Source organism: Eutrema salsugineum, unplaced genomic scaffold (genome assembly GCF_000478725.1).
Source record: "Eutrema salsugineum unplaced genomic scaffold, Eutsalg1_0 scaffold_23, whole genome shotgun sequence".
NCBI lineage: Eukaryota > Viridiplantae > Streptophyta > Magnoliopsida > Brassicales > Brassicaceae > Eutrema > Eutrema salsugineum.
Genome location: NW_006256805.1, coordinates 270,246 through 341,466, shown reverse-complemented (window position 1 = coordinate 341,466; position 71,221 = coordinate 270,246). Strand labels below are relative to the sequence as shown.

At 38.7% G+C, this 71,221-nt stretch overlaps 5 protein-coding genes and 1 non-coding gene across 6 annotated transcripts; 4 read left to right on the top strand and 2 right to left on the bottom strand.

The window, feature by feature from the left end:
- Positions 1-5,650: 5,650 nt before the first annotated feature.
- Positions 5,651-7,888, bottom strand: LOC18015359 (2-oxoglutarate-Fe(II) type oxidoreductase). The gene is made up of 11 exons (XM_006397370.2): positions 7,726-7,888; positions 7,437-7,632; positions 7,262-7,360; positions 7,132-7,183; positions 6,853-6,974; positions 6,668-6,765; positions 6,522-6,580; positions 6,254-6,310; positions 6,121-6,166; positions 5,930-6,009; positions 5,651-5,840 (listed from the first exon to the last, which is right to left on the bottom strand). Exons 1-11 carry the CDS (start codon positions 7,834-7,836, stop codon positions 5,765-5,767), a joined length of 996 nt encoding a protein of 331 aa, XP_006397433.1. The 5' UTR covers positions 7,837-7,888; the 3' UTR covers positions 5,651-5,764.
- A 6,260-nt stretch (positions 7,889-14,148) lies between these two features.
- Positions 14,149-16,124, top strand: LOC18015358 (transmembrane protein 136). Its single transcript, XM_006397368.2, has 4 exons — positions 14,149-14,566; positions 14,668-14,787; positions 15,525-15,620; positions 15,864-16,124. The coding sequence occupies exons 1-4, from the start codon at positions 14,198-14,200 to the stop codon at positions 15,972-15,974; spliced, it is 696 nt and encodes a 231-aa protein (XP_006397431.1). The 5' UTR covers positions 14,149-14,197; the 3' UTR covers positions 15,975-16,124.
- A 2,447-nt stretch (positions 16,125-18,571) lies between these two features.
- On the top strand, positions 18,572-19,132 carry LOC112086096. Its single transcript, XM_024154848.1, has 2 exons — positions 18,572-18,911; positions 19,012-19,132. The coding sequence occupies exons 1-2, from the start codon at positions 18,677-18,679 to the stop codon at positions 19,119-19,121; spliced, it is 345 nt and encodes a 114-aa protein (XP_024010616.1). The 5' UTR covers positions 18,572-18,676; the 3' UTR covers positions 19,122-19,132.
- A 16,068-nt stretch (positions 19,133-35,200) lies between these two features.
- LOC18015357 (14-3-3-like protein GF14 phi) lies at positions 35,201-36,897 on the bottom strand. Its single transcript, XM_006397367.2, has 4 exons — positions 36,257-36,897; positions 36,034-36,156; positions 35,818-35,934; positions 35,201-35,547 (listed from the first exon to the last, which is right to left on the bottom strand). The coding sequence occupies exons 1-4, from the start codon at positions 36,749-36,751 to the stop codon at positions 35,479-35,481; spliced, it is 804 nt and encodes a 267-aa protein (XP_006397430.1). The 5' UTR covers positions 36,752-36,897; the 3' UTR covers positions 35,201-35,478.
- A 3,072-nt stretch (positions 36,898-39,969) lies between these two features.
- Positions 39,970-43,927, top strand: LOC112086109. Its single transcript, XM_024154882.1, has 8 exons — positions 39,970-40,030; positions 41,015-41,144; positions 41,471-41,711; positions 41,853-42,182; positions 42,255-42,635; positions 42,831-43,611; positions 43,695-43,753; positions 43,865-43,927. The coding sequence occupies exons 1-8, from the start codon at positions 39,970-39,972 to the stop codon at positions 43,925-43,927; spliced, it is 2,046 nt and encodes a 681-aa protein (XP_024010650.1).
- A 26,308-nt stretch (positions 43,928-70,235) lies between these two features.
- On the top strand, positions 70,236-70,342 carry LOC112086137. Its single transcript, XR_002899318.1, has one exon. It is a non-coding gene; the product is annotated as a small nucleolar RNA R71 (small nucleolar RNA).
- Positions 70,343-71,221: the final 879 nt, after the last annotated feature.

The window sequence follows — 71,221 nt, the reverse complement described above, 5'->3', positions numbered from 1 at the left end:
GCCCGTCATCGTAGGTCAGACACTTTAGATAGCGGACTTGACGGATGCTATAGTTAATTAAACGACAATATCGTTTATTGCGCTGCTATTATTATTATTTATAATAGCGTGTAATAATTGTTATGATTTGGTTGTATCTATACCAATTGTTTTACAACAATAGCATATATTTTTGTATTATTAAATTATTTTATAATGATCCAAAAATATATTTAAATAATTTTTTTATTAATTATTTATAAATATAATTAAATTGGTATTATAAAAAAATTTCCATAATTTATTATATTATATGAAACCAAGATACAAAATATCATATTACAGAATAAAAATACATAATTAAAAGATAATTTGATACAATTTCTGCATCTAAGCTTGTGAATTATGAAACTTTTGTCTTGCTGGTTCCATGATCTTCAACGAAAGGAGCGTGAGAAACCTCGTTTACACATTCAGGCCAAGAAATTCAAACTTTTTTGCCATATTGTTTCCTTGACTTTGTCGAGCTGTTTGTGACAAAAATCCAACCTCTTTCCCTGTAAAGTAAAAAAGCTTTGCATTTGCCATCATAAACTGGTCCACCACATCGAGAGATAACAGTATTAGTAACTCGTATTTGTAAAATTAAGCTAGAAAAGAGAACATTAGCTGGAGACTGAACTAATATCATACCTTAGGCATCATGTCAACATTGTAGTCTCTGCTATAGCCTAAATGAGCAGGAGCCTTTTCTTCTCCCCTAAACTTGTTCCACAGCTGTAAAACAAAAAGCAACATCAATAACGCAAGCTAATGATAAAAATTACCACACACAAAAAAGAAAAGAAATCTTAATAGAAACATCAGGGAGAAACTGACCTGATTGAGATTAAGCGATGTTGACTCTCCACCGTACTAGTCATTCCTGTCCATGTCAAGTACCTATTTGAAGTATGCACAAAACCACATCATTAGTCGATCAATTTGATGATTACTTGGAACAAACTAGATTACTGATTGAAGATATAGAGTGGAGAAAGGCATCTCCTTATATATTAACATAAACTAAGCTGAATTAATCTGTTAACATCCAAATGATTCTGTCAAAGTGACGCAAACATAACAGTTCAAGCTTCAAACTTTAGAAATTCTCGATATCAAAGATGTTTGCTCACTTAAATTTAAAGGAATCTCCACTAATGTTTTCAAAAAAAATAATATTGGAGAATAAAACCGAAGAAACACTGGTGATTTCTCGCGGAAATCTGAGAACTGGCGAGGAGGAAAACGAAAAAGATGGAGAAGAAGAGACAATCGATTTCTCTGTATTACATTAAAACCAGACTTTAAAAAAGCTATGTAACTGAATAATCTCACCTTGAGATCCGGTTCATGGAGGATAATCTTCGCGTTATCAAAGCAGCCAAGGAACTTATCAGAATAACCAGAAGAATGTCATCAACATCTCCGGTGAAGAAGACGACGAAGACAACGAAAGTTCTGCTAGCGTTCTCCGATCTGTTCGGATTGGATTCGATAGGTATGAAGAAGAGCTTGTCGAACACGAATCCTCCTCCGCCGCTACTCTGATGGAAAAGATGGAAAACTAGGTTAGAGACAAAGACAGCTCACGGGAAAAGAAGAAGAGATAGAGAAAAAAAAATAAAAGTTTCTTGTCCATTCGATTAACCTTAATCAACGGTGGATATCAAAAAGGGGTTGATCCTCACCACTTTAGATTAGCCAATCAGATCTTTTCTATTTATATTTTAGATTTAGAATTTATAAAATGATTATACTTTAAATTTTTGTAAGTGTTGGTGTTTTTATGGTATATTAGAGGTTGATTTTTAATAAGTTATACAAATTCAATGTTTATGATTAAGTATTAGAAGTTAAAAGTTTAGGGTTAGAAGTTTAGGGTTTAGGGATTAGAGTTAAAAATTTTGGATTTAGAGTTTAAGATTTAGGAACAAATAATTATATACCTTAAATCAAAAACTTATTAATCCATAAAAGTGTATTATAATTATCTTGTTAGAAACATTAAAATTTGATATTCAAACCCTTTATCCTATAGGGTAATAAGTTTAAGGTTTAGGGTTTGTGTTTGGGATTTAGAGTTTATAAGTTTTTTTAAATGATTACCTAAACTTTTTGAAAACTATATCCATAAATGAAAAAATGTTTATTATATGTCTATTGTTAATAACTAAAATTGTATATTTCAAACTATATACTTTTGTACCTTAAACCCTAAACCCTATGTCTTAAACTCTAGTTCAAATATTCACAAAATTTTACTTCTTATATCTGTGTTTTGTAACAAATTAAATCAATAATTTGTTAAAATGTTTTTTTTAATTTATATATATACAAAATCATATCAAATCTCTAGACCCTAAATCATATATCTTTATACCCTAAACCCCAAATCATATCATCTATACTCTAATTAAAGATTATGACTTTTTTCTTTTTATTTTGTAAATTATAATTCTTAGTTATGCATTGATAATTTTTTTTCTTAATTAGTTTTGGACAGCAGTAACAAATTTAGAGATTGATAAGACAAAAAAGAACAATTACTATTGAATTCGTAACAATTATTATTGATAACATAGCTTTGTTTTATTGAATTATTAAGACACTAAATCACTGATCTACTACTTATTCGGATTTTCAATGATACATTTGAAGCCAAATCCTTAAGGAACTTTGCTGATCTGGTGATTGGCGATTTAATGGCCATCAAACTATACAGTACAAGCTCAACTTCATCCAATGATGTCCTAGCTTTGAATTGCAATACCACTTTCAAATTTCAATTCAATTCTTCTTCTTCAACGAGAACATTCCATCTCTCTCCTCAGCTTTCCTTTACTCTGCATAAAATCATCCTGTGAATCAGATTACATATAACAATCCTAAAATCACAATCGAATTTGTGAAAAAAAGAGGGTTTAACAAATCATGATCTTGCTTGAAGCTACTTTTGTTCGTATCTGAGACAGAAAGAATATTCAGAAACTGAAACCTGATTAGATTAGCTTTTCTGTCTGAGATTGAGACAAAACACAGGAACACGAGGTCCTTGTACAGTTACAGTTTCAGATTTAATTTTCCCGTCCTGTTTTCAATATCAATCCCATAAACACCAATCAAACCAAATACACAAGACAACTACAAGAATCAGAGTCGTCATTTTTACTAGACTCTTCATCATAATGACCAGTCACAACACCAGTTTTTGAAAACAAAGAATATATCAAAAGAAAACTGATACCCGTAAGCAACTAACCACGTTAACGAATTCTTGAGACACCGAGTCGGTTAAGAATCGAAAGGAAACTAACCCGATAAGATCTGATTTGCAGCGCTTTTTCTTTCAGTTCGGGCTTAATCACCAACTCGTGGGAAACAAACACGGAAAAAGAGAGTGAATCAAAGAGTAATCTCAATTCTCGATAAGGCTAAAGTCTTTAATAACAACAAACATGAATCTAACAACAAACACGAATCTAACAACAAACATGAAACAATGAAAGCCAATCCTTTTTTCCAAACATATCAACTCCCTGATCAAGAGACAAGACCATTTTCATAACTGGAACAATGAATCAGAGGAAGCTATTGAATCCGCCATAACTGGAGCACAGATCAAGCTCAGATTCTTCACAATTTACTGACTTTCAATGGAATTCGAAGCCATAAAACACCTTCAATCTCTTATGCCAAGACAATAGCTGAAACCCTCAAATCTAAGCCAATTTGTGCCACACAAAATTGATAGAAATGGTTTAAGTACTTACAGCTTCGGTAACGCACTGGCTTCTTTAGACTCGCTCCACAGTCCTCGCGTTGAAACCAAACCACCGTCTTCCTCTTCCGATTATCATCATGAATTTTGGGGGAAACAACAATTTTCCAGAAGAAATCAATATATGGGATCGGAGAGACTGATCGACACTGAGAGAGATTGAGATTGATAGAAGAACAAGATAGATCGAGGGTGAGAACAGGTGACGAAGAGGAAGAAAGAACCTTTTTTTTTGTTATTTCAGATTTTGCTTCAACAAATATTTTTAATATTTCTGTCAACCATAAATTTTTTATCTTTCTATTGTACTCCCGCTTGACATTTTTTAGCAAGAGCCGGCACTTGAAATTTTATATCCCGCTTAACATTTACGAGGAACAATGAGATTGTCACTTGAGAAATGAAGAAAAAAATAAACTTATTTACTTTTGGAGATATTTTACAAATAAGATAGCGTTTATTTTTTTTTAATCTGCAATGGTAAAGTGCACGTGCTCACCAAATTTAGGCGGCTAAAAGTTTTCATTTTTCCGCGATAGTAATTATAGCGTTTCATAATCATAAACGCTATGAAAAAATCCTGTCTCCGTATACAATAGCATATTTGTCAATAACGCTATCTTTCAATGCTATTAATACCCACATTTCTTGTAGTGCTAGGTTTAGATTTACCAAAAAATGTCTCTTTTATCTTTAATGATCATTTTGGGTTTTTCTTATTGGGTTCTTCTTCTCATCAGCCACGAAAATTGAGTCTTAAACCTCCAAGATCCATTTATAATGAGCCTCAATATTTTCTCCTTTTATGGTTTTTTTTCTTCGACAAGTTAGGATTAAAATTTTTTCGGCGACAAGTTTCAGGGTTAACGCTTTAGAGTTTTGATCAAGAAAAAATAAGTCATAAACCTAATTTTTGGAATGTCACACCAGCAACCTCGGGAAAGGGGGATGGTAAAAGCATATCATATCATATCAACGATCAATATCAAATCACACTTAACTTCTTACGTTAATACTTATTTTGTAAATTGATTATTAATTTGTTTATCTCTTTTAGGATACGCTTTTATCATACCTTTAAATTTTCGAACTTCTTTACTGAACACCTAAAGGTCCACCATTTGGTTAAGAATGCTTAGATTCAAACCAGAAGCTATGCCAGCAATCTGTCTACTCTCTGTTGGAAGCTTAAGACTCAAGAAAACCTTCTGAAGACTCACATGCCTCGAGTACGTACTTTGGAAGATAGGGTGGGATATCAAAGCATAGCTGCCTTATATGGCTGTTTTCTTGACAGAGTCCTATCAAGTCTCGAATTCTCATTGAGGTCTTCGCGATCGAGGTTTTATTGGCTGAAGCTCAGAAGGTTAAAGCAAAGGAGGAGAAGTTCCAAAAGAAGAGAAAACCCATCTGACATCTCTAAGGTGTTATGGCTGCTCTAAATTGATATGCATCCACACGTTGATACCCTTTTGTTCTTTAAGATTCCAGGAAGGCAGGAAGCATTCATCACTTTAGCTTGATCTCTAATATCTGTTTGATTTCTCCTCACAACATGCTAAATCCGATCCATACTTATTATATTTCCGTTGAATTCCTTTGTGGAATGGCTGATTCAGAGATAAATCAGAATATGAGTTTTGATCTCTATATTGTTTCACACAGTTTGCACTTATGGCTTGTCTATAATTTCAGTAAATTTGATTCCTTTCAAAAGTGAATTCTCCCCTCGAGCGCCTTTAAGATTTTTTTGGGTCTATATATTATTATTTGTTTTCTCTATCTTCTGTTTGTAGTCTTACATAGAACTTCAGAGACTGTAAATACTTCTCCAATTCACACAGATGCATAAGTTGAAACAAGACATATCATTAACTTATCTTACAACATCTTAGGACTTTGCTTTGAGCTTACATCCAAAGAGCATTCATGTTTGTTGATTAAAAAGAGCTTTCATGTTTGTTGTTAGTAGATGCTTAACTCCGCATGTGTTTCCTTGTAACGTTGAGTGAGGTATGCCGAACATTTGATCGCTGGATATCTATAAATGCATCAAATTCATTATAAACAAATTTAATAACACTGTTTACCACTCAAAAGTCACATAATAACAGAAAGCAAAAGCCTTACTTGGGAAGCTCGCTTTCGGACTTGCAGGTTGGGAGACATTCCACCAAACAATCATGATTCGGTTCCACGAAGAATGGAATCTGCATTGACGACACATTAGATGCAAAACGTCAATGTTCTGAACATGTCAAAACACAAAACGAAGACTCTAGAGAATATTATAAGCAAGCACTGATTAGTAAGAGCCTTACAGAATATCGTTCCTGACCATTCCCAAGAACCCGATGCAACGTGGATCTGTAAGGCCAAAATGCATTTGAGAAATATGGCAGCTAGAAAAAAAGACTTCCAATTCAAAATCACTAGTTGGTTAGAGAGTATTACTTGAAAAAGCCATTGCTCCAACGTTCAAGCATATCCCCAAGATTCACTATAAATGCTCTGTAGACAGAGAAATAAATAAGTCCACCAAATTGACGAATACTAATACTGATCATCACATGTTCAGCGTATAACACAATTAACAAAATTGAAAAATACCAATACTGATCCATTGCTCACACTAGAGCACATGTAAATAACCAAATAATCTTAAGCTCGTCAATATGGCATTCAAGATTAATGGAGAATAAGAAAGGGTTCTTCGTTGTACCCTTTGATTGGCGGAACATATTCCCACTTCTGTGGCTTCATGTTCTTATCTTTACATATCTGCCATCAAGTTTTAGCAATGTCCCATAACCAACACGGCCGCGTCAAAATATACATGAAAAGCACAAAATATTTTGCTTCATATACCTGAAGCCCCATTACACCGTCGGTGGCTAACAGAGTCATCATTCCGTAATCAGAATGTGCTCCACATGCATATATTCCCTTTGAAGGATCAGAAATTCCTAAAAGGTGACAAAAGAAGCCAATGGAGTGTGACATAACAAAGCTTAGGAAATTATAGTGTCCTCTGTGATCTTCATAATATATACCTTGATAGTGCAGCAATCGCATAGTTGCAATAGGCTTTCCAAGCATCTCCTGGCTTTCAAAGTAATTCACATCCAAATCCAGTGCTAAAGCCAACAATCTTGCAATATCCTTAGAAACCCTCCTGAAGATTACAGAAAACCTTATATCATTTACAAGACGTAACTTCCGGCGAAATGATTTCTTCCTAGAGTTAGCAATCAGAGCTAAAGCCAACAATGATGAAAATTTTAAAAAACCAGAGAATTTCAGTACAAGGGCAAACCAAAGGTGAGACTTACAATGCTTCTTGATGATATTTCTCCATGGTTTCTCGCCACCGAGGTAACACATCTAGCGCAAAAATATCAAAACTTCTTCAAAGAATTAACAAAAAACGAAACAGAGGAGGACAAAGATTAAAACACTAACCAGAATCAGGCCAAGGGTTAGGACCATAGAATGGTTTATCCCAATCAGGATCATCTTTAGGAACTTCGATTCCAATGTAATAACCTTCTTTGTGATCACCTAAATTCAAAAGATTGATTTCGAGATTAATCAATCAATCAACAAACACATTAAAACAGTGCAAAAAGGCACGAACCATTGACTTGATTCTCAGGATCTAAGATTTCATCAAGAACAGGTGTATATCCTCTGTGCTTTTCGTTTCTCAGAACTTTCATCTTCTCCTCTAAAGGAAGAGCAAAAAACTTCTTGCTCTGCTCGAAAACATCGTCCATGAACTCTTGGTTTATTCCATGATTGATCACATAGAAAAATCCACAATCCAAACATGCCTGTAACAATAATTCCCCGCTTAATTAAATCATTTTTAAAAACAAAATAAATTCGGTAATTTTGAGGTTGATTATATAAAAAGGAGACAGAACCTGTTTGAGGGAAACAACTGAATGATGAAGATCATTGCTGGCTAGATCGATACAATTAAGAGATGAAACTTTCATTGTCGAGTCCTGCATGTGCTTCGTATGATTCTCCATCTCTCGAGAAGGAGAAAGAAAATTGTTGTTGTTGTTGTCGGTATTTTTTTTTCTTTTTAATTCTTGTAGACCTCAGGAATTTCTTGGTTTTTATATTGTAGCCGCCACGACAATAAGCTCACGCTCCAAATGTGTCACGATCATTTTTTTTTTGTGGCAGACTAAAATAGTAAAATTTGGTTGACTAACCTAAATCTTTGAATTTTTGGAGTAATGTTTTTAAAAAGTTTGAAATTTCTTGTGGATTGAAATACAAAATTACAAATTTATTAAGGGACTTTTGTTTATATAACTTGGGTGGCAGAGATTAGTAGCCAGAGGAGTCATGCAAATACTGTTTTAAAGAAAATTTTTAGAAGCATCTCTCCAGAAAATCGTAATCGTATATGTTCAAACTAGTTAACTTTTCTGCGCATTGCGCTTATAATTTTTCATTTGGTGGTTTAAAAATCTAACAGTAGTTTAGATTTTTTTTTTCTATTGTTGAGTATGTTTGTTTGTTAGATTTTTTGTATTTTAATGTTTGAAAACATGATTATGAAACAATATAAAAAAGAGTAAATAAAAACATATTAGTATCTATATAGTTTAGTTTAAATAGTTTTGAGATCTTTTGATCATTGTTCTATGTATTTTAGACTTAGTTTTTTTTTAAGTACCGTACAAACTTATTCGATTTTGATCACTGTTTTATGTATTTTAGACATCACAAATACCATCATTTCATTAGACATTCCATTGATTGATTTTTACTTTTTCGTTAGATTTGACTAAATATCGGTTTTATTAAATTTGAAAAACAGTATTGACAATAAAGTGAAGTATTAAATCATAATAATTTAGACTGATATGATTTAAGCTATTTCTTATTTAATACTTGTTTAGAAAAATATTAGTATATGTTTACCTGATGACTCCATGAATTTTAAGTTAGAACGAAAAAGAAGGAGTAGGTTAGACAATTTTTGAAAGTTGTGAGAGGATTAGAGAAAAGTGGCTGATATTTATACTAAATCATAAGAAATAAAAAACCGTTTAAACATAAGAAATTGTAAACACTAACCTATCTATCATAATAATTAGCGACATTCCATTATTTAGAGATGATATCCATTTTTTTAAACGACATTCCATTAGTTAGATATATAGATTTTTTTTTTACTTTTTTATTAGATATTTTTAAAAAAAAATTATTTTTTTTTGTTTTTGATGATAGTCCATTACTTTTAAATATATTCTATTTTTTTTCTTTTAACATTTTTTGTTAGATTTTTTCTAAATTTTGGAAACATAAGAAATGATAAACACTAATCTATATTTCATAATTATCGAGAACACTAACATAGATCTATTTAAAAAAAAAAAATGGTCGATGGGCTTTATATACCATTTCATAAGAGATATAGCTCCTATTTTTTGTTTTTTTGTTTTTTGTTTTTTGTTTTAAAACATTTTTGTTAATTTTTTTCTAAATTTTGATTTTATATAATTTTAAAAATGGTTTGATTGACTACGAAATTAAGCATTAAAGCATAATAATTCGTTGTGAACTTATTTTTGAGCTGACACGTAAGCAAAAGACTGTTAAATTCGTTGTGAACGCGATACATATGTAAATCACTACGCAAATAAGTATATAGATTAGTAGCAACTCATGTTCAAAATCGAACGAACTATATCACAATTTGAATTTACTGCAGAGAGTATTTCTTGGAAAGGCTGTAATCGAATATGATAAAGCAGTGGAATTGGAGCAATATATTACGATCATATGATATATGGATTGTCTCAAAAGCATTACACAACACACAGAGCCGTGCCTCATGTCTTGTGAGTTAGGCAATTTGAAAAAAGTTTAAGGCCACAATTTTATTAATTAGTTCATGTATACTAACTGTTAATATTGTTGGGTTATTCTTTTGAGATAAGCCAATATACTAGTATTATTGATATTTATTTTTATGGATATTCAAACATAAAAAAGGAAAATTAAAAAAGGAAATTTAACTAAAAACTTAAAATAAGTATAATTAAAAAAGTCTCACATCCATATCTAAATGAGGAGGCCTATAATTTTTCTTCAATATAAGTAGCAATATCAATTAAATTCTTTTTAAGCTTAAAAACTAATGTTCAAACAAAGTTTGGGTTTGACTGGATCAATCGGTTTGAAAAATTTTAATTAGTATTTCTAGATTTATCTGGTTTTTAAAAGTATCCACGCGTAGCGTGGACACAAAATCTAGTATCAATTAAAATCTTTTTAAGCTTAAAAACCAATGTTCAAACAAAGTTTGGGTTTGACTGGATCAATCGGTTTGAAAATTTTTAATTAGTATTTCCAGATTTATCTGGTTTTTAAAAGTCCGACCGGATTGTCAGCTGATTCCCGGTTATACGTTACATAGCTGTCTGATTTGTGGTTAAACAACTCGATTATGTGAGTTTGGTAAATATTTTTTTAGAAAAGAAAAGAAGAAAAATTATGTTTTATAATTTTTATAGTTTCAGTTATTATTATTTTTTGTATGTTTAAGATGATATTTTTATACTAATTTCTTGTAAAGGTCATATTTTTTTAAGCACGGCACTGACAACACAAATAACATCAAACATGAGATTTTTCTAAAATATATGAACTTTTCATCAAAGAGTGGAATACATCCAAATATAAGATAGGGTGCCTTAGCTGATCCACGGAATCGCGGAAAAAGGAGTGCTTGTAGCATTGAAGATGATGAATGAAGAGATCTACTCGATAAAACCATTCTCGAGAGCAAGGTGAGTCTATGCAGAGGAACGCAAACAAGGCCAACAATTAAATATAATATTGCCTAAATTATTAAAACATATAACCAAGTAAACCAATCAGATTCATTAATTGATAGATTTCTGATACAAATTCGTATGTTCTAAATAAAACGTTGAGATACAAGTGTTAATCAAATAGATATTTTAGAATTTGATATATTTTAAAATAAATCAAAATTTTGTTTCAGATAGAATTAGCAAGAGAGGAGCAAAATTTTGTTTCAGATAAAATTAGCAAGAGAGGGGCCCCAAGCAACCAACAATCTGTCAACATACATCTAAATATATTGTAGAGAACTTGACTTTAAAATACTGAATAAGATATCAAAAGAAAAAAATAAGGTTTTTAAAACAAAAACTAAATCATCTCAGAAACAAAAAGGCTAAGTTAGACATTTTTGAATTTTTAGAAAATTCTTATGGATTTAGAAAATATTAGATCTTGATTGGATGAATTAGAATTTTTTCAAAGAATTTTATGGATTTGAAATTTTTTAAAATTTATTTGGGTGAACAAGAACTTTAAAATTTTTAAAATAAAATAAAAATCGTTAAAGTTAGATTGAATGAGACAAAGAAATAATAAACATAGTGAGAAATAGACGATTTACATATAAGATTACAAATGAAAAACCGGTAAGATTGAGTTTAAACTCGAACATAATCAAGAACCAGATGACAATAGTTGAGTTGAGATTTTGGTTCTATAGTATAACCATAATACAAGTCAATGTCTTAGCGATTAGCTTAAAGCTTCATATATTTTTATTTTTAATGTGTCACTTCTATAATAACGCTCAGATGGAAGTTCTTGGATCTGATACATTAATTTAGGTTGTTAACGTATTTGAAAAAAAAGTTGTAGAGAATTTGAATCAAAATCATGGGTAGCAATTTAAAAGAAAAAAGTAAAGTTTTACTCTGTTGGATTTAAAATAAAGCATCGCAGGAACAAAAATGCTAAAGTCTCACACTTAAATTAAAATAAAAGCATTTAAAGTCTCAGCTGAGAAAAAAATAAAGATAACAAAAGCTGAATGATTTAGATATAAGATTGAATTTAAAGCTGAGTATAAGAAGGAGACAGATAGAAATGAGTTGAGATTTTGAATGATTATATATCTAATTACAATACGAATAAAACTCTAAGCGATTAGCTTGAATTAAAACATTTTAGATGAAATTTCATTGATCTAATAAAAATGTGATTGTTAGGGAATTTAAGTTTAGGTTGTTAATGTACTTAATAAAAACGTTGTAGAGAATTTGGTTTTAAAATAATGGATAGCAATTAAAAAAAAACCAAAATAATTATTTTTTTGTTGGTAATTAAAAATAAACCATTGTAAGAACAAAAAGACGAAGCTAGATTGTATGAATTTTTGGTAAATTTTTACAAATTTTTAAAATATTAAACTTTGCTTGGATAAATTAAAATTTTTAAGATTTTTTTAATAATATATATATATATATTTATAAAGACTCACAGTTAAAATAAAATAAAAATTTTCATAGTCTCATATGGAAAAACAGTAGCAAAAAGAACAAGCTATCAACAATCTTTCAAACATATATACATCCAAATATATATTAAAAACTTAGTAAACTAATTTAACGGTTACATATCGTTTTTGATCTGAATGAGAATTCATTTTATTGATTTTGATATTTTATCAAATGAGATATATAATTAGATCAATAAAATGAATTCTCATTTTGTGCCTAGCACAGATCAAAATCTAGTTTTTAAAATCAAATGGCATGCTACACTGCGTCTGCTTCGATACTAAACATCCCAATTATTTTAAAAAAAAATCTTTTAGAGCATTTACAATGGTTTCCCTCATTTTTTCCTTCAAAATGAAGTAAACTCAAAATGAGGTAGAATTTTATTCCAATAGTCTCTTTCATTTCTTCCCTAAAAAAAGAATATTCTAAGTATACTCTCTTCTTGTTTTACTATTAATTACAAACAACACCCATTATTTCTAAATTTACAATTTATACCCAAATTTAAGCAAATAAAAATCTTAATTTATAGTAAAACATTTTATTACATATAGAAAATTACATAACATGAAAAAGAAAAAATAATTTTTTTAAACATCATTATTTCTCCCACAAAAGGTCAATTAAGGCATTTCGAAGTGAGAAATGAGCTTCTTTATCTTTGATTCGTCTATATCGAGCCAAAAACTCTTGGAATTGCGTACTTTCATCATCAGCTGTTTCAACTTCTGGAAGTGGAGTTTCTCTTCCAACTTCAATTAGAGCATCAAGATCACGTTCATCTTCAATTATCATATTATATAAAATTATACATGTAGTCATTATGTCATGGAGCACATCTTTTCTCAAAAACGAGCAGGCTTTTTCACAATTGCAATCACGATTGTAGAACTCCAAATGCACGTTCCACATCTTTTGTACATGCTTCTTGTTTTGTAGCAAAATATTTTACAGAAATATTTGTGCGTATGTTCAAGCTCAACAAACACAAATTCTATAGGAAAAGGCTGCACAAGAACAAGATCAACAAACTCCTCCTCCATCTATTTTATTTGGACAATACTTTAATAACATTGGTGGATCCCAAAATGATCTAGATTATTAAACAATAGTTTATGTAATGTTAATTTTATTTTACAAAAAAATCTAAGCTTGTGTTAATTTTATTTGTTATCTTTTAACTTTATCTATGATATTAATTATGTAATTTGAATTTTATTGTTTGTTAAGTTATTCTATGTTTGTTTTATATATTAAAATTACATTTTCACATTTTTATTTATGAATTTAATTAATATTATTCATAATTATGTTTTGAAAACCATAATATTTGATTTGAATAGTCAATAAAAAGTTTAAAACTTTTTTTAAATATAGATCAGATACATGTAAAACTATAAGAATTATTTTGCAAATAAACAAAGCTAAAAAGTAAAATGAGGAGATGAATAGTATTTCCTAAAATTTGTTGTAATACTCGTCATAAACTCATTTTTTTCCTCAAAATAAAATAGTATTGGAGAAGAGTTTCCTTCGTTTTTTTTTATGTTTTCCCTCAAAATGAGATACCATGATCTTAAAACCATTCCAATAGTGTGAAATCGAACGTTCTATCGCATAACCGCCATGCATGTAATCGTTTAGCCTAGATCACGTAGACTGCGTGTTCTTGTTTTGGCACATTTCTCCAGGATGATCATATCGGAGTTGAATGCTTTAATGGGCAAGAAGAGGTATGAATAACTTTTTTATCCAGTAAATAACTTTTTTATCCAGTAACTTATTAGCTGGTTTGGGAGCTAAAGGAAACACTTCCTAACTCGTTGGATCGAATCTTATCGGGTCAATTTAATTTTACTAGAAGATAAATAAAGATAAAATAAATTGGACCCACCTTATTAATAATCCAACCAACAATCAACCAACTATCTATTAATGACCACGCAAAGACGAAACCAATTAACAAAACCATAAAAAAGGTTCTTTGAGAACACACTTCTTGTCTCTCAAACCAGAAGGGTAACTACAAGAAAGAACATCAATGGAGGAAGAATACACAAGGGTGATTAACATAACATTGTTTGGAGTAATCTCATGGGGTCTCATTTTCATACTCGTCCGACGAATCTTCTCAAACTACTCGTTCGATTTCAGCACTCGTATTGTTTCGACGATACACGCCACAATCGCGGTCGCATTAGCAACTCTCACGATTCAAGATTGGTCTTGTCCTGTTTGTCCGATTGCTTCTACGTCATCTCTCCAGCAGATGGAGACGTTGGCGTTTTCGTTGTCTTACATGATCTACGATCTCATTTGTAGTCACTTTGATCAAGTCCTTAGCATTGATAATGCCGTTCATCATTCTGTTTGTATTCTTGGTTTTATAGCTGGACTCTATCACCGTAAGGTAAAATACTTTTAGTTTATTTTGTTTTTTACTATTGGGTTTTGGAGAATTAATTGATTAATCTTCTTGTGTTTTCTGTTGTGAATTTATGGTGAATTAAGTGTGGATCTGAGATGGTGGCAGCATTGTGGATAACAGAGATCTCGAGTCCATTTCTTCACCTTAGGGAGATGCTTAAAGAGATTGGTTATAGAGACACCGATCTCAATCTTGCCGCCGATGTGAGTATTTACGTGCATACATTGTTATTAGTATTATTAATAATCTGAGCACTCTAATGAGTTAGAGTTAGTATGTCATTAACTTGAGGTAATATCTATATTATGTATAATAATGGCTAGAGATATATTTGTCATCATCTAGCATGTGGAAAAAAAAAAAAATATCACAAAACTATTGTTTTAGGAAAACTAGAAATAAGGAGTCTTTGTTCTCTTTTGTGTATTCCACACTTCCACGTTTAATCTCTTAAAAGGTTGACAGAAACATCGTTTAAGGTTGGGACATTTTTTAACACGTATGAATGGAGTAGTCGAACAAGATCTCAACGAAAACCTACCAAACCTACCAATAGTTTGAAATGGCCCTAGTTTAGGAATATAATTATCAAAATGTACTCGTAACCTTAGTCAAACTGTCAAATCGTGCAAGGTTTAAGAAAATTTCTATTACGTATTGTGAAGAAACTTTTTTTTTGGTAGTAAATGTTAAGATTTATACCAATTTTCTCACTGTACAATGCTGAAACAGTTTATTACAAGCAAATAGAAAATAGAGCTAAAAGGGAGGGGAAATGAAACTAAAATAAACATGATATTTGGTGATAACAAAACGTATTGTGAGGAAACGTAATATTTGGTGATAACAAAACGTAATACACGTTTAATTATCCTTCAAAACTTCAAAAGTCAAACCATAGTTAATGACTTTAAAATTTATCTGAGATCATGTGATGTAGGTGTGTTTTGCAACAATCTTCTCATTGGCGAGAATGGTGGGTGGACCTTACCTAGTTTACGTCACGATATCAGCTGATAATCCCATCCTCATCGAGGTAAATTAATTATTCTTTTTATATACGACACATTTCGTTTTGGCTTTGACTTATTATAGTTTCATCAATTTCTCCTTAAACTGTTTTTATAGCTATGTGAAAATTTTCTAACGCCACTATTATCGTTGAAATTAACAGTTTTTTAAGAAAATTATCCGCATTATGCTGATTAATCTCATCATATATCACAAATTTCAATTGAAATATAAGAATAAATAATTCTTTTTCTTTTCTCATTTTTAGGCCATGGCGTTGGGATTACAACTCGTGAGCGCATTCTGGTTCTATAAAATCCTCAAAATGATGAGATACAAATTTATCAAAAGATCAAAGTTCCATAACAAATCTACTTAGTTGTAGTTAAGTTACTATTAATTGATTATAATATTGGTAATTCCAATTTTTATATTATTGTAATAATACAGAAATTTTTAAGTTATGGTTTTCACCGAAAATTTGTGGAATTCCAAGAAGGGATTTAATAAAAGATATGAATTCAACTCATTGCCAAATTATTTTGGACTAAAAATTATAAATTTTATCTGGTATTAGAGCTTAATATTTCCAAATGAAGGTATGATCAATCCCAAAGAGTAGTATTCAAACCGAGATAAGATGAAGCAAATTACAAAAAAAAAATCACTTAACGAGATCAAAGAGGCTACTCAACGATTAAACTCATTTAATAAAAATTATTAAAAATATCAAAAGGTTACAAAAATCAGAAAACAGGATTCACCAATAAGGGATCTGTAGTAAAGAATGTCATCTATTTGTGTATAAATGTCTGAAAAATCTTCAGATGAATTGCTTCACTTTTGCTTTTTGATTGTTAAAAATTCCATTGAGATGAACTTCATAGAAATCTAAAGATATATATTAACATTTTTAGACTGAATTGACATGAATTGATCACGGCTGTTACTTTCATTTTATTGCTACATTAGGAAACACTGAGACGATACAACTTTTTATATTGCTTTATTAGGAACCACTGAGACTACACAACTCTTTATATTGCTCTATTATGAACCATTGAGACAAAACAATTCTTTTTGTTGCTCTATTGATAACAACAAAACAACTGAGATCAGTGTTCCACTGTTTACTTCTTTGAAATGGTTGCTAACCATCTCTTCTAAGTCTACTGGTTACTTCTTTGAAATGGCTCAACTGAACTGAATATTTTGTCTTTCCAATCCCATTGGGAAATTTCCACGAAAAACAGTCAAAAACTTTGCAAGATCTGAAATAAGTTTCAAAAAACCCCAAATAAATCAAATGAAAAGTAGCAAAAGAAACCAACCAAGCTGATGTAGGAATTGTAGAAACCTCCGACTTCCTCTTCCAATGAAATTGGACATAACCAATCGATACAACATACTTTTATAGATGGAAGGAGATGTATTTGTTACATGTTTTCTCATTTTTCTAATGAAACTGCTGTGTTCCTATGAAGTTTTGAAAAAAAAAAGAATTTTGTAACAAATGCATCTCCTTCCACCTATAGGAGTATGTCATACCTATACTAACTCTTGAATTTGTCTGCCTTATGCATCAAGATCCATTCTTAGGCATTTTGGCTATTTTTGGTTTTTTAGAATCAAAATCAGAATCTTTGCTAAACGAAATTCTATTTTTTCAAAACTTTATAGGGACACAGCAATTTCAAAATAAGGTAGACATTTAAAAGGAGCATTGCATCAAAATAAAGCCAACATAAGCAAAAAAAAAAAGATCTACGCAATAATATGTAGATAAAAAAAAAAGAGAAAATAAGCCAAATATTCATGGACGATGTTAAAATTAGCGAACTAACTAAGATCCTACATAAAATGATTTCATTGTGTCGAAGGTTACCATAAATTAACAAAAAGGCCTTCAAACCAACTGCTACGTAATCTCTAAACTCCGGTAATAGGGAGCATAAAAATATCTTAGGGTGGCTATACACAGGGTAGAGTAGATGTAAGAAATATCTAAATATCTTCTCGCAGTCAATCTGAACCACACATTTTCTTCTCGCACAGGCGAGCATTAAATGCTGGATATGCTAAATATTTTCTAAACAAACGTGCAATAAGCGATGTATCAGTGTATGTATACAACACAAGCGTTTGTTGCTCCGCTATAAAAGGTATTAGCTGGGAACGAAACAATCCTTGGAGTTAGACCTCTACTAAAGAAAAAAATATTCCTGCAGAGTAAGAACGAGCTAACAGAATTTTTTTTCAAAAGCTTACTTTTTCCAACCAAAATCAGGTAGGACCACTTTATGTTCGTCTATTTTCAGATATGTCCGTTTGGTTTTGGCTGTTCTGTTTCTTGTTTTAGAAAATTATAGAGCTTTTATGACAAGCTTTTATTGCAAACGAAAATAAATTCCTCGTACACCATTAATACTCACATGCACTTTGCCTGCGTTTACGACCTTGTGTAACAATTTAGTTAGCAGTGAGCTATATAATTTACCTTCGTCAACTGAGTGAACTTGTGTATTTGTAGGGAGATGGGTCTTGCTGTTAGGTTTTTCCGAGGAGTTTGGACCAGATTCTGCTGACAGAGAGTGGAGTTTCAAAGCGGACAAGGGCGAGAGACGGAACACCCTAATGGTGAGCGAGAGAAAAACATTTGAAACTCTTGACCAGATGGCTAGGGAGAGCTACCTTCTAGAGCCATATGAGATGATGGCTATGACATACCAGCTCCTGGAGTGGATGGCGGAACCTCTCGGGCAAAAGACCCCACCGGTAAACATCATCAACAACGGGGACGTCGCCTCTTCATGGCGGTGCGTTTAGAGTGGGACTCACTCGCACTGTTGATCACCGTGGGTACTATCAATGTGGAGCGCTATCGCTTCTTGTGCAGAACAAATGCGCTAATGGCTGGTCCACTACCTGGATTTTCAGGACCAAACATTCCACTGGTGGCTAACATGTCTGGTACGGAGAGTAACCCGTTCTGTTACAATTAAAAAAGTAACTGATAATACATGTGGTAGACTTGACGATGTTAACACTTTTTGGAAAGAGCTCTTGGAAGGACGACGGGTAATGAATTGTGAAAGTGTCCTCCATGAGGTTTTCAATAAAGATGAAAGGTGTTTCCTCCAAGAAGTGCATAACGCACTAGCACAACTGGATTCTTCTCGTGAGAATTTGGTCTGGGGTGCGGAGGAGTCTTCCACTAATTCGTCTGGACAGTTGGGATTCCTGCTACCAGAACCAAGTTTGCATATCCCGACTGTGGGGGTCGTTGACGAAAATTCCCAAGTTGGGGTAACTGAAGGTGTGGCCAACATGACTCTCCGGACAGCGACGAAAATAAAACTTTTCACTTTACGATACTTCTAAAAATGGTTGTCTAACTTTTAATTTACTTAATACAGATCAATGTCTTTGGGTTCAACAAGTTCCGGTAAGCCCACCTTACCAGAAAATAGCGATAAAGGGAAGGGGAAGATGGACACCGACAATGAGGGTCCCTATCTTGGATTGACTATGGCTTGCAGTGGAGATCCAAGTTGATACACTCAGCCACAACGTGAGGAAGACGAAGATGACTCAGAAGATGATTGTGAAGACTACATCTGTAAGTAAATTAATTGTTAGACGGAAAATACCGATGTTAGTGCTAGAACATCGATCATAGCTCTTTAACTGCGTATATGGACGAGAAAATACGAGATTAACTGAGTAGATAAATTTAATACTAGAAAACATCTATCATATTTCTGTAATGTGCTGTATGAGATCTGAACTCTTGTTTCCTGTTCAGGCGATGGAGTTAACAAGCCCAGCGTGCTATATGCAGAATATGATGAGAGACGACGATGACATCCGAATCTCTTATTGGAAAGCGTGGAGATTAAGGGAGTTGGCGCGAGAAGGTAGCCTCGGATCAGCTGGATCCTCTTACAGAGTGCTCCCTACATTCCTTCAAAGGTTTGTGATTTCCAACCCAGGGAGTGTTGTCTCTCTGGAAACCAACTTTGAAGTGGAAGTAGGGCAACACTTAAAGTACCTTTTCTTTGCCTTAGGGGCATGCTTGAATGGGTACCCTTATATGCAGAAGGTTGTAGTGGTAGATGGCGCACATTTGAAAGGTAAATATGGTGGTTTTCTCTCAACCGCGAGCTGTCAAGATGGAAACTACCAGCTGTTCCCGCTAGCTTTCGGTATTGTCGACGGTGAAAACGACAATGCTTGGACTTGGTTCTTCCGTAAGTTGATTGAAGTGACACCAGACAGTCATGATTTGGTGTTTGTCTCTGACCACCATAACTCTATCAGCACGGGTCTGCGCAAGGTGAATCAAGAAGAGTTATCAGTTATCGATAATCTTATTATTACCTCTGCATTTATTGTAGTTACCGCTATTACCTTGCCAATGTGTCTAACAATCTTAATATATGTAGGTATATCCTATGGCTCCACACTGCACCCCCTGAACTACATGGTTTCAAAATCAGCAAGAGCTTATCTCCCATCAGAGTTCTACGAGTACTTTGAGGAGATCTAAGCAATAGACGCAGGGTGTGCAAGCTACCTGACTGCGATTGGATATGAGCCCTGTGCGAGATCTCATTTCCCTAGGGTGCGATACAACATAATGACGAGCAACACGGCTGAATCTCTTAACAATATCCTCCTCGGTGTGCGTGACTACCCAATTGTCCCGCTGATGGAGTGCATCCAGGAAACTTTGATGGGTTGGTTTGCAACACTTCGTGAAGATGCTAATAGATGTGGTACCACATTAACACCTAAGTTGGAGGAAATACTTGTAAAAAATTTTGCATTGTCAACAGGTTTCGCGTTTCGTTGAATCAATGCTGACGAGTATGAGGTGAAAAAAGAGGGGGTTCTGTTTCTTGTTAATCTGGAAACACAATCTTGCAGTTGCCAAGAATTCCAGATGCTTCGCTATCCGTGCTCTCATGCCGTCGTGGCTGCCATCCGTTTAAACACTAGGCTCGAATCTTTGGTGGCACCTGAGTACACAAAGACTATCTGGATTAAGGCATACGAGTGCAGCATTTACCCCATCACTGCGACTGCCCCAAATAAAACTGTCGGAGACGACTTCTCCGGCCTGAACCTCTCCGCCATGTCTAGGACCTCTTTGCTACTAACCGAAGTACCATCCCCAAGGCTAATGACACTGACCCAGAGAAAATTAACACGTAAGAATCCATACGGCAAATGATATTTACAAAATTATATGTGACATACCGCTGGCTCTTTAGCAATGCATGAAGCCTAACAAACTTCTAGAAATATTCCCTCTGCTGCTCCGCCGAACATATGAACGGTGCGTCCCCATTGTGCAAGATAACAACCTCTTGACGACTTCGTAGTCAGTATAAGCAGAATTCTGCAGACGTGGTCTTTTGCCTCTACGTAACCCAGCATTCACAATCCCGTCCTCCTCTACAAAATCTTCGCCACAATCACCATCAGTTGCCCCCTGTCCGGCGCCAACTCCGTCCACAACACCCTGCCCCATCAAGCCTACTAGCTGTGTGTGATATAAGACGATCATACTAATTCAAAAGTGTAATAATGTTAAATTTAAACGGGAATGTTTAGTTTACGTATCTATCCGATATATTATCCGGTAACATTTGAAAAAATTTAGAGTCCTTGAATTTCAAACACCAAGACCATCGCCAGAATAACTTACAGCTTCGAACGTTGGAACATCATTGCTCTCGCCCACCTCCAATGATACTGTCTTGAGCCGCACATCCCTTTTACCCCCGTGTTCCTTTCGCGGTACAACCTCACTGGGCCCTGGTTTGTTGTCGTTTGCAAGGGCCTACAAAAATAAAAAGAATGAAAAGAATATACAGACACAAATAACTTATACAAGTTAATAGAACTCACCCCATCTACGAGTTGCTTGACCATACCGATGGCATCCGTAATGGCCGCGTTGGCCTCCTTGTTTGCGTTAGGGTGAGAAAAGCTTCTACTCACCGACGCGCCTGTGGGGCAGGGGTCCTGTTGGCATCCCTGTTACATTCCACATATCTACGCTAATAACACAAACCTTAGGGTTCGAAAGAAAATGAACCCAAAAACCTAAACCCAACAACGACCTAATTGAATTTATGGATCACAAAACAGACCCAACTTAACACAAGGACTATAGCCTAATCGGATCAAACTTATGACAAAATCAATTAATCGCTAATAAGTAAGGGTGTTAAAATATAATTGGTCGATTTTTTTCATTAATAAGCAAAAAGTAATTAATCATCCTAAAAATCAATGAGAGGGTTTAAAATTAAAAATTTACTTCTCTTTTACTATATATGATTATAATAAATTTGCCACATCATATTAAAGTATACATAATCAAATTAATGAACGATTAATTAAAATCGTTAAAAAATGCCACATATGATGAAAAATAAACACACGATATATTAGTATAAAATATATATATATATATATATAATAACTATAAAAAAGACACATAAGATCTGTGACTTCACATATAAAGATAATAGTATAGAAATAAAATAAAAAAGTCAAAGAAAAAAAATGAATATATTGATTAAGTTGCATGTAAATCGTTACTTTTTTTTTCTTTAACCTACAAAAGAAGTGGCTTAAATAATTTAACGTAACATTTCAGAGCTGAGTAATTGACATTTTTCCCGTAATTTACATCAAATTGGTCAGGAAGTTTCCACCTTCGATTCGGAGAAAAGGAAACTCTCTCGAATCCCTTATCAGGAAAGGAACTCCTCTGAACTGATTTAAGGCATATATAAAAGGAAAGAGAAATCGACACCAAAGAACACAGAAGAATCCGCAGAGACCTAGAAAAGGAGAGCTAATAGATATTCTAAGAATTCAATTCTCTAAGTCCTAGTTCTTTAAACGATTAGCTCGGAAACAAACTCAGTTGATTTACTCTTATCTGCTAGCAATAAAACCGACTTCGATCTAAATTACTGTTTTGTCCCTTTGTGTGATATTAGTTCTTTGAAAACAATAAACAATCTTTTAGATCTTAGCACAGAATACTTCAGATCAGAGATGAAAAATTTAACTAATCCCGTCGACACGCCAAACGACAGTGATCAAACCCAGGCAGGAGACAGAACTCCTGGAAGGAGAGAGAGGGGATAACCAACCCCTCAAACAAGAGCATGAGAGGGATCCTCTCGGCAACAGTGATAACCGACCTCCTACAGAGGGAGCAGAGGAACCCCTAACGGCAACAGCACCGGTACGAACGCTGAAGCAGGGAACATACAAGCTCCCCCAACGAACTCTATCGTTGGGGCCCTCAGTGCAGACTTGCTCCTCCAAGTATTTACTGCATAACTTGAGGCCATCAACAAGCAAAGTGACGAATGCTTCAACCAAATGGCGGCTCAAATCGACAAACTCAGTCAAGTTTGTACTCCGCTGAGTATGTAACATCATTGACGATCTCAACACGGAAGGCAAGCTTACTGGGACAATGCGCTCCGCCTCTTCCGATAAATCCAGCCCATGACGCTAAGATTGAGGCAACGAAGGCACAGCTTTGTCAAATCACGTCAAAATTTCACCAAGCAACAATCGCGGCTCCGGAGATTGACCACGTTATCCAAGAAACACAAAAGACTCCTTTCACCCCACGCATCGCTGGCACACCTGTTCGGCACTTGGAAAAGCCTAAGATCAAGACTTAGGAGGGCGACTCCTATCCGCGCCATTTCCTGACCTCGTTCAGAATTTGCATGAACCGATATCAGTTCCGAACTGCTGAAGAAAAAGATACGGTCTAGTACCAACTGTTTGTCAAGAACCTTGGCCGTATCGCTCTCGACTGGTTTTCACGACTTGAAGGGAACTCGATAAACAATTACAAGGAGTTAACCACAACATTCGTAAGCACTTCTCAATGTTCATCAGACAGAAGATGAAAGACTCCAAACTATGCCGCATAGCTCAAGGGAAGAACGAGAGCCTGCACAACTTTATCCACCGCTTTAAAACAGTGGTCACCAATTGCATAATGAGTGACGAAGCCGCTCTCGAGTGTCTACACAAAGGAGCTCAGATCAAAACGAACTTCTGAAGTGCAATCAGGCATAATCCATCCCATACCCTGGAGGATGCGCTACATCGGGCCAACACCTACATCGCTTAAGAAGAGGAAGAAGCTGCCCACAATCAAAGCTTTGCGCCCAAATAGCTTGACCCCAAGGAACGATCTAAATAAGACTTCATCAAACCTCAGATGGGCTAAGGTAGAAAATTCTACACGAACAACATCAACGCTGTTTAACATCAGACCAAGGCGTGGAACAAATACTATCGAACTGATGAGAACGACTCATTATTTTTCGAGTTTCATAACCACAAGGGTCACAGTACTGAAGAGTGTCGACATTTACGGGAGTACTTTCTCGACCAATACTGCAAAGGACAGATATTGTATGACGATCTTCGTCGCTCTACTGCCCGCAAAGGGAAGCCTCCTCAACCCAACAATGCACCAGACAGCGGTCCACCTAACAATCTACCCGTACTCCCGGCACCACCTAATCCTCCCGTCCAACCAGAGCAACAAAAGCGTGATCGTGAAGACACGACACAAGATAAACATGCACCTAAAGCTCAGAAGCCAGTCAACATGATTATGGGAGCCATCGATTCATGTAGCTATTCAGTTCGGGCCATTATAGAATACAGCAGACAAGCCATTATTGCGGCTAAGTTCACCAACATCACCGCTAAAGGAGCTCCCTTGGTATTCACCGAGGCGGATATCATTGGTCTATAACGACGCCCTGGTCGTAAGTCAGCAGAATTATAATCAACAGCGGTAATTTGGTCAATATAATCTTCAAAGACGCCTTGGATTAACTCGACCTCCCAGCCGAGAAGATCGAGCCCTTTATTGAACCACTCACCGGGTTCAACGGCGAACGCTGCATGACAATCGGAACTGTGAAAATCCCAATCTACCTCACCGGAGTAGCCAAGATAATCCTGGGAACTCCCTGGCTCCATGCAATGAAAGCAGTGGTTTTGACCTATCATCAGTGTCTCAAGTTCACAACGCCGACGGAATCTATACCCTCAAAGGAAATCAAGCGGTCGCCCGGTCATGCTACATCAACGAGTGCAAACTCCGTTCCGCTAACCAATCGAAGCAAACCCAAAGCAGATTGCAGAAATTCTCGAACTTCCATCTCCAACGACTTAACGAGAAGTCCAACGACTAACTGGACAGATTGCAAAACTCAACCGATTCATACTCTGGTCTACGGATAAGTTTTACCGTTCTACCAATTTCTTAGAAAGAACAAGCATTTGTAATGGAACGACAAGTGCGAGGAAAATTTTACCGAACTCAAGAAATACCTATCCACTCCACCCGTCTTACCCAAACCTGAAACTTGGTAAACGCTCTACCTCTACGTCGCAATATCGGTAGCAGCCGTTAGCACCATACTAGTACAAGAGGACTGACGTGAACATAAGTCGATATTCTAAATCAGCAAATCCCTCGACGGTTCCGAGTTCCACTATCCAACCCTCGAGAAGTTTGGCTTTGCCGTAAAAAACTGCGAGAATACTTCCAGTCATATTCCATCGTTGTGCTCACCGAACAACCTCTGTGCATGTTCCTACACAGCCCGAGCCAGTCTCGCCGATTGGCTAAATGGGAAATCAAACTCAGTGAATACGACATCGAGTTTCAGAATCGGACCGCAACCAAATCTCAAGTATTGGCAGATTTCTTGATCGAGCCAAGAACGATCGCATGGATGCTTACCTAAAAATCCTAAAGGATCTCTTTTCTGACTTCACATCTTTCAAGCTTACAAAGATACCTCGGGATGAGAATGCCTCAGCCTACGCCTTAGCCGCTCTTGCGTCCAACTCTGACCCTCACCTTCACCTAACAATCCCAGTGGAGGCAATCGACCGGCCAAGCATTGACCCAACAGCAATATGCAGCATTATGAAGCCATTTTGAACCTAGTACCACCGATGGCGCGAAAAAATAAAACCAAGGAAGCCGTCCCCGATCTCAACACCGAACAAGACGCGAACAGCAACGCCAAACTCAACGGCGAGGACGAGTCCAAAGGTTAGCACGTCCCTAACGACATTGAGGGTTTAGATCACGAGGACTGGACTCTGGAGATCATAGGATACATCGGTGATGGCATATTTCCAGCTGACAAGTAGGCTGCTCGACGACTAAAGGCATGGACAGCTCGTTACGTTGTTATCAAAGGAAGTTTATACAAGTGGAACGCAACTGGAGCACTACTCACTTGCGTCTGTGCTAAAAAGCCACGAAGGCGAAGGCGGTAATCACTTGGGAGCTAGTTCTTTGGCCTTCAAAATCAAGAGGGCCGGATATTATCGGCCCACTATGCTTTCGGACTGCGGGAAGTACGTTCAATGCTGTGAGAAGTGTCAACGACATGACCCGATGATAAACCTACCTACTGAACTCTTAATGATTTCCACCGCACTATATCCTTTTAAGCGTTGGGCAATCGATATTATCGGACCCTTTCGCCGATGTACCACTCAGAAACAATACATTTTGGTCATCACTAACTATTTCATAGAGTGGGTGAGACTGAAGCATACCATGAGATACACGGCCTTGACTTCAAGAAGTTTTTCTGGAAATTCATCATCTGCCGATACGGAGTACCTTATGAGATCGTTACCGACAACAGCACTCAGTTCACATCTATAATATTCATCGACTTCTGCGCTAAATAGAAAATCCACCTAAGTTTTTCCACCCCAAGATATCCTCAAGGTAACAGACATGCTAAAATAACGAACAAAACCATCATTGACGGACTCAAAAAGAGGCTAGACACGGCAAAAGAAATTTGGGTCGACGACGTTCTTTGCTCCCACCGAACTACTCCACAGAGATCTAGAGGGCAATCCCCTTTCTTCCTTGCTTATGGAACGGAAACTATGTGCCCTGCTGAACTCAATGTCTCTGGCATTCGCTGAAGAATACTCTCTCAACAGCCCAACGTCAACAGAGATATGATGTTAGACACTCTGGACTTCATCGAAGAACAGCACGAACAAGCACTATTATGCATTCAGAATTACCAGCAGCTCACAGCCCGATACTATAACAAGAAAGTCAAAGGTCGTCACTTCAAAGACGGCGACCTCGTCCTCCGCAAGGTCCATCAGAATACCAAAGAAAAATATGGAAGCAAACTTGGCGCGAACTGGGAAGGACCTTACCAAGTCATGAAAGTTGTCAAACCTGGTGTCTATGAACTTATGAAGATGGACGGCACCCTAATTCCAAGGTCGTGGAACACCATGCACCTAAAACGATACTACCATTAGTTCGATGACCGATCTAAAAAAAAAGCCGCTGAACTACTTCGTCCAAAGAGACAATCTTTTGTACTGAGAACTATGAATGGCTCGATCCTTTTTTTCTTAGGGTACGTAGGCAGCTCGGAAACAAGTCAAGCTATAACATTAATAAATTTTTATTTTTTCAAATTATGAACGCTTATGTTAGTCACTCTACAACCAAACTCAACGGTATCACATCGACTTCCTGGCCAGTTGTTCGATAGCATTCCCCATGAATGCAAACTTTAAAAGCCGAGATCCATCTCGCGAACATCCTCATGATGCCGTGGTAAAATCCACACCTTAAAAGCCGGGCCCAGTTCTGCATTTTATTCCTAAATCATCGAGAATAATAAGTCGAGCCCATCTCGCACACTCTGGTTTGATTTAAGAAACCCTGAGTCTGTGTTGTGTGTTCACAAGAGTTTTGAATATCACTCTTCCAGCACGAGAAAGCTCACTTGGGTTCCCCCGGCCGAGTTTAACTAACTCGCACAAGTTAAGCCGAACTCCTCTGACTTGCACCTAAGCCAAGTTCTCAATAAGCCGAACTCCTCACAATTTGCATCCGAACAACAAACCTGAACTACGACCCATAACTACCTTAGTTCGTTCTTCATACTTAACAATATTTGGGAAAAAGAGAGCAAAGAAATATAATTCAAGATAAAGAAGTTCGAATAAAAGCCCACCATTGGCAAAGTAACAAAGTCCCCTTAGGAGAATGGAGATAAGTTCAAAAAGCCCTAGCGGGTAGAAACTAAAAAACAAACAATGTCGAGAAAAATTATTCAGCCTTGGGAGTCTTCAGAGCTGCCACATGGTCCGCCGTAATGGTCGCCTCGTTCGACCCGAACTCATTCACTTCTTGATTTGCGGATATTACAGCAGGTGCCTCTGATTCCAGCTCCAACAAAGGAGACATCTTCTTATCGTTTTCCTCGAGAGACAATGCCTCGATGGACTTGAACTCCTACAAGGCCACATTATAACGGGATCGGAGCCCAGCCACCATTTTTTCTGGGACTGTAAAGAGACTTTTCTTCTTCAAAGCTTCAGCAAACCCTAAAATCCCCGTGAGTTAGTAGATCACGAGGTAAGGTTTTCTAGCCTTCTCGGCATCGTCCAAGCACCTGATGATCTTCTTGAGCTGACTGGTTGCTTTTGCGTGAAGATCAACTCGGCGAGCTCTCTCCACTGCAACCTTTTCTCGAGATCGGACTTTCTCCGATTCGATCTCCTTTGCGAGAAGCTTTTGGGCCTCCACGAGCTTACCTTTCGCAGCATTGAGCTCGGCGCTCTCCTGCTTGAGAAGCTCCACTATGTGATTCATGCTGTCATTGAGCTCCAGTTTGGTGGCCAGACGCTTCTCGAGCTCCTTAATCCGATCTTCGAGAGCAGCCTGCTTCTGCTGCTCCAAGGTATTTGTTTGGCTAACAAGCTGAAACGAAAAAGTACTAAGTTAAGCAAAGAAAAGGAAGAATGTCTTGAGCATTAAATAAAGCTAAAAATCGAACTCACTGTGGCAGTTGTGTGTGATATCTCTTTGTAGCACTGAGGAAATAACAGCTGGGAAGGTTTCAGCAGCCCTTAATTCTTCCCCGGAATCGTATGGTATAGTTCGGCACAGGCCTCTTTGTTTTCTTCGAGGGGTTCTTCTTTATCATAGAAAAAATTAACGCGGGGCCTCTTCCTCGGCCTAGATTGTGGAGAATCCTTAACCGAGTCATGCATCTTTTTATGGGAGTCCGACACCTCGGGATGTGATTCCTGAACATCGGCCTCTTGGGCATGAGAGCTCGCTTGGACGCCCAAAACGACCTCCTTTATACGAGATGAACCCTCAGTTTTCTTCAAGGACCTCTTCTTTGAGGATTTCTTCTTCTTATGAGCCCTCTGCTGGACGTCTTCAGCAAGTTGAACTGAAACCGGTGGGGGGACACCGTCAATTACCGCATCGTCCTTCTCGGCGGTCGGTACGACCTTGTGAGTCTCCTCGGCTAGATTTTTGCTCCGCCTAACAAATCCAGGATTTTGTCAAGAGACATCATGTTCGCGGGTTTGGGATTAACGCGTCTGGACCTTTTGGAAGTACGAGGATTGCTCTTTTTAGTACGGCGCTTAAGAAGTCTTGGCTTCGGCTCCTTAACTGTAATAGAGTACGGCGTAAGATTCAAACTGTGAGATAATAGACGAAAAATACACAAGACAAGTGAACCTGATCTCCGAGCTCGCCTTTGGAGTATGTCTTCCCATGCTTCTGGCCAACGATGTTTGCGAGTTTCACTAAAAGCTTTCTGAAACTCGCTCGTTAAACCGGAATTGAGGAGGAGGCTGTGCAAGATACGACCTGCAAAAGCAAAGTAAAAATCGATCAGAAATTGCCTAAGGACGAGATCAACTAAGACTGAAGTCAGCTAAAGCTACCGATTGGAACCCGCCAATCAGAATAATAGGGTTGCTATGGGTTGCTAAAGGTGAGTTTGTTGACTTTAAGGAAAAAGTAGTTCGACTCCCAGCCGTAATACTTGCTAGATTTAGGGCCGGTGACGAGGTCGCGACCAGGCTTTGCGTAAGCTCCTCGCGTTCTTACGAACTAAAGGCCGCAAGACCGGAAGGTCATCCAACCTCCCGGGCGACTGAGACGAGCTCGAAGGCTCCGAGGGTTCCCAGCGGTCTTCAAGAAGAATCCCACGAAGGGAGGAAGAGGAAACATCATCAGATGAAGAATCGATAGACATTTTAGATTAAAAAATAAAAATTTGAAGAAAAAGGTTGAAGAACAGTTTGAAGGAAGATCGGAAACTGGATTAACATATCGGAAAATTCAAAGAAAAAGGATGAACAGATCGGAAAATTCAAGCAGGACGGCCGAACGGATGAAGAACGATCGGAAAACTAAACTTAACTCAGAAAACTAAGAACTAGAGAGAGAAACAAATTTAGAGGGAAGGGAGAACGGCGTACCTCTTATATACGAAGGAAGAAATGAGGAATGTGATGCGGACTTGGAGTTATAAAGGGGGAATAGTAATCATGGCGCCTCGATTTGCATAACTGCCCGGATTTCACGCGCCTTATTAAATTAGGGTTTCAAGGAAGCAAACCGTCAGTGGAAGCCGAACTCGATTTGTAACCAGAACCAAAGGCTGAACTAGACTGAGTTCGTCAAAGATCAACCTCTTTCTCCGACCTGAAGGGGAGGGGGGTTAACTGTTGGAGGTGAAAACTGCACCCCCAGTTTTCTCTAGTACAAACCGAGATCGCCGTAATTAAGCCCGGTTAACAATGGTAATGTGTTGAGAGAACTGGGCAGACAAACTCCTAGGCTGACCTAGGCCCATGAACGATTGAGTTGGTGGAAAGTTCCTGACAAAGTAAGGAAAGTTTCCACCTTCGATTCAGAGAAAAGGAAACTCTCTTGAATCCCATATCGGGAAAGGAACTCCTCTGAACCGACTTAAGGCATATATAAAAGGGAATAGGAATCGACATCAAAGGACACAGAAGAATCCGCAGAGACCTAGAGAAGGAGAGCTAATAGATATTCTAAGCATTTAATTCTCTAAGTCCTAGTTCGTTAAACGATTAGCTCGGAAACGAACTCAGTTGTATTTACTCTGATCTGATATCAATAAAACCGACTTCGATCTAAATTACTGTTTTGTCTGTTTATGTGATATTACAATTCAACAGACCTGACTGGTTTATACGCAGCGGTTACAGTTGCGAATGCGGGAGTTTGCGGAAGCGGGCGATTGCAGTTTTGAGCGTTATTAAGCGGTTTGCACGACTGGTTAAACTTTTTAAGGTTGATCTATTTGCGGGACATTTTTGACTGGCAAATCAGTAGATGTTTTAGCGGTTAAACATAATATTACCAAAATAAACATTAGATATAATTATAAAAAAAACATAAAAACTATATTATTTTGCTAAAAATCAAAATCACTAGTTCAAAATAATTAATAATAAGAATTTATAAATAAATACTAAATAATTATTTAAAAAACTAATAAATTTTAAAATAACATGTTTTATTTCAATTGTTGGGAACATCATACAAATCTATGTCTATTAATGTAATAAACTGGAAAAAAATTGTTCTAATACGTGAATCTTTTGGATTTGTCTTATCCGTGATGTAAAATTTCTTCAATTGATCTGATCGATTTTTTTCACGACCCCAACTCAAATTAACTTCAAATTGCTCAGTAATATTATTCAGAATACGTTATTTCTGGAGTGCACTCGAAAATCTAGGTTCTTTATTTTCAGTTTGTTTTTCTACAATGATCTGTTGAAGTAACGCACATGTCATCTCGTTTGACTATGTAACTTTCAGAAGAGTAAAAAAGAATTATAACAAACTAATTTTGTAATTAATTGTTTTTAACATGATCTTCCATTCTTTTTAATGTACATTGTTTTTTACCCAATCGTTATCGCCCGCAACCGCAAACGCTGACGAAAAATAACTTTCGGATTTCAGCGGTATAAAATGATATGGAGCGGTTTGCAATGATTTCTATGATTGTTATAAAACGCACTAACTACTACCAACCGCAAACGCAGCATTTGCGGGTGATAGTGGGTGATAGTGGGTGAATCAATCAACACCTTAAAATATGAATTAACCATTTTCCCGCACTAAGGATATAGAAATGACTTAGGTTACCTCTTGGCTCTATCACCGAGACTTCTTAAGCAAGTCGGGCGGGTAAAGAAAGAGGGATGGTCACAAGATTTAGTTCACAAGATTTGCATTTATATTTATTATTAGGAATGGTCACAAGAAGGATCACACATGCAGATGATACATTGAATGTGAGCCAAAAGTTACTAAATAATGGTTGAGGACTTGGTCTTTGCTTTATTGAATCCTATATGGACAGAGAGAGCTCAGAACATCTATTAAAAAAACACAAATGTACGGCTTGTTAATCTCGATATCTGTTTCCATCAATTTTTTTGTCGACTTTTCGTTTTATACGAAGGCCATAAACGGGTAAATTACAACAGTTTGTAGCCCAAGCTTTATAAATTACAACCCAATTATGACCTACATTCTAAGAAAATTTCCAACCCACCTCTATTTTTGACTCTAAATGCTATTTTAAAGAAAAATCATCTCTAATCCATCTCTATTTTTACCTCTAAAGTAGTATTTCTCTATTTTTTTTCTTCTATATTTAGAGTAACTTTATTTTTGACTCTAAAATAGAGTTGACCTCTTTTATTTATAAATTGGTCCTTTAATTTTTAAATTTTTTCATTTATGACTATAACAAACAATATAAGTTATATAAATTCAAATTTAACAATAAGACTTAACAGATTAATTTAAAATGTATTATATCTCAAAGAAAAATTCAAATTTTGATAGAACATTATACTCCTATTCATTTTGACACAGAAAAACACTAGTGATTTAATACACTAGTGACAAGATAAAAATATATAATTGTGATTTTAACCCAGAGTCTACTATATTTTTTATTTTTATTTGATGTAATGAATTTTAAATATCGAAATAACGTTTAATATAAATAATATCATAATATATAAAAGTTTTGCAAAGAATAAAATAAATGGGGTTAAACTGTATTTTTTTACAAATAAAAAATAGTAATAATAAAATAAAAATAGAATATATTTAGAATATTTTTGTTTAGAGGTAAAAATAGAAGAATACATTGGAGAGAAACCCACTTCTATTATAGAGTTCCTCTATTTTAAAGTAAAAAATAGAGGAATACATTGGATATGGTCTAAAGATAAGGATGATAAAAATAAAACATGTGTTAACACATGGAAGTCTGGGTGAATGCTGGTTGACGGTGAGAAGATGACGCCAACATCGTCGATATTCAGAGCTTTGCCGTAAAACCAGAACCTGAAGAGTCTCAATCATGACAAACTCCAATCGGGGCTACATTGTCCATGAAAACCGCTGCTTCTTTACCATTTAATTACTCTTCTATTGAGATTCAATGAGTAATTGTGGTCAGAAAACTATCTTCTTCATTAAGCTCGCCGCTGATCATCTTTACTCAAAACTCATCTCTTTTGCCATACAGGCTTCGATAGAGACTATGGGGAGATCTACTCCCAGGAAAGAGAAGATGACACCAAAATTGAAGAAGAAGAATCAGAACATTTACCACCGAATCTGAAGCACCGTCTCAAACTACAAGAGAACCCCAAATACAGAGGAGAATGGGCAGAATAATCCAATCACGTCGGAAGATTATTACCAGATTGAACCAGAGATTATTATCCGATTTACGGAAAAAAAGTTCTGATATTAATCAGAGTATGTACAATCGAGAGAAAAAGTACTCTCTCTCAATGATAGAAGTGAGAGAAGAGAGAGGAGAAAAGAATTCACTCCAGTTTCCATCAATTTTATTGGGTTGACGATTTATTTCCCCACGAGAAGTATCATATAGCATCAGATTCCCACCAAACTATGACCTCGTTGTATATACACATCAAAACAAATTTGGAAATCTATTTCTCCATCAATTGAAAATCTTAAACATATATCCACATAAACCAATTTTTCTGGTTATTATTTAAAAAACCGAAGTATAAACCGATAAAACCTGATCCTAAGCCAAAAAAACCGACCCGCATACGACACAATCCGACCCGATTTGTCTTCTTCTTCACCCGATTGTTTCCCAAATTATTTGCATTGCATTCAAGCTTAAACAATGACATTTCTCACAAAAACTGCATTACATTCACTTGGAAACTAAATATGAATCCCAATTTTCATTATTCTTTCGATGGAACAAATCACCAATCTAATACATCAACAACAACGAAAAACATAAATATCAGATTTTGATATAGTGATGTGAGACAGATCCTGCCATTTGAGAGCTTCAATGTCGGTCATCACTTCGTAGAGAGTTGGGGAAGCTGATGAAGGACTCCACTTTGATTCAGAGTTGAGCGAGAGTAGATTCAGTGCACGCCTCCACCGCCTCCACCTACAGATTTCTGGTAAAAGTCCATTAATGTAGTAGAAAAAAACAATATGAGAACCGAATTGAACTTTCCAGAATTGAAGCTGGGTTTCGAAATCTGGATATAATTTAGGTGATAATTTGTTAAGATCAGACCAACGTTTTGCTCAATTAAAAAGAAAACATATCGGGAGGAAGAAGATGGATGAGTTAGGTCGGTTTTACTGAGTTGGGTCGGTTTTTGGGTCGGGTTTGGTTGTAATCAGGATTGATTTCGGTTTAATATCAAATCTACACAGTTAACAATTGATTGATAAACAATAAACCAATTAAAACCAAATATTGTGGGGGTTTAAGGTTTCAAACTTTTTTTCGGTGATGATATAGATTTTAAACTTTTATTTTGTATGGATTTTTATCTTAAACTTTGTTTTGATGTATATCTAGAACGAGGTTATAGTTTGGTGAAGATCTGATGCTATATAATAGTTCTTATGGGGAAATAGATCGTCAGCCCAATTTCATTCGCTTTAAACTATTTTTCTTGTTCATTTTTTATAAAAAAAAAACTATTTTCTTGTACCCGTAATGGTTTTCTGGGCATTCGTTTTTTTAGTTCTCGTTTTCTTTTGGGTTGGATAAATGACACTGAATTAACCGAACCATAACCCGGTTGGTTTTGGTTCAAAAGTCGGTGTTTTGGTGTAATTTTATGTTCTGCAATGAACCGAATTCGGACTCATTCGGTTATTTCGGTTCCTTCTTAATTTCCGCAAGTTCAGTTTATTTGTCGGCTGGCTGAAAACAACGAAACAGAGACATTTACGGAAATCAGCGGATATTTTCAAGTCATCTACTTGGAAAGAAATTAGAGCTTTCGATGATCATGTATGGTTTAACACTTGAGTTTATTGTCTGTTGTGATGATTTGAGAGTGCTCTCGAGTCTCACCCCTAACCCTCACAAAGCCCTTTTGCCCGAAGACCAAGCAAGAAGACTAATTATTCCAAAAACAAAGGTTTAACGTGTTTGACAGTTCAACCTTTGGGAAACAAGGTCTCGAAACAAACTATACAAAATCCCATTTGATTCAATTATACGAAGCCTACAACTTCCGTTTTCAGAATTATACGCATTTCGAATCCCGTCTCAAAACTGTGCAACCTAAGGAAACTCGGAACAAAATTGCAAAGAACGCAGAAACATATGTAAGAAACACAACTTGAGGAATGGCAAATCATTAATAAAAGAGGGAAGAAATCTGAGTTTTACACGGCAGTAGCCGGAATGCAATCGAAAAGAAGAAGAAAAAAAGAAAACAGATAAAAAAAAACCCAGTAGCATCCACGATTGGGGAAAAGCAAACAAGGACAAGAATAGACGGCCTTAGAAAGCTTCGGGATAGCAAAAGGAAAGAGATTAGAAAAACAAACACCAACGCAAGAACATAATAATTTGATCGATTTAGGATAATACTGAATAACAAAGTAGGTCACAGTCTTAGGTCTCCTTCTGTTCTTCAGCAGGCTTTGGTGCTGCTGCTTCTTTGATCTCCTCTGTACCTTCATCCTGGTTAACATCAACACAATAGAATCATAAGGAAAAGGAAGAACAAATGGGTATGCAAAAGAATTATCATAATCCAAAACTAAACCATTTCATTTCAAAACCAATGATCTATGCGGTTTGACAATTACAGCATCATTGATTATCTTTTGAGAATGATTTCAGAAACAAAGAAGAAAATCATAAGCCATCATACCCATTTTCAGCAGTTTCTAGTTTTGATTGAAACACATAACAAAGAAAGGTTTCAAGGATCAACGATTAGTTTTTTACCTGCATGTCAGAAGTCCAGAGAGTAAGGTTATCACGGAGAAGCTGCATGATCAAGGTACTGTCCTTGTATGACTCCTCTCCTAGAGTATCCAACTCGGCGATTGCTTCATCAAACGCCTGTTAAATTTCCGAATTCAACTCGTTAAGCATACAAATCATGTAAATAACTCAAAACCCAATATATGTAAATGTTAGAACAGAGAGTTTTTTCGTCACCTGCTTAGCGAGATTGCAAGCACGGTCTGGAGAGTTGAGAATCTCGTAGTAAAAAACAGAGAAGTTCAAAGCCAGACCCAGACGGATCGGGTGTGTAGGAGGCAACTCGGTATTAGCAATGTCCTACAAAACACACAAAAAGTAATCATGATTTTGACCTTATAAACTAAAGAAAAACCATAGATCCCAACAAAATCAAGTCAGATCGGAGGAAGAAAGATACCTGAGCGGCTTTGTAAGCGGCGAGGGTGTGCTCGGCGGCATCTTTCCTCTCCTGACCGGTCTTAAACTCAGCCAAGTACCTGTGGTAATCTCCCTTCATCTTAAGGTAGAAAACCTTGGAATCTCCGTTAGCAGAGGCCGGGATAAGCCTGGTATCGAGAAGCTTGAGGATACCGTCGCAGATTTTGGAGAGCTCAGATTCGATCTTGCTTCTGTAGTCACGGATCGTGGTGACGTGGTCATCGTTGCCGCGGCTCTCTTCCTTTTGCTCGATGGAGGAGATGATACGCCAGGAGGCACGACGAGCGCCGATTACGTTTTTGTAAGCGACGGAGAGAAGGTTTCGTTCCTCGACGGTGAGTTCGTCTTTGTCGACGGCTTCAGCGACTTTCTCCATGAATTCAACCATCTCCTCGTATCGCTCCGCTTGCTCGGCGAGCTTCGCTAGGTAAACAAACTCCTCCCTAGCCGAGGATGATGCTGGTACTGCCGCCATTTCTTCTCTTCTTTGTTGTTAGATCGGAGACGAAGAGGAAGGATTCAGATCTGAGAACGAGAGAAAGAGAGAGAGACTTTTGGTTTTCGAATTTCAATTTTTTTTTTCTTCTGGGCTCTAGAAAAGATATTTTTGTTTTTTTTTTGGTTAGTGGGGAGCGACGATTGCGAAGGGAGATTGAATGAGAACCGTTGGATTTAATATGTGAGAAGGAGAGACCGAGAGAGCACACGGGAATTTTGACCCCAACGAAAACAGCTTTTCTGCCTATTCTGATACTTTTGGGGCAGTTTTTAATATTTTTCAATGTTTAAAAAATTATTAACTTCTGACCCAAAAAAAAAATAAGAAAAATTGTTAAACTTTTGTTTTTTATATACCCTATCCCCCGGTAAGAAGATACCAAAGTACTTTATATTGGATTTTTAACGTTGGTTTAACGGTTAATAAACACTATAAGCTCTAAATAGATTTGCAATCAACTGCCATGAAATCCAACGGTTTACCACACTACATGTTTCAAATTTAAAATGTTTTTTTTACTAATTCTACGAGTAGTCGAATTGCCTGTTATCGACTACTAATGTAAACTACATGGGCGTACAGACCTCTTATTATTTTAAACTACTAGTTATCTACAATTGCAGTTAGAAATTCCAAGCATTTTGCTTCCTTTAAAGGATCTCTTTTCAGTTGCTACACCAGCTTTCAAAATGAATCTTATTAGTATTATTGTAACATGTTACATGCACAACAATTTAACCTCGTTGAAGTGAATAAACCCTTGAAACAGTTCATGCATTCTCTGCGTTTGTTTCCTTTAGATTTTACATTAGTTTGCACTTAATTTCAGAAACCTACAACTTCCCTTTTGAATGAACCATAAATCTTCTTTCATCATCGGATCATTTTTTTTTAATTTAAAACAAAAATCAAAACTGTGACATCCTGACCCGCCATCCCTTTAAGGATCAGACGCGGACCACCGATATCAATCCTTTGATGACATAGGTAGCCAAATCAATTCTTATAAGCCTTTCCATATACCGGAAATCGGGATGTTACAAAAACTATACAACACAAAGAAGAAAGGATTCATAAATATCAAATCATTATACTATTCAAAACGACCTTAACAAAACCAAAACGAAGAAGAAAAAAATAGAAAAAGAGCTGCAAGAAACCACTTGCTTATTCTTACTGACTAGTTTTCACTCTTTTCTTTTGCCTTTAACTTATTGGATTGGAACCAAACTTGGAACATAATTGAAAATAAATAGGCAAAATTTATCTTGTAAAACAATGGTTTCTGTGTGATACTCACCATTCCTTTCAATGACGTAAAACTCTGTAGCCATACCTAAAAGTACTACACAAAACCACTTTCTTCTCCTCATCGATTGAAAGACTTGTGAAAACATAAACACGACCTCCAGCACAGTGCAAGTCCACTACAAAGGATTTACTCCATGAAAACTCTGCTTCAGTATCAATTTTCTTGGTCACCCAAATCTCCACCTCTAATGAATATTTTTGCTTACTTAACACTGAGAGCTCTTCTTCCCTAACAACTGATAGCTTCCAACAACCACGATAACGAGGAATATCCAGACGTTTAAATTTCTCTCTTGTAAAATCAAAATTGAGTAAGAAAAGGGAGTAGTCTGTGTAATTATAAGCAAGCCAATAAGTATTACACTTCAACGACACACCATGGAATCTTGTTTTGTAGTTGTCAACGTTGGGAGCATTATAAAGAACTCTCCATAATCAGAGGTAAAGTCAAAGATATGAAACTCGTGAACTTTAGGGCAAGTGAGCCTTTGAACTTTATAGACGTAAAAACAACGTTAAGATCGATGTTCATTGAAAAAAATCCTATATTCCTCCAACATGAAAACATGAGACTGCTAGAGACATTGGAGATGAAAAAGGCGACTAAGCGATAAAAAAGGCAACTAGGGTTTTCATCAAACTTCCTCCGCAAGTCATGGCGACGCCGGGACAGGAGGTCCCCCGCACCGGAGGAAGCTCAGGCAGCGATGGAGATCTCGGTGACGATGGAGAAAGGAGGCAATAGTGGAGAGCACAGAGGAGAAAGCGGTGGACAAACCCCAGAGAACGGATGCGACGAAGGGTTCGAGAGATTGAGTTTCAGCGGATCCTCCGCAGGAATCTCTTCTCAGTGAGCAGGAGATGCGAGTGTCTGGGAAGGAGCAAGGCGACGTTCGGGTGACTAAGTGGTCGGAGATAGTGCAAAGGAAAGAGGTTTTGCAGAAGTATGATCTGGAGGCAAAGGATATTGATGGAGTGAAGGTATTCCGAGTTCCATATTCGATTTTTGAATGAAGCACCAATGTGGGAGGATTGTATCTTGGGGAAGTTCCTGAAAACTGCTCCTCATGTTGGCTCTATTCACATGATTGTGAATAAGATTTGGCATTTGGGTAACAAAGCGGCAAAAATCGATGTGTATGTTGTGAATGCAACAACGGTGAAGTTTCGTATCAACGACAGAGGCATTAGGGATCGAGTGCTTAGGAGAAAGATGTGGAATATCAAAGACGTTTCGATGCTGGTCTCCAAGTGGAGCCCAATAGAGGAAGAAGCTCAGCCGGTTTTAAAATCAATACCGTTGTGGGTGGTGCTAAAGAATGTACCTCATAGGATGTACAACTGGAAGGGGCTGAGTATTTTGGCTAGTCCAGTGGGTGCGCCAAAGCAGCTTCACCCGGATACAGTTTGGGTGAAAGATTTCGATGTTGCAAGGATCTCGGTTGAATTTGACTTGACTAAGGCGTTACCATCGTCCTACTGTTTTCAGATAGAGGGAAAATTGTTGAAATTCAGTATAAATTTCCTTGGGTACCGCCTCACTGCTCAGGATGTGGAGGATGGGGCCATACAGGTGCAGAGTGTAAGGCAAAAAGTGGACCCATAACAATACTTCAACGTAGCCAAACAGTTGCTCCGATGAGCAATGTTATAGGGGTATTGAAGGATACACCAAAATCAAAACAGAGAAGGAGTGCGGAGAAGTCCAAGGCCCTGGAGACTACTTTACCTGTGGAAAAAGCTTTATCGAATTTACTGTCTTCGGTAACGAAGCCGAAGCAAAATGTGGCAGCTGACTCTGTTCCTAATGCGCAAGTAACAGAAGCATCGTTAGCCTCTGTGACTCTGAATTTGGAGAAGGAGATAGCCAAAGACAAAGACGAATGACTCTCTCCCTCAAAGGTATCACGACGGCAGCAGGAGGTTTCACCACCACGAGTGGAGGTTTCCTCTGGTTCACGATTTGCAGAGCTTCTAAATGAGGAAGATGAGACTGAGGAGGAAACAAAAAATGAGGAAAGTGCAGCAGTAGTCGAAACAGGGGAAGAGAGAGATGCGACAGACAAACAAACTGAAGCAATGATTCAATCTCACACTACAAGTGAAAACGATGGGGAATTTATGGAGGGGAATCGAAATTTACTGCAGCGAGCAGCAAAGACAGCTCATAGATATGTAACCAAGTCCTCAACCGCGAGTTCTGTTGCCAATGGTGGTGGAGCTTCGAGACCGAGGAGGAAGAATAACCAAAAAAATAATCAATGAGTTGTTTTTCTTGGAATATTCGAGGATTTAACAAACCGTGTAAACAAAATGTGGTGAAGGAGTGGGTTTCTGGAAACTCGTTTAAGTTTGGCTGTCTTCTGGAAACTCGTGTGCAGGAGGGAAAGTGTTTGAGAATTGCTTCAAAGGTTTTTGCGGACTGGTCTATTGTTTCAAATTACGAATACAATATGCTAGGAAGAATTTGGGTTGTATGGCGCAAGGAGGTGAAACTCACTGTACTACAAAAGAGCGGGCAAATGATCTCTTGTCTGATTTCAATGGAAGACTAGGAAGAGGATTTTATCTGTTCTTTTGTGTATGCGGGAAATTTGGCTAGTGAACGACAGATCTTGTGGGAGGAGATCAAAGCGTTACACGATTCAAATGTATGCAGGCGTAGGAAATGGTTGGTGTGTGGTGATTTTAACGAAACCCTGTCTCCTGAAGACCACTCAAGCTCGGGTTTTCTAGAGACACAGGGATCTAGAGATTTTCGAGATACAACTAGGTATTGCTCTATGGTTGATTTGGGATTTAATGGTCCTTGGTATACATGGAGCAATAAAAAAAGTGAGGGTTTAGTTCACAAGAAATTGGATAGAGTATTGAACAACGAAGAATGGCTGTTAGCTTTTCACACTTCCTATTGTGTTTTTGAAGCAGGGGGCTGTTCTGATCACTTAAGATGCAAGATTTATATTGATGACACTAGGGAGAACGTCAAAAAACCGTTCAAATTTGTGAACGCATTGACAAAAATGCCTGAGTTTCTGCCGGCTGTTGGGGATTATTGGTAACAATCTCCAGCTCTGTTTCAGTCAACATCAGCCCTACATCACCTTTCGAGGAAGTTGAAGGATCTGAAACCAAAGTTGAGGGTACTATCGAGAGAAAGATTTGGGGATTTTTCAAAACGTACAAAGGAGGCTTTTGACGGTCTATGCTTAAAGCAAGAAGCAAATGCCTTTAACCCATCGGTTTTAGGGGTTGAAGGAGAGACGGCTGCGTTTACTAGATGAGAGCATTTGTCAGAGCTTGAAGAGTGCTATTTAAAACAGAAGTCTAAGTTGCAATGGCTGAATATAGGGGATAAGAGCAACAAGATTTTCTTTCGTGCAGTTCGGTTAAGAGAGCAAAAAATTCGATAAGGGAGATAGTTGACTCAGAGGGAAACGTTTTGAAAGACAAGTTAGCTATCAAGGGTGAAGCTGAGAAATACTTTCGAGATTTTCTCTGCCATAATCCGTCGGACTACACAGGCATGGATGTCGATACTCTTGCGACTTTACTAAACAAAAAGTGTTCTCCTGATGACTGTTCACTGCTGGAAAAGGAAGTTACAGTGGAGGAGATAACAAAGGTTTTGTTCTCGATACCAAGCTCAAAATCCCCAGGGCCAGATGGATTCACATCCGAATTCTTTAAAGGGGCTTGGGAAATTATTGGAAGTGATGTCACAACTGCTATTCAGTCCTTTTTCTGATTTGGCTTCTTTCCCAAGGGATTAAACTCTACTCTATTGGCTTTAATCCCGAAAAAGAATGATGCAAAGGAGATGAAAGATTATAGACCGATATCCTGCTGTAATGTTATCTACAAGATAATCTCAAAGATTCTCGCAAACCGACTGAAGACGATTCTCCCAAGCATTATTGCTCCAAACCAATCAGCGTTTGTAAAGGATCGTCTCCTTGTAGAGAATGTACTTCTTGCTTCTGAGCTGGTTCAGGACTACCATAAAGATTTGGGTCCATCACGTTGCGCTATGATGATAGATATTGCAAAGGCTTTTGATACAGTCCAATGGGGTTTTCTCTTAAATGTGCTTGAGGCAATTGGACTGCCTAGCCGTTTTATTGGATGGATCTGATTATGTATCTCGACTGCATCTTTTTCTGTCCAGGTTAATGTGGAACTTGTGGGTTATTTCCAGAGTCAGCGTGGATTACAACAAGGTTGTGCACTCTCGCCTTATCTTTTCGTTCTCTGTATGAACGTTTTATCTAGCATGCTTGACAAGGCTGCCGAAATGAGAAGATTTGGATATCATAAAAATTGCTCAAAGTTGAAGCTCACACACTTGTGCTTTGCGGACGATATTATGGTATTTACAGATGGTAAGCTGCGTTCTTTGAAAGGAATTGTTGATGTTTTTGATAAGTTCACTGCTGCTTCTGGATTGAAAATCAGCCTGCAGAAATCAACGATATATATGGCTGGTATTCCCGAAGGGGATCGTGTAAATATCACAGAGCAATTCCCTCTGACTTCTGGCACGCTTCCGGTTCGTTATTTGAGCTTGCCCCTGATGACAAAAAAGATGACTAAAGATGATTATGCAGTTTTGATAGCGGAGGTTTGAAAACGCATAGGATCATGGACTGTACGACACATCTCTTATGCAGGACGTCTCCAGTTACTTGCCTCAGTAATATCGGGACTCTTAAACTTTTGGATGTCCGCTTTTCACTTACCACAGAGCTGTATGAATGAGATCGATTCACTCTGCAGTGCATTTTTGTGGTCTGGACCAACACTAAGCACAAAGAAAGCAAAAGTCTCATGGTCGGATGTTTGCAAAAAGAAATCAGAGGGAGGCTTGGGATTAAGATCGCTAAGAGAAGCTAACACAGTATGCTGTTTACGGATTGTTAAGTGTATTCTATCGAGCAAGAACTCGCTGTGGGCATCATGGATCAGGGCGTATCTTCTTCGCGGGAAATCGTTTTGGTCACTAAATGAGAGATCAATGCAGAGCTCCTGGATATGGCATCGATTACTTAAGATGCGGGAATTGGCTCGGGGTCTTCATCGCATTAAGATTAATAACGGAGAAGAAACATCATTCTGGTATAATGAATGGTGCTCACAAGGGCCGCTGATTAACATCACGGGCACTTCAGGTTTCATTGCTCTGGGTATACCAGCCTATGCAACTGTCGCATCTGCTATCCGTTCTCACAGACGACGACGTCACCAACGAGACGAGCTGAATCTAATTGAAGATGATCTCTCCTCGGTTGCGATACGAAGAAATACAATGGAGGACCAACACTTGTGGAAAGGAAAAGGCGAACAGTTTCGCGACAGATTCATTTCGAGGCAAACTTGGTACAATATCAGGTACCCACCACCACCTCCAAAAGATTGGTGTTCGATGGTTTGGTTTTCAGGAAATACACCAAAATTTGCTTTCATAACTTGGTTAGCGATGTGGAATCGCCTGTCAACTGGTGAGATAATGGCACAATGGGGAACAGGCATATCAACATCCTGTGTTTTATGCTCTGCTCCAACAGAAAACAGAGCACATCTATTCTTTACATGCACTTACTCGGAACAGGTATGGAGGAATCTAACCAGGAAATTGCTGGGTCATCGGTAGATGAATGTCTGGGACGAGTTAGTGATTCTGCTATCTTCGAATAGTTTGGATAACATTCGACTCTATTTGGTGAGATATGTCTTCCAAATCACTCTTACTTTGATTTGGCAAGAAAGAAATGGGTGCAGGCATGGGGACACTCCGCAGCTGGCACAGAGTTTAATACCGATATTGGACAAGATGATGCGTAATCGACTCAGCTCGTTAAGGCTTGCTGGCGATTACCGATATGATGAGGACCTGTAACTCTGGTTTCGATCCAGAGGATAACTAAACTGTGGCGAAAAATTTCCGTTTTTTTCTCTGTTCTTAAGCTGTTGATCATATTTCTTTACTTTCTTTAAGCAAGATTACGTAAAGAGAACAGTTATTTTGGAATATAATTTAACATATTTTCAAAAAAAAAAAAACATGAGACTGCTTTGCAAGACCTCTGTCTTTGAGTAAAGCATTCCATTGTTTGCAAGTATATCGTAATGGTTTCAAAGATGTGGCTGAAACCCTAGAAAGAATTTCTTGTACCAAATCAGCGGGAAGATTATGCATCATTACTTGTTTCTCTTTTTGTAATCTGATGTAATCTGATCTCTTAAGGTAGAAGAGATGGATTCGATAAGTGAGACACCCTAATCTTGCAAATAAAATCTTACTTAAATTTTACTCAACTAACAGCTTTTTAAATCATAACAAACCTAAATGCTTATTTAATGTCTAAAAGTATTTTATTAAAAACAAGTAAACCGGAAAATGAAACATTTTAACAATAAACCAATTCTAATCCTTTAAAAGAGAAATATAATTTAAAAATTCTTATTGAAAGCAATAAAAATGAAGCATCCATGGTTCCCAGAAAATGACACTGCAACGACCGCTACAAGATTACTCTTTGTTCTCACCTGAAAAAGAAAAGAGGGTGGACATTTGAGATATAATCAGTGAGAGTGTGATTTTGGAGCACATATAGTTCTTAGAAACATTAATTGAAATAGTAAAATGAGTATAAATAATATAAGCAATAAACACATAACAACCTATATGCTCTTAAAACAACTCTACATGTCATGAAACAATCATTTCTATATGCAATAATTCACTTCAAGTCATCCATCCTAACAATGCTATATCACATTCCCAAAGACCTCAGTATAAGATACTCATTCTCCTTTACTTTTCCTTTCATTAACATCCACAGCTCGTCAGCTGTTTGGCCCACTCACTGACGAATTCTTCGTGGAACCATGGCATTACACTTCTCATCATATCTTTCGTGCAACCAACAAACAATACCATGCTCCATGGCTCAACACCCATGACGCTGGCAGCAAACAATCGTGCTAACACGCCTAACAAACATCTACTTTACATAATTATGTATCAACCATCTTTCAAATGCAATAAACAACAATCATCTTTATCACATATATCAAACATACACATATTCCTACTTCAAATAAGGCATCTTATGAATCCACATTTAGTCTTCACCTTGATATCACAGTGAAGAATTGAATCTGGAGAATAGCGGTTGAAATTCAACTATGCGGTACAACAACAATGGTTAACTAGGATTTTCAGATTTGCATGACTTAGCAGTTTCTTGGCCGAGAAGATAAGCCCATAACTTTCGCGTCTCACCTTAGAATTGAAATCTGGAACTTAATCTGAAAAGTTGGTTGCAAGAGCTTCAAACTGATAGGTAGATCGTGATCTGGATCCGTTTAGATCGACGGCAAAACCTCTCTTAAGTTAGTTCTGCGAAATTGGTAAAAATCAGATCTGCAGAACTTTCAGAGTTTGCAGAAGAAAAAATGATTGAACTTGCATATCAGGCGGAGTTTACCTCAGATTGATGATCTGCAAACTGCTATGGCTTCCCTGTAGTGAGATTTTTCCAGAGGTATGCAGATCGGCACCTAACTCAATCTGATTTGGTCGCAAACGATCCGGCAAAACCCTGCTTGTAACTAATTGTTATATCGATGCAGAGGTTTTTCGATCGAGTTTCATTATGTTAACTTTTTGTCCCTAAAAAAAAACATGGCTGGCCCTGAAAACAATAATATAGAGACGGGGTTCGAGCTCATTAGATATAGGGTGAAGGAAAATTACCGATTTACCCTGAAAACAATAATCATCAAACCCCTAACCTCTAAACCACACTATTGTTTTATTTTATTGCAGTTTTTTATTTTTCCAAAACTCTGTGATGGACCGACCGGTCGGATAGATCAATCTGCGATTGGATCAGTATTTTGGTTTGGTTTAAATTTATACTACCATTTAGATTCTAAAAAAGATCGGCAAAAATCAAGATCAAATGCTCAAATGGCCTTAAGATGGTTTCTTCTGATCATTTCTTCTATTAATCTTGTCTTTTAGATGGGCTTTGCTACTCGATTTCGAGATTTCAAGATTTTCAATAAATTTTGAATAATACAAGAATATATGTACATATTAAACTTGTTTTCGAAGTCTAAGAAGGTCTTACAATGATGCACCAAATAGCTTAGAAAAACAAAGACAAAACTAAAGAACTTGAAAGAGATTGACTCTGTTTTTCTTATAACTCAAAAGTGTATTTCACAATGGATAGCTGAGCTTTATAGGCTCCTACATATATCTTTTAAAACAAGAAATAAAAAAGAAATAAATTAATATGAATACAAATAAATCAACCCAAATATAAATAAATCACCCTAAATGATAAATTAATCAAAAGCTTGATTGATATCGTGGTCTTTTATGATGGAATTTGGTCAAATGAAAAAAAAAAAAAGTGAATCTTCCTTGTATCTAGAAAACTTGGACATGAATCCATGATTTTTTGAAAGCCTCTTGTAGGTGTAGAAGGTATTCATCAGATTTTGACATCAATTCCCTAAGGTCATGCCTCTTCGAGATTCATACGCACAACAACATTCATCGACTGTAGTTGTTGTAACCAAGTATTGTGCGGAAAGAAAGAGATACGAGTTAAGATATAACCGAGACAAGCCAGAATAAAACTAGAGCTTTATGAGTGGTGTTAGACCCACTGTTTTAAAACAACATAGCTTCTTAGTTATTTCAGTAAGAGATTGCATCCACGGTTAAGTTATCTTATCATTTCGAAATGTGGACTAAGTAGAGAGTTTCAGTTGGAGAGGCAAAACCTGAGACCAAAAAGGCATAAAAACAGTGCCATTTTCATGCGTATGGCATTTTCATAGTACCAATGTTATCACCATTTTTACAAGTTGAACAAACTGCCTTTTTCAGCTTGTAATTGTTATATCCCCTTAAACCACAAGCTCTGCAAACCTGCATTAAAATTGTTTTGTTAGCGTACAATTCCACTGACATAAGTGGTGAAATGTGATTCAAACTTGAGAATAAATGAGAATTATTACTGGTGTGTCAGTTTTAATTTCTGAGTCACTTAGATTTTTTATCTAGTTAATTTGGACATAATGCGTTAGTGGGGAAATGGGGAAATCTCTTTATCAAAACAAACCTGTATTAAAATTGTTTGTTAGATTTTTTTTTCAGTTATGTTCTCTTTTCTTAATTTTTGTAATCTCTTTCAGTTTTAATCATCAGAGAATAAAAAGTATTATTCAGCAAAAAAAAAAAAAATTCTTCTTTATTTTTTCTCTGTTCTTTGATCTCTCTGTTCCAACATTGTGGTATCAGAGCTTTAGATTTCGATCCCTTTCATCCTTTCTAAAAGAAAAAGTCATGGGAGGCAATGGAGCAAATCAGAAAGGTCTGGTTCCTTTATTTAAATGTGGAAAGTATCATCTTTGTAGTCTTAGATGAAAACAAAGTTCAGATCCCAAGAGATGTGGGATATGGTGGAGAATGGATTTGAAGATGCAAATTCTGGGGATCCTGATCAGCGGTTACGAAAAAATCGCAAGAAGGATGCAAAGGCGCTGTTTTTGATTCAAACAGCTTTAGATGAAGACATACTATCTCGGATTTCAGCAGTGAATACATCTCATGAAGTATGGGAGATCCTGAAGCGGGAGTACATGGGATATCAAAAAGTGGTCAACATCAAACTATAGACTCTTTGTCATCAGTTTGAAACACTTTTGATGAAGGAGAAAGAAACGATGCAAGAATATTTGGCGAGAGTTTCAGCCATTGTCAATGATAACTAAGAGTTTTTTTGGGCTCTTTGTAGAGGTTATCAATCCCATGTCTTGTAGTACAAGGGGTTATCAATCCAAACTTGTGTATGAGGCACTAGTCTATGTTACTTGTGTTCTTAAGTCAAGATGATCAAGCAAGAGTTTTTATCTAATCTACTTAACAAGCGAATGAAAGTGAAATAAGAGATGGTATTTAAACTAGATGAAGATGCAAATAGCGATAAATAAACAAGCAAATGATCGGATAATGATGATATATGATAAAGACAGAAGCTTTAGACAGGATAAAAGACTTGGGTGCTTCCAAGCTAAACTAGCGAGTTAATGAACCAGTATTGTCGAGCGGTTTCATTTAACATGGACTCAGAATATGTTAATCTTCTCATGAAAGTATTAAACATCTAAACTGATCCTCTTTCATACCAAAATATCTTTTGAGAAGCATGAATCAGTCAGCTTTAAGATCCAGTTCAATAAGTCATTTAAGAGTTCAAATTATCACTCTCGCGATGAAAGACTCTTAAACCTTTACCCGAGTGGTTCAGACATTTCTACGAACACTTTTGATGCGAGATATGTCTCAGATCTGTACCTCAAGTGATGTGCTTGGATCCAGCTTAGAGATCTCGTCGGTTAAAGAATGAAACATGCAAGACTAGACCCCTAAACTCACTAATCTATCATGAAAGCACCCTAATCTACCTATCTAAAGCCGCTTAAACGACTACTCACTGATCATAACGAGCTCACTAAATCCTTTGCAAGACGTGTAGCTAGTCATGATAAGGAGTTTGATGCTGGAGAATAAAAGAAATAAACAAGAACAAGATTCTGACGTGAAAACGAGATATCGGATTAGATTAATCAAGTTTCACAAAAGAGGCAAGTTCTTAAAGCTAATATAGGCAGGAAAATAAGATAAGATAAAGATCATTAGGTTTCTGGTCCTAAAATCTATTTATAGTGAAGGGTAAGTGTCGCGGGTCAGCCCGGAACAAACCGGGTACTGAGCGCTCTTCTTGGGTCATCGGGTGAGCACCACGGTGTGTGAGAAAGCGAAGCCGGTGTCTTGATGCCGAGGGGTGTACGTGAGCAAAGATCAAGATGAAGATCTCATGAAGAACACGTCAAGAACATGCATAAACCCTAGTCTTCAATCCATCTTCACGTGTGTCCTCCAAGTCATTTTGTTCTTGATTCTGGGTTCGTGACAAGGGACCTCGGCATGTAATGCCGAGGTGCTTGGTAGGTGAGGGGTTCAGGAAGACGGAGTCCGATATGCAATGCCGAGGTCTTTATACCGAGGTGCATGTTCAACACTTAGTCGTTTTCAGCTTCACTTCTCTTGCATGCATGCCTTGATCTCAACATACTGAGGGGTTGGTACGAGGTCTAGTCCAAAATTCTTTCAGGATAGGAGCCTCAACCTGAGCAATGTCGAGGTAACAATGCCGAGGTCTGTAGAAACACTTAGCGCATATCGCAACTCCTTTGGGCTCATATCGACCAACTCATCTTCCGGAAACAATAATTTTCAGCACACGACTCCAAATGCTTTAAACCCAGTTCCATAGGTAAGATGACTCATTCAGCTCAAACTCTGGTGAAGAAACCATCGGAGCTTGGAAGTGGAAGGCTCCTGGGATTGCTTATCTTTCCACCACATTGGAATTACCGGAAAATATAGCTTTTAGACCGATGTGTACTCCGGAGATGGTATCTTCCAAACCACTGCTCCGAATTGAGCGACCTCAGGTGTTCCGGAAAGAGCATTCATAAAACTTGAATATTGATAGAGGCATTTTAAACTGGTTCGAACCGGAAGGGCTTTGTCCCACATAATCTTTGAAACCCATCGGATCAGCTTTTGGGTGTATGCGAGACACGCGTGTCTTCCGGAGGCGATATCTCCTTACTCACTGGTCCGAACTACGTGATTCTAATTGTTATGGGATCTTGGTTTGATTATCTCCAACTTTGATGAAGACCCCGTCAACTGATTCGGACTATAGGATTCCCCGGATTTGAGATCTTTGAGGCGCACAGATGAAAATGGATTTTAGCCGATAAATGCTTCCCGCGGTAAGGAAAATGTCCGAGAAACGTGTACCGCGGTAAGTTTTTTAGCCGGTAAAAACTCCTCGCCTCGGCGTAAAACTTCACTCGATAAAATTTTCACCTGGTACTGATATTTAGCCGATAACGACCATCCGATAGCGATTTTGGCCGATGTTTCGATCCAGCCGGTACGAGTTTTCGCCGAGAAATTCCTTCAAGCGGTTTTCACCATTTTTGACCCTTTTCTTCACCGTTTTCACTCCTGATCCTCCTCTTGAGTTCCAAATAGCCTCCAAAGCACCTGATAAAGACTTCAAAACATGCAAAACTCGATGGGACCTAATGCAAATCCTAAAGCCTATTTTGATGCCTAAAGACTTAAAATGATTAAGAAAACACATGATTTGGACCTAAAAATGCAATCTAATGCAAAATATAGACATATCAACTCCCCCACACTTATCCTTTGCTTGTCTTCAAGCAAAAAGAACAAATGAGAGAAAGAGGTTGTAATGCAACGGGAGTTCATATTTTATTTTAGAGAGAAATGATCACAACGAGAACTCAAGTTCATGCTCAAATATGCAATGCAAAGCCATACTCAGATATATATCAACTCAAACAAGGAATCTCCACAAGTTCTCCTCTCTCTCAACTCTTTCACATTCATTAAGTTTAATCAGGTGAATCGAATGATGCAATGTTCAAACAAGCTGGCTTGGCTAAGGGGAGGCCATGAGATAAAAATGATCTCATCAGTGTTCAAGCGGGTTCAATGCAGCAAGGAATCTCTCTACGAATGATCAAACTTCGGCAGAATGCTAAAGGTAAAAGGCAACCAATGCATACAAGGGCAGAAACTCATCCCACCCCACTCTCTACTCGAAGTTTCCTCACATGCTCACACTCTCAAGAATCTCTCATTTTACTCTCATCATTGCCTAGATAGGGGATTCACTTTCTTTTCTTATCCACAAGCCTCGGAGTTCACACTTTTATCAGCTCTTTTCTGCTTTTTTTACACAGTTCCCAGCCTCTTTTCTTTCTTTTCAAAACGTTTGAGCACTTTGGCTTCTTTTCATTTTTCTTTTTACTTAGAGGCTGGATTTTCTTTCTCATGACACTAGAGCTTACTATCTTTAACTCGAAACTCCAAGACTGAATTCTTTTCTTTCGTTCCCCTAGCTATCTCTTCTCTCTCTCTTCCACTCATCTCACCTTTTTCCTCTCACCAACAAGTCTTTTCTCACTTTCATTCCTCGCCAATACTCTCGGTTCCTTGATGTTGGAACACAACACTCAATGAGACCTGCCCTTTTCGCCCTAAACCTAACACTTTCTGCTAAGTTCGATCCAAGGTGGCCTTTCAATTCACACACAAAAATTGGCTTGAAAGAACGATAAGTTCAGGGTGAGGAAACTGATCCATGATGCGGATTCAGCTACTTGAGGTAAGGAAAGAGGGTGGTAAAACAATGATTCTAGCTCAAGTATGTATGTCGGTATCCACAAGCTTATTCAAACAATGCACCACAAGATATTTTCAAGTCAAGTTCAAGGTTCTCACTTAATTAGAGTTGAGTAAATTTAAACTTGTTTCTCAGATTCAAATCGTTTCAGACTTTGCAAGCACAGAATGAGTTTCACAAGCATATTTAGTTCAAGTTCTCAGGGTGATTTACTCTCTAGGAAAAAACCTATCATTACTCCTTGCATTGATGCAATCCTACATCATGCAACTAGACTCGATCCTAAAATGCGAAAGGCAACTAGAATGAGCATTTTTTTGTGAAAATTTTCGGGTTTTTCATATGCACTAAGCTAAATGAGACTCAAAAATGTAAAAAGTCAAATAAGAACACAGAGAACAAGATCAGAAAACACAAAGCTCCTCCCCCACACTTAAATAACACAGTCCCTTGTGTTATATAAGCGTGTGAGAGAAGTAAAAAGAGAACTAAACAAATGCAAGATGATATAGACAGAATGCATTATTACAAGGGTTTGAAGTCGATACCTCAGTCGCTGAGGTCTGATCCCAAGTAGTGCGAGGGAGAGTGTCTTGCCACTTACATCACTTTTGGAGAGTGTTGACCCTCAAGTACAACTTCTTGGTGTGGTATTCAGGTTCTCCCCACACATATGGATCAAAGTGGTATCGGCCAGCTCCTATTCTTCTTTCAGAGGCTCTCGGTTCCTCATTCTCACATCCGGCAGTTCCTTGTTCATTCTGAGGTTTGCTAGACGCGGCCTGTTCTTCTTTGGTGCACTTGCGCATTGGTGGATCGAACAGAGGGTTGTACAGCTGATCTTTGAGCACATCGAAAGAGACATTACATTGCTCATTTAACATGGTGAGGGCTCGGTTAGGCAAGAGAACTTGCGTGCTATCTCTGTGCATCAGTGTGAAGTTGTAAACCCATTTGTTCCCTGCCTTGCCTCCGAAGAAACCGCTTTTGCTTAGGTATTGCTCATCAATGAGACCCGACTTTGACGTGGATTCAGGGAATACAAACCCTTTGGCTCTCAAAATCTTAGTCACCACCCAAACGTTCTGAAGCCTCCTCGTGCCCTTCTTCTTCCGATCACACCACACATTGTGGCGATAAGTGAGCATTTGGATCGCAAAGAATGCACCCAGAGAGGGTACATGTATCGGCCCTTGGAACTCCTTCTTGTTCTTCATCTGAGTGACTAGTGGCTTCAAGCCAAGACCCAACATCTCAAGCTCGGTTAAGTGAATAACTCCAGGGTTATAGGTCGAGAAGAACATGGAGGCCAAGACTCGGTTAGCGTATCTGATAGCGGGGTTCCTGATGCAGCTCGTCTTGCTCTTGCCTCCCAAATACGGTCCAAAAGCAATGGTCTCCCATAGAGCAGCTAGCTCCTCTTTCGGGTACATGAACTTCTCCAAGGAGCTTTCATTCCTCACAAAGCCAAATATCTCATCTAACTCCTTGAAACTGACCTTGTAACTCACTCCGTCCATTTCAAACTCTATGTGACCGAATCCTTTCCCATGTAAGTGCTTGGGATCTCTTTTTGGGTATATGAATACCTCCAGAGTGGCCAGGAACTGTTGTGTAATCCCTTCATAAGCAACATCACTCAGCTCAAAGAACGAAGCTAGGCCCATGTTTTGAAAGATGAGGGTGACATCGTCAAGTATCTCAAGTTTTCTCAACAACTCCATGTCAGAGAACCGACCTTGAGCCACTCTCACGGAATTAAAATGGTCCAAGTACTCTCCAGTGGTTGGAAAGTGCTCTCCTTCAGGCTTAACTTTCGGTTCTTTCTTTGTTCCCTTGCCACAGTTGGCCTTTCGCTCTTTTGTATCTCCTCTGAGAACCAGAGCTACAGCCTCTTCTTCATCAGAGTCAGAAACCACTTGCTTCCCCTTTCTCCTTGGCTCAGGCACAGGTGCAAGCATGAGCTCATTGTTCTTTGCTCGCTTCGCAGCCGGTTCGCCTTCGGGTCTCGCGGAGGCTTTCTTGCTTGTTCCTCAGTTTCGTGCCAAGGCGACAGCTTTCCCTTGGTTGGTCTTCTTCTGAACATCCTTCTTGCCTGCTCCGTGGGCCAGAGTTGTGTGTTTCTTGGTCATCTTCGAGAGAAACTCTCAAAGAAGAAATGAGGACCGAGTATATCGCTAAGCACAAATGCCAAAAGAATAGGCAAGAACAGAGCTTTCTCTCAAACAAGACTGGTTTAATGGTTTCTCAAGCTCAAAGTGATTCACAAACAAGCCAATACAACCACTAGGAGCAATTCAGCTCAGAAACTCAGTTCACCATTAAAGCTGATTCAAAGCACAATTTCTCATGAATTTTAAAAACTCAAGAACAAACGATTTTGATAACTTTGAGTTTTCAAGGCTCTAAATGAGGGGTTATCAATTCCTTTTGTCACTTTGCAGTACAAAGGGTATCAATCCATCATGTGTAGACACTAAGATGCAGGATCAGTTCTTAATTCAAGCCAAATGAGTGAGGTTTTTATGATTAATGACAACTAAGAACTCAAAACAAGAATTAAGCTAATGATCAACTTAAACAAGCAAACAAGTAAGCTAGATGAGATGAGAATGTATGTATGATGATGAAAAAGGTCTTAGACATGATAGTGGATTAGGGTGTCTTTAGTGCTAAACTAGTGAGCTAATGAATCATGTGATCAAGCAAACCATTCAACTTAAACATCATTAATTAAGCTAATCCTCTCATGAATGTATTAACTTCTATGCTAAAACAGTTTCTAACCTAATCATCATTAGTGAAACATGAATCAACAAGCATTAAGAACCAGTTTAATCTGTCATTTTAGCATATAAACAATCATTCCCATGATGAATAATACTTAAACCTCTAACAACCTTGGTTCAGGCATTTCATCAAACACTTTTAGTGCATGAAATGCCCAGAATCTAGACCACATATGATGTGTATGGATCTAGCATTAAGAACAGGTTGTAGAGAATGGAATATGAATGATCTAATCCCTAAGCTCACTAATCTACCACCTAAGCACCCTAATCTACATATCTAAGACCTTAATATGGGGATTACTCACTAATCATGCTAATCTCTCTTAAACCTTTGCAAGTTGAGAAGATTGGGATGATTAATGATGAGAAAGATAGATTGAGAAGATAGATAATGATGGATTTTCAGCTTTTAAACACAAGATCTCTCAAACTCTCTTGATTAAACCGCCCAAAATCAGATATTTCTCTTCAAAAGGAGTTTTCTTACACAAAAGAGGCAAAGAGATTATGGAATAAAGCTTAAGTCCTTGGGATAAAACCCTAAAACTATATATAGGTCTTTAAAACGAACCGGGTCAGCCCGGAACAAACCGGGTCCTGACCCGGCTTTAATGGGTGAAATGACGAGTGTGCGAGTTGGTCAGGAGCTTCCCAAGTCGTATTTTTCTTGCTCGGGAACCTTAGACCTTACCCAGTGATACCTTACTCGCACATCGTAACACGCAGCTCAACCCCCAGACATTAATCTCCAAGCATTACGAGTTAACCAAGTCGCAAGACTATCTCGCAGCCTTCAAGTCTCCTCGGACCACTCCACATTCAGGGGAGAGTAACTTCCAGGATACAGGTCCATATGATGCGATTCCAACTTCAGTGGAAAGAGTACTCAAATATCTTCAACTTTAGTGAAGGAACCTTCGGCGCTTGGGAAGTGGAAGGTTCCCTGGAGGGCTCATCTTCGCAATGCATTGACACGGTCAGAAAGAGGCTTCTAGACATGCGTCTATTCCAGAAACGTTATTTTCTTGCTCATAGATCCGAATTGAATGATCTCAAACGTTCTGGAAAGAGGACTCAAATATCCCGGATCCTGATGAAGGTTCTGTAGACTGAATCGGTCTGGAAGTGCATCGTCCTTCGCATTCTTCGGAGCTCATCGGGTCGGTCCAAAACGGCAGCGAGATAGGCATACCTTCCGACGGGCTTAACTCTCTGTTCACGGCTCCAAATCATATGATTCTACCTGCTCTGGAACCATGATCCAATCCTCTCCAACGTTGATGAAGCACCCGCCAGCTGAATCGACCGGAAAAACCTTCGGGTAACGCGATTTCTGAGATGTGTTTTTACCCAGAAATTTTGGTCGAGAAACCTTAGCAGCGGTACGCGTTTTGGCCGAGGGGCTCACTCGCGGTACATGAAAATCGCCGATAAAAGTTGCCTGCGGTACGTGAGAATCACCGAGAACTTCCAAAAACCCATTTTCACCATCTTTCAAGTCCTGATCGCCATTCCTCTTCCTGGATCCACCTTTTCAACTCCAAATAGCTCCAAATACACCTGATAAACACTCCAAACTTGCAAAGACTCATTGGGACCTAATGCAACTCCTAAGTCCTAAAACAAACCCTAAAGACCTAAAATACATGAAATAAGATATGATTTGAAATGAAATATTCAACCTAAATGATGCAAATTATGAACATATCAGATTTTCAGTGCAAGAACCGGTTTTTCATGTGTTGTCTAGCCTGATGGAATTTCTAAAATTGTTCCCAAAGTTTTAACGGTCTAAAAGAATCGATTCCACATTTTACAAACAATAAAGCTCGCAAATAGCAATGGAAAAAGATGAGTTCTTTAGAATGCAAATACCTTTGGGAACTCCAGATTCAAGCTTAATGAAACGCTTATGCAGAATAGGCAACACCTTAATGAGTCTAGAACACTTGGAATCATGCGAAACTAATGAGAAATGAGAGAGTGGTGAGCGTGAAATGCAGAGAAAAGGATGAAGAAGGCAAACTCTGCGTTTTGGCTCGGTATGGAGGCAGGTATGGGCTGGAGCGCGCTTTCCAGCTGGCTTTTGGACTGTTGTGGGACTGGTCCCCCCTTCCGTTCAAACTCCAGCCGTTAACCGCGCCAAAATTCGCCTTGACCGAGCGTTTGAATTCAAAATGCCGCGCAAAGCCTCCAAACGACCGCGGTATGGGAAAGACGAGGGTTGTACGGTCTGAACTGATTTTTCTCGTGTTAACACAAGCGGCCTCGACATGTTCCAACCCAAGGGCACGAAGCCGAGGGTTTATAGCTTATGCTAACACGTAAATTTTTGTGGCCCTCAAGTCTTTCCCATGGATCGCGCAAACCTTCTTCTTCGACATAAGTGTTCCAAGTGTTCGTGTCTTTGCTCTTTCTTGTTACCGGGCACCTCGGCATGCTCCACCCCGAGGGCATCATGCCGAGGGCACTTGTTTTGAAATAGAACACTTGGTGCTTGGGGGTTTTGAAGAACTGACCTTGGTGTAAACAGGTCGCTGCCTCAAAGCGAGGTTTTTAACCGTTTCTCGTGAACATTGCTACTCGGTATAATCATACCGAGGTGTTTACACCGTGGACCTACCCCACACTTAGTCATTTCACGATCTCACTTCCACTACACGACCATGATGTAAATAAGGCGAGGAGTTTAGCCGAGGTTTTTAGGCTTTCACTCGGTAAAAGGTGACGAAGGCATAAATATACCGAGGGTCGATACCGAGGCCATGAGTACTCCTGTTCTTAAATCATCAGGCCGTGTATTTTCAAGCCTTTTTGCTTTTCTTTTCTCGCAAGATTCACTGCCTAACACCTGAAACACTTAACAAACCCTTCAAAAAGCTTCAAGTAAAAAGAAAAAGAAGATGAAAAATGAAATATTTACAAGGATAAGCTTGGGGTGTCTCCCAAGAGCACTTTGTTTAACGTCACTAAGTTTGACTTTACTTACCTTTTCAGGCAGTTTCGGGTTCAAGAAGAGGAACTGAGGTAGCTCCCTCTCTTGTTTCTGATGCCAAGTAATGCTTTACCCTCTGACCGTTTACCACAAAGCCTTGTCCATCTTTTCCTTTCAAAACAATTTCAAAACAACGGCTCCATAGGGTCTTACTTCAAGAACTGTAAACGGTCCGGACCACTTAGACCTTAACTTTCCAGGGAATAGCTTAAATCTCGAGTTGAACAACAGAACTTGGTCCCCTTCTTTGAATTCTCTCTTGTGTATCTTCTTGTCATGGAGCGCCTTGGTTCTTTCCTTGTAGATTTTAGAGCTCTCAAAAGCATCTAAACGGATCTCATCAAGCTCGTGAAGCTGTAGAACTCTCTTTTCCTGAGCTGTCTTGATATCAAAGTTCAAAAGCTTCACAGCCCACAAGGCTTTGTACTCCAACTCAACCGGCAAATAGCAACTTTTCCCATAGAGCAAGTTAAATGGTGAGGTTTCTATGGGTGTTTTGTACGCGGTTCTGTAAGCCCACAAAGCATCATCAAGCTTCTTGCTCCAGTCTTTCCTAGATGAGCTCACGGTCCTTTCCAAAATGGCCTTGATCTGGCGGTTTGAGACCTCCACTTGACTGCTTGTTTGAGGATGATAAGGGCTAGCCACCTTGTGCTTTACTCCGTGCTTCTTCAAAAGACTCTCAAAAGTCTTATTGATGAAATGGCTTCCTCCATCACTGATAACTACCCTTGGAACTCCGAACCTTGGGAAAATGATGCTCTTAAAGAGCTTTACCACAACTTTTGAATCATTGGTCGGAGATGCAACCGCTTCAACCCACTTGCTCACATAATCCACAGCAACAAGTATATACTGATTCCCATATGAGCTTACAAAGGGACCCATGAAGTCAATGCCCCAACAGTCGAAGACCTCTACTTCAAGAATGGGGTTCTGAGGCATTTCATTCCTCTTGGATATGTTACCGTGCATTTGACAAGCTTCACACCTTGAAACAACACCCTGAGCGTCTCTAAACATAGTCGGCCACCAAAAACCGCTTTGTAAAACCTTGGCGACCATCTTGAAAGCACCTAAGTGGCCACCGTACGCTGAACCGTGACATTCTTGTAGCACCGGGTAGATCTCTTCCTCAGCCAAGCACCGTCTATAGAGATGGTCCTTGTTAAGCACGTATAGATACGACTCATCCCAATGATACCTCATCACATCTCTAAGGAACTTCTTCCTCTGATAAGAATCTAGCTCTGGTGGCTCTAAACCGCATGACAAGTAGTTCACAAGATCTGCAAACCACGGGAGGCTCCTTTCCTTGATCGTGTTGGCTTCCTCCACTTCTAAGTAGGACTTGACTAGCATGAGATGTTCCTCAGGCAAAGCATCATCTATAGGGACTTGTTCTTCGATTCTCAGCCTTGAGAGATGGTTGGCAGCTCCATTCTCAATACCCTTTTTATCAAGCACCTCCATATCAAACTCTTGAAGCAACAATAGCCATCTGAGAAGCCTCGGCTTAGCATCTTTCTTGGTCATCAGATATCTCAAAGCCGCGTGATCTGTATAGACCGTTACCTTGGATCCCACGAGATAGCTCCTGAATTTATCAAACACAAACACAATGGCCAGCATTTCTTTCTCGGTGGTCGCATACTTTTCTTGAGCTGAATCCAATGTGTGGCTTGCGTAGTAGATCACATGGAGCTTCTTGTCTTTCTTTTGCCCCAAGACAGCCCCCACGGCATAATCCGATGCATCTGTCATCACTTCGAAGGGCAATGACCAATCAGGGGCCTGGACAATCGGTGCACTGATCAATGCCTCCTTGATCCTCTTGAACGCTTCCTCACACTCCTCATCAAAGATAAACTCAACCTCTTTACACAATAGCCTCGTCAAGGGTCGAGCTATTTTAGAGAAATCTTTGATAAATCTTCTGTAGAACCCTGCGTGACCAAGGAAGCTTCTTATTCCTTTCACCGAGTTAGGAGCTTGTAGGTTCACAATAACCTCGATCTTGGCTTTGTCCACCTCTATGCCTTTCTCTGATACCTTGTGACCCAAGACAATCCCTTCTTGAACCATAAAATGGCATTTCTCCCAGTTCAAGACAAGCCTGTGCTCCTCACATCGTTTTAAAACCTGAGATAGATTAGCAAGACAATCAGAGAAAGAGGAGCCGTAGACAGAAAAATTGTCCATGAACACCTCCACTTTCTCTTCAATCAGGTCAGAGAAGATATGCATCATACACCTTTGAAAAGTAGCCAGTGCATTACAAAGACCAAAAGGTATTCTCCTGTATGCATAAGTGCCATAAGGGCATGTAAATGTTGTTTTCTCTTGATCTCGGGGATCTATGGGGATTTGAAAGAAACCCGAGTACTCATCAAGAAAACAAAAATAAGGATGGTTAGCTAGCCTTTCAAGCATTTGATCAATGAATGGCAAAGGAAAATGATCTTTTCTAGAGGCAGAATTCAGTTTTCTATAGTCTATGCACATGCGATGACCGGTTATGGTTCTTTGGGCTATAAGCTCATCTTTTTCGTTTTTAACCACCGCGATCCCACCTTTCTTGGGCACAACGTGAACAGGAGATACCCACCTTGAGTCAGAGATTGGGTATATTATCCATGCCTCAAGGAGTTTGAGTATCTCTTTCTTAACCACCTCCTTGAGGTTTGGGTTAAGACGTCGTTGATGCTCAATAGAAGACATAACTTGGTCTTCTAGGTGTATCCTGTGGGTGCATATGTCAGGAGAGATCCCTCTAATATCAGCCAAAGAATATCATATGGCTCTCCTGAACTTTCTTATCTCACTAAGCAATGCACTCTCTTTATGCTCTAATAAGCTATCATTGATGATCACGGGATATGTAGAGTTTAAGCTTAAGAAAGCATACCTGAGCCCTGTTGGTAGAGGTTTGAGCTCAACAGGGGGCGCATCAGCCTCGTTCCAATCAGCTTCGAAGCTGCATTGCCTTAGAACAGCTTCCTCGGCCTTTTCTTTTTCGCGCGGTTTACCACTGACCTCGCCATAAGATGTCGCGGCCATGATACCCCGAAGTGTCTCTTCAACAGTCTTGGACTCGCCGATGTCTAAAATGTCGAGGCTTCTCTTCCTGAGCTCCAGAAACCTCGTCTCAGCTCCAAGTTTCCTCGGTTGGTCCATAAGACGCTTGTACACCTTGCTTTCCTCGTTCAAGTACCTGTGCTCGCTTTGTTCCCGCGTTAAGACCACTTGTAGCAGATCTTCTGCGTTTAACTCCTCTAGGAGCTCATCAGCTAGATCCTCCATAGTTTCCACATAGAAAACCTGACCTCCGATGTGTAGCTCGATCATACCCCCTCTTACGTCGATGATCGCTCCTGCTGTTGCTAAGAACGGTCGCCCCAAGATGATGGGGTCGAGAGGTTCCTCATCTATCTCAAGAACTATGAAATCAGTGGGGATCTCTATTTCACCGATTCTCAAAGGTAGATCCTCAAGCAACTCCACCGGTAGTCTTACCGATCTATCAGCTAATACAAGGGAGATCTTGGCCGGCTTGTAACTTTTAAACCCCAGTCTCTTGGCCACCGTGTAAGGCATTAAGCTCACAGAAGCTCCTAGATCACATAAGCAACTTGAGAACTTCAAATGACCTATCACACACAGTAAAGTAAAGCTGCCCGGATCAGATAGCTTTCTTGGTATAGACCTCCTTTGAATAATAGCGCTGCACTCATGACTCAATATTACCATACCCTGGAGCTCCTTTGTCTTGTTGAGAATTGCATCCTTTAGAAACTTTCCAAGCTGTGGTATAGCTAAGAAGGCGTCTATGATAGGCAAAGTCAGTTGCGTGTTCTCCAAGTGTTTCTCAAAGACTGTCTGGGCTTTGTCTAGGATTTTCTCCTTGAAACGCCCTGGAAATGGTATCTTGGGCTGGTAAGGTGGGGGTGGAACGTAGGGCTTTTCAAGCTCAGGCGTCTTCTCCACCTCTTTACCTTTGTCTTTAATCGGTTCCTTCTCTAAAACCTCTTCTTGTTGCGCATCATCTGAGGCTGCCTCCCCTCCGAGTTGCTCATTGTCCTTAATGAGCTTTGTTGGAGGTGCTGGAGCTTGTAATTCTTTACCACTCCTCAATGTGATGGCGTTCACATACTCCTTGGGGTTAGGCTCCGGCTTACCTGGTAAAGCCGGTCCTCTTGATGGTGTTGAACCTTGATTCTGCTTAAGCTCCCATATATCTTGTTGCATTGTTGCATGCTGGCTCTCAACTCGTTGCTGACCTTGTAACAGTTGCTGAAGAAGCCCACAGACGTCAGGTCCCATCTGATTCGGAGCCGTTCCCTGGTTCTGTTGCTGATTACCCATCGGCTGCGGATTGAACCCTGGTGGAAACTTATGCTGCTGCGGTTGGCTGTTGAAGGTGTTGCTTTGAGCCGGTTGATTCTGCTGACTGTAACTCTGTTGCCGCCCACTGAACTGTTGCTTGGGCTGAAAGCTATTCTGAAATGGAGCTTTAGGAGCATAGCTTTGTTGGTGTTGTTGAGCAGGGTACATGATGTGGTGTGTGCTGTCGTGAGGGTTGTCAAGTTTAACCTAAATGAAATCAATAGCGGCAAGTGCACAGCTGATCGATTGTAGTACTTAGGGATCGAATCCACATGGAAGGAGGATCTTTCCTGCAAAAGCCTTCGAAAGAAATATAAAGTAAGGAAGTCTAGAACCAAACGGTTTTGTGGGGGTTTTGGTGGTGTGTTAAAATGTAAAAACGAATCTTAAAGAGAAAATACAGGAATTAAATGACCTAATAACTAAACTTAACGAAAACAGGTAAAAATGAGAAAAACGACTAATCTAATTGCTTAAATGAAAATCGATTAAAAAGGAATGAGAATATTGAACTAAAGCTTGAACTAAAAACGGTGTGAATCTATAAGGAAGAAAGCGCTGGGGTTCAGGGAAGTTTTCTCAGGGGTACAAACGATTCAAAACATTGCTAGAGAGTAAATTTGATAAGATCTTAGCTTAAACTTTTCAAACTGGAGTCACAGACGTATGAATACGCCACTGTCGTGATCATAGACAACTATCTCTCTTAACCCTGACAAGTAGGTTTCCACTCTGGCCCTGGAAAAGAAGAGATGCATTATGTTTAAGACTCGTCAGCATTCACAAATCGCCCATAGGTAGGTTTCCACTCCTATGTTTGTTTTGCTCTCCCAAACTAGATCTGACACCGGATGAACACTTTCGTGTGACCTAGCATCTGGATCAGATTGTAGTTCATGACGCTATTCTCATGCGGCAAAAACGAATTAAGAAGAAAAAGTTCTAAGATTCAGCTCAAAAGCTCATGGAATCCTCATCGAACATATAAATCCCCATCGAAAATCCCTTAATCCCAACAATAAAACTACTCAGACATAATGAACGAAATCAAAAACATAGTATTAAAAAGTGGAATAGAAACCGAAATTGAAAAAGAAAGAACAAGGGTTCAAGAGCAGATCTCTCTCTCCCTAAAACCTAAAAACAAGCTTAAAGTAAAATTTCTGTAAAGTATTTTGTCTCTCTTCTTCTTTTTTAAAAAAACGACCTAAATAACATGTATTTATAGTCTCCAATACTCTCTGGTGTCTAGGGTTCTGGAATTGAGGCTGGGAAAATGATACGGGCTTCAGAAATGGGCCTTCGGGCTCGGAGTTAGCTGGCCGCGGTCGGGATGAGTGTGACCGCGGGAAATGGGTTGCTGGCCGCGGTCGCGGTGCTTCAGACCGCGGGGATTGGTCTGTTGGCCGCGGGTGGAAATGCTTGCCAGCTGGTTTACGGGACATCTTGCTCTTCGCGTATCTTTTGATTGAACCGTTGGATTGCCAAGCTGTAAAGTGTGCTGGAAAGCTGATACTTCCATCTTTAAGATCTCCAAATTTGAGCTGGATCAGACGGTGAGAAGGCCTTCAATCAGGGGTGAACTTCTGACGGTTTGACACCGAGCTGAAATCTGGTTTTCTATCCATTTTGTTAAGCTTTTCCCTAAGTTACTTGAAAAGAGTCTTGGAAATACAAATACTAGAAAAACGTAATTAAAGTACTTAAAAGCAATTAAAAACATAGAAAAAGTATTTCAAAACGATCCATAAAAGTGGTCAAAATACGGTGTTATCAACTCCCCCAGACTTAAACCTTTGTTTGTTTTGTTTGTCCTCAAACAAAGCAAAAGCCTAAACTGGTTAAGTGAAAACAAAAATAGGAAATGCACAAATCTCAGAGACATGAACTCCTAAACTAGGACCAAAAATAGTGCATCAATCCACAACTTAGTCTAGAAAATTCTCACCAATGCACAAGAGATACTAGTCCACTTTTTCCGTCATGCAAAACTTAAACAATATAAATCTTGATTCCAGTCAACTAGCTCTCTACATTCATTAAGTTCAATAGTGAGTTCTCATTAAAGGCATCATCCTGGGTAGACGGCGTTTGGCATTAAAGGGCTGTTTAAGTGGTGGAGTTAAAGTGTTTTGGGTCACCTGAAGATCTGGAGGATGCAAGATAATATGCAAAACCGCAAGAGAGATAAGGACCTGTTGATGACAACAATTTTCAGTCACTTCTTCTTGCCAAATGTTGTTGCATAATCCTTCCTCCTTTGTTGTAAACAGTTATTCCCCCAGACTTAGATTCTTTTCGGGAATCAGAAAATGATCTCTAAAACTCCATAAAATCGAACTCCAGTTGCCTTGGGACTTAAAATTCGACCTCTCTAGACTCTCTAAGGCTTTTATTTCCTTCTTTTCTTATTTTCAGATTTTTTTTTTTTTTTTTTTTTTTTTTGAGAAGGAAATGCCTTTTAAAGAGAGAGAGACTAGAGGACGAGATTGTACCAAAATTTGAGAATTTTCTAAGGCAAACTGAGCTTCCTCTTGTGTTGAATCCTTCCGGGAACTTTTCCGGCAAATCGCAGGTCTCTGTCCTTGGTGACTGAAAACTGCGTCATTCCTCTTTCTCTCCAACGTTTTTGCACTTATCTGCATATAAGACAATAGAAAACAAGAGTGCATGTGGTTTGAAAGTGGACTGGTTAAGGTGGGGAACTAGCTAAAGATGAACTAGCCATTCAGGATCAACAGAGAGTGGTAAAAGGATAAAGGAGTCCTGAATGTATTATTCGTTTTCCTGGTCTAAAGCTTTAATGAGAAAATTAAGTCTAGATTAAGTCCAAATAAAACAGAGCTAGTGTATCCCTTCATCTAAATTGAAATCATTCATGTTCCTCTGGGGTACTTCGTTTCAAATGTGCTTAGCTACCGCCTAGTCTAGTCCTAAATCATGAATGAGCATGTCACTAGGAACAGTCTAAAAGCACACAGTCAACTATCATTGATTCATGTTCACCATTCCCTTTAAAACGTATTTTGTTTTGAAAACCAATTTTGAAAAACTTTAAGGAAAATGCAAAAAGTGTAGATAATGCAAGACTCATGAAAGAAAAGTGGTTAGAAAGGGATGAAGTCCTCCCCCAGACTTAAATCACACTGTCCTCAGTGTGAAACAAGTCGAGATTGGATGAGAAAAATGCATAGATAATCAAGTTGGTAAGGCCAAAGAGAACTTACCTGGATCCGGGATGCTGGTAGAGATGAACCGGATTCATTCGAAGAGGTTTGGGAAGGTGATAGGTGGTGATGAAGGTGGTGGAGAGTGGTGAATGAGGTGGAGTGGGGATTGGTGAGGTGGAATGAGGTGAAGTGAGTGGTTTGGGGTCGGGTTTGATCTCAACGACCATTTGCCGCGGTCAGGAGCAACGCGACTGCGGCAAACCTGTGCTTGGCCGCGGTCAGGAAGATGCGGCCGCGGTCGACCATACGTTTCCCGTGGTCATAACACCTGCGACCGCGGGGGCTTATTTCGCGTCCTCTTCCTGCTTCTCCTTGGTTCCTGCTGGGCCGAGCAGTCAGGGGCCATCATTCCTTTTGGTTTTTTGGGGTTTTTTATTTTTTTGGCTTTTTTATTTTATAAGAAACACCTGAAACTAAGGAAAAAAAAGATCAATAGAAAAAGAAAGAAAAATCCTAAAGAAAACAATACCTAAATGGGTTGCCTCCCATTAAGCGCTTCTGTTTTAAGTCGTTTAGCTCGACTTTTGGTGTTGGACGTGGCTTAGTCTAATGAAGAAGACCTTGTCCTGAGACAAGTCTTTTTCGACATCTCCTTGCTTTGCCTAGCAGGTTCTTTGTCACTCCAAAGTTCTTCTTCAAACTCTTCTGTTGCAGAACGTTTTCCTGCTTTGCTGTTGTATGGGACAGCTTCTGTGAAGACTTCTTTGTCGATATTAGCAAATAAAATCCTCCGGTTTGGCCAGTCCATTATAGCTCCGGAAGTTGCTAGAAAAGACCATCCGAGAATCACTGGATATGTTGCATCTCTCGTCTTGACAATATAGAAGTCGACAGGCACTATGCAATCTCCTATTCTCAAAGGAATTTCATGAGCTATTCCTTGAGGTGTTGCATTCGAATCATCAGCTAGACTAATCTTTGCTCTAGTCCTGCGCAGGTGTTTAATACCAAGTCTCAAAGCAATTACCTTGGACATCATGTTAAGACAAGCTCCAGAATCACATAGCACGTTTTTAAACAGTTCTCCTCTAATAGAACAAGAGATAAGAAACTGACCTACACCTTCGATTTTGTGAAGTGTTCGAACACGTTTACCTCTTCTTGCATGGTTGAACAAGTCTTCTATCTCAGGGATTGATTCCTTGCTCTCACAGAAGTAGTGGCCTATCATGAAGTCTTTGCAAGCTCTGGCAAAGGTGATTCCTTCAGGCAAATTTCGTACCACATCATTGAATTCGTCGAGCTTTTCTTTACTGATTGTGTTGGTGTAGTGGCTGCAGTCTTCCGGTCTTTGAAGGTGGATTGAATAGATTGCAGCATCAGGTGATGTTCTGGGAAAAGTCAGACGTCTGGCCCTCCCAAAGTAGGTTCGGATATCCTCCTTTGTCTCCTTGTTGTACCTAAAGAAAACTTGCAAACAACCAAGATGCCATATATCATCGAAATCTGTGTAAAGAGGGATCGATTTCACAAACTTGTTGAATTCAGTGAGCCTTTCTCTGGAGATTGGTGCTTCTAATTCCACCATTTTGTCTGGATTGCCTCCTTTTATGAACAGACGATAGTCTTCATCTTCGAGGTAGTGCCCTTCACATTCATCCTCACATGCTAAAACTATGTTGCAAGGAAGTACCTCATTTTCTTCTTGAGATGTTTTAGAGCTGATAGCATACACCGTTTGCTCATGAAGAGGGGTTTTGACCATCCCAGCAGATGTATCAAATGAGCATTGACCTGTAAGAATAGAAAGGGGCTGAAACGTATCTGACGGAGCAATTGCCGCGGGTGGAGGCTGCACGACCGCGGGTGGGGAGTGTTTGCCACGGTTAGGAGGCTCACGACCGCGGCTGGAGGGTTGTTAGCCACGGTCGCGAGGGTTCCGACCGCGGGAGAGAGACTCCGAGTTGTTTCCTGTGTTTCATCTTCTCCTTTGCTATCTAAACTGATTTCTGGACCTTCTAACTCTGGTGCCTCCTCCTTTAGGCTAAGATCTTTGATGGGAAGCGTCGAACCATTCGTTTCACGTCCTTGCATAAGCTTTTCGACCTTCTCTTCGACTTCATTAAGAGCATAAACTACTTTCTCCACGGTTGAGTTGATTTCCTCCGCTTTGTCTTGAACCTTGTGTACTCCATCCCAAATCTCTTCCACGTAGGAGTAGGTTTGGTTGTTATGGTCGTTAATAGTTTCTTCTGCTTCATCAAGCTTGACCTCTAAGGTGCGGATGTTCCCACTGGCTTTGCGAATGCGAACTTCGTTTTCTCCAACTCGTACTTCGACTGATTCTATCCTCTCCTTGATAGTCTCAGCATCCTTGTTTGCTTGAGTCTCGATGGTTTTAACTTGAGCAGAAAGATCTTCAAGCTTTTTGTTAAAGTGAGTTGACATGTTGTCAATTTTCTCGCGAAGGGCGGCTCTAGATGTTGCCTGAGCGTCGATTAAGTGCATTACCACCATCTCTAGTCGACTCAGTCGGTGAATGAGTTGGTCGTTTTCATCTTGGTGAGGCAGACGACGAGCAGGATGTCTAGGGTTTTCCATTGGAGGTACGTAGGGCTCGTTCTGGAACGTTCTGTAGTCTTCGGTTCGAAATTCTTCGTAGAGATCGCGTAAGTACTGCTTCTCTCTGCGTCTGGTGGCTTGAGGAGTGTTATAGAAACCTTCCTCATAGTGTGTATTTCGATTTATAGGATCCATATCTTCTGAAATGGAAACAAAATAACCGAAAAATGGAAATATGCAGAAAAAGGGTTCTAGAGTCAATTTACCAACCTTTCTTGGGGTTTTGCGGAAAAGAAAACGCGTGCCTTCCCCGGCAACGGCGCGAAAAACTTGATGTGGTGTGTGCTGTCGTGAGGGTTGTCAAGTTTTATCCTAAATGAAATCAATAGCCGCAAGTGCACAGCTGATCGATTGTAGTACTTAGGGATCAAATCCACAGGGAAGGAGGATCTTTCCTGCAAAAGCCTTCGAAAGAAATATAAAGTAAGGAAGTCTAGAACCAAACAGTTTTGTGGGATTTTGCTGGTGTGTTAAAATGTAAAAACGAATCTTAAAGAGAAAATACGGGAATTATATGACCTAATAACTAAACTTAACGAAAACAGGTAAAAACGAGAAAAACGACTAATCTAATTGCTTAAATGAAAATCGATTAAAAAAGAATGAGAATATTGAACTAAAGCTTGAAATAAAAACGGTGTGAATCTATAAGAGATGCACGGACATATGAATACGCCACTGTCGTGATCATAGACAACTATCTCTCTCAACCCTGACCAGTAGGTTTCCACTCTGGCCCTGGAAAAGAAGAGATGCATTATGTTTAAGACTCGTCAGCATTCACAAATCGCCCATAGGTAGGTTTCCACTCCTATGTTTGTTTTGCTCTCCCAAACTAGATCTGACACCGGATGAACACTTTCGTGTCACCAAGAATCTGGATCAGATTGTAGTTCATGACGCTACTCTCATGCAGTAAAAACGAATTCAGAAGAAACAGTTCTAAGATTTGGTTAAAAAGCTCATGGAATCTTCATCGAACATATAAATCCCCATCGAAAAGCCCTTAATCCCAACAATAAAACTACTCAGACATAATGAACGAAATCAAAAACATAGTATTAAAAAGTAGAATAGAAACCGAAATTGAAAAAGAAAGAACAAGGGTTCAAGAGCAGATCTATCTCTCCCTAAAACCTAAAAACAAGCTTCAAGTAAAATTTCTGTAAAGTATTTTGTCTCTCTTCTTCTTTTTTAAAAAAACGACCTAAATAACATGTATTTATAGTCTCCAATACTCTCTGGTGTCTAGGGTTCCGGAATTGAGGCTGGGAAAATGATACGGGCTTCAGAAATGGGCCTTCGGGCTCAGAGTTAGCTGGCCGCGGTCAGGATGAGTGCGACCGCAGGAAATGGGTTGCTGGCCGCGGTCGCGGTGCTTCAGACCGCGGGGATTGGTCTGTTGGTCGCAGGTGGAAATGCTTGCCGGCTGGTTTACGGGACATCTTGCTTTTCGCGTATCTTTTGATTGAACCGTTGGATTGCCAAGCTGTAAAGTGTGCTGAAAAGCTGATACTTCCATCTTTAAGATATCCAAATTTGAGCTGGATCAGATGGTGAGAAGGCCTTCAATCAGGGGTGAACTTATGACGGTTTGACTCTGAGCTGAAATCTGGTTTTCTATCCATTTTGTTAAGCTTTTTTCTAAGTTACCTGAAAAGAGTCTTGGAACTACAAATACTAGAAAAACGTAATTAAAGTACTTAAAAGCAATTAAAAACATAGAAAAAGTATTTCAAAACGATCCAAAATACGGTGTTATCAACTCTCCCAGACTTAAACCTTTGTTTGTCCTCAAACAAAGCAAAAGCCTAAACTGATTAAATGAAAACAAAAATAGGGAATGCACAAATCTCAGAGACATGAACTCCTAAACTAGGACCAAAGATAGTGCATCAATCCACAACTTAGTCTAGAAATTTCTCACCAATGCACAAATGATACTAGTCCACTTTTTCCGTCATGCAAAACTTAAACAATCTAAATCTTGATTCCAGTCAACTAGCTCTCTACATTCATTATGTTCAATAGTGAGTTCTCATTAAAGGCATCATCCAGGGTAGACGGCTTTTGGCATTAAAGGGCTGTTTAAGTGGTGGAGTTAAAGTGTTTCGGGTCACCTGAAGATCTGGAGGATGCAAGATAATATGCAAAACCGCAAGAGAGATAAGGACCTGTTGATGACCACAATTTTCAGTCACTTTTTCTTGCCAAATGTTGTTGCATAATCCTTCCTCCTTTGTTGTAAACAGTTATTCCCCAGACTTAGAGATTCTTTTCGGGAATCAGAAAATGATCTCCAAAACTCCATAAAATCGAACTCCAGTTGCCTTGGGACTTAAAATTCGACATCTCTAGACTCTCTAAGGCTTTTATTTCCTTCTTTTCTTATTTTCGGATTTTTTTTTTTAATTTTTTTTTTGAGAAGGAAATGCCTTTTAAAGAGAGAGAGACTAGAGGACGAGATTGTACCAAAATTTGAGATTTTTCTAGGGCAAACTGAGCTTCCTCTTGTGTTGAATCCTTCCGGGAACTTCATCTTCATTGACATTATCAAAGCTCGGCCCTTGCTCATCAAACTCACCTACAAAGTGTATTGGCTTTTGTGTAGCCATGAGAACCTTGTCAAGCTTGCTCTGTAGCTCTCTTATATCTTTCTCCATGCGCTGTTCCTTGCTAGATCCCTCTGAATGGTTTGCCCTGTCAAAATCTTCTCCATACGTGTCATTAGACATGGCGAGGTTCTCCACTAGTTCCATTGCCGCGTTGATCTCTTTCCCAAGAAAATTTCCGTTTGAGGCTGTATCGAGTTGGTTTCTGATCTTGGGGAGGGCACCTCGGTATAGAGTACTCAGAAGGGATGCCTCCGAGAAGCCGTGGTGTGGGCATTGGTTGGTATAGCTTCTGAACCGTTCCCAAGCTTCACTAAAGCTCTCGTTGTTGTGTTGCGTGAAAATTGAAATCTGATTCCTTAGCTTGGCCGTTCGTGAGGTGGAGAAATACTTGGATAAGAACGCTAGTTTACACTGCTCCCACGTCTGTATAGAACCCCTCGGAAGGTTCTTTTCCCATTGGTGAGCTTTATCACCGAGGCTCATTGGGAACAGGCGTAGCTTGAAGCTATCTTCGGACACACCATCAATCTTTGTCAGGTCGCAAACTCGATCAAATTGATCAAGATGCTCTAGAGGGTCCTCTCCGGGTAGACCGTGAAACTTGGTGTTCTGCACCATATTGAGCAGGGAAGCTTTAACTTCAAAGTTGTTGTTTTGCACAGGTGGTGCCTAGATCCCGGCTCTATATTGGTGCGCATTAGCTCGGTCATTTTCTCCAACAAAGATCGGAGGAGGTTATCTCTGAGCTGGTGGTGGAAGCGGAGGAACATGATGGGCTTGCTGCTCATTTCTATTTGCCTGATGTTGGTTTTGCGGAGCAAGCCTTTCATTTCTTTGAGCCTGTTGTTGGTTAACGTAGGCTTGTTGTTCATTCCTCTCGCCTGCGCTTGATTAGCCTGAGCCTGGTGCTCGGCATCTTGAGCCTGCTGCTCAATCCTTTGCTGTTCAGCCATACCAAGCCGTTCAAAGTGCCGTTCTCTCTCGCGAGCTCGCCTTTCGATTCGGTTGATGTTGTTGTCGTAAGGGAGAGGCGATTCTGTGCTGCGAGACCTGGTTTTCATGCACCTGAAAGCAAAGCCAGAACTTGCAAAAGAGTTAGTAAAACAAAAGAAAGTAAAGTCTTGATCTTAAGAACAAATAAGAGACTAATGCTCCCACAAGTTGGCAACGGCGCCAATTGATAACTAAGAGTTTTTTTGGGCTCTTTGTAGAGGTTATCAATCCCCTGTCTTGTAGTACAAG

Excerpts from the sequence above, each read along its gene's own strand:
- LOC18015359 (XM_006397370.2), bottom strand. The coding sequence starts at position 7,836 with ATGGAGAATCATACGAAGCACATGCAGGACTCGACAATGAAAGTTTCA. Across the intron at positions 6,766-6,852 it reads GCGATTGCTGCACTATCAAG|GAATTTCTGATCCTTCAAAG; the intron begins GTATATATTATG and ends GTCACCTTTTAG. Across the intron at positions 6,311-6,521 it reads TATGTTCCGCCAATCAAAGG|AGCATTTATAGTGAATCTTG; the intron begins GTACAACGAAGA and ends CTCTGTCTACAG.
- LOC18015358 (XM_006397368.2), top strand. The coding sequence starts at position 14,198 with ATGGAGGAAGAATACACAAGGGTGATTAACATAACATTGTTTGGAGTA. Across the intron at positions 14,567-14,667 it reads CTGGACTCTATCACCGTAAG|TGTGGATCTGAGATGGTGGC; the intron begins GTAAAATACTTT and ends TGGTGAATTAAG. Across the intron at positions 15,621-15,863 it reads ATAATCCCATCCTCATCGAG|GCCATGGCGTTGGGATTACA; the intron begins GTAAATTAATTA and ends TCTCATTTTTAG.
- LOC112086096 (XM_024154848.1), top strand. The coding sequence starts at position 18,677 with ATGAATTGTGAAAGTGTCCTCCATGAGGTTTTCAATAAAGATGAAAGG. Across the intron at positions 18,912-19,011 it reads CCAAGTTGGGGTAACTGAAG|ATCAATGTCTTTGGGTTCAA; the intron begins GTGTGGCCAACA and ends TACTTAATACAG.
- LOC18015357 (XM_006397367.2), bottom strand. The coding sequence starts at position 36,751 with ATGGCGGCAGTACCAGCATCATCCTCGGCTAGGGAGGAGTTTGTTTAC. Across the intron at positions 35,935-36,033 it reads CTTGCAATCTCGCTAAGCAG|GCGTTTGATGAAGCAATCGC; the intron begins GTGACGAAAAAA and ends GAAATTTAACAG. Across the intron at positions 35,548-35,817 it reads TCTGGACTTCTGACATGCAG|GATGAAGGTACAGAGGAGAT; the intron begins GTAAAAAACTAA and ends GATGTTAACCAG.
- LOC112086109 (XM_024154882.1), top strand. The coding sequence starts at position 39,970 with ATGACTCTCTCCCTCAAAGGTATCACGACGGCAGCAGGAGGTTTCACC. Across the intron at positions 42,183-42,254 it reads TTCTCTTAAATGTGCTTGAG|GTTAATGTGGAACTTGTGGG; the intron begins GCAATTGGACTG and ends TTTTCTGTCCAG. Across the intron at positions 43,754-43,864 it reads TAGATGAATGTCTGGGACGA|GCATGGGGACACTCCGCAGC; the intron begins GTTAGTGATTCT and ends AAATGGGTGCAG.